We start from the raw sequence: 72,089 nt of genomic DNA on the forward strand, positions 1-72,089 counted from the left end.
ACGATTCTCAATTACTCATATATTAATGCTCGACAGTACAGTAATGTGTTATTGTTAATTAATACCTTAAACGAATTGCTTTCCACTTTGCTCGTAAAGTGTCAAGACATTGTTTTTTTTACGGATACAACAAAAATTGTTAGAAGGTCGTGGCTTTTGTGATAACGAAATTACAGTTGTGAGTGACTGCTTTGTAGTTCCTCAATACTTTTTTTTGTGTATAAACGAAACTATTGAACTTCAGAATCGTAGAAAAGGAAAAAGAAAAGAAAGAAAAACAGTAAAAAAATATTGTTGTCATCGTTATTTTTCATGCATAAATAAAAATAGTAATAAGTTTACACTATCATACTTTTTTGAACTAATTTGTGACTCATTCACGTATGTCAACAAAGTTCGCGTGTCACAACAAATAATAAAAGTCGACACAATGCGTTGTAAGCCTCATGCATGTCTGTGTGTTATAATAAAATGGGTTAGAAAAAAAATATAGTAGAAAATTGTGTGACCTTGTAGCTTACAAAAAAATTTTTGCTTCTTTTTCTGTGCAGAAAATTAAACAATAATTTTAACGGAAAAGAAGCAGAAGTTTTTAATTTGCTTTTAATTTTCGGTCAATGACTTTAATCCTCTCTTTCTCTTCTTATTCGATGCTCGTATCTCAACGATTTATATTGTTTTCTATTTCATGATTCATGATGTCTCGATGGCGATTGAATAGATTTGGTTCTCATTGAATTTTTATTTTAAAATTAAGAGAAAGAAGAGGAAAAAAAAAACAATTGAAATATAAAGAATCAGAAATCGATAATTCTTTTCTGCTCCATTTGAAGCTATTTGGGTGTATCAACGAGCATTAAAAAAGTTTCTACTCGAAATTAAAAATCAAAATTTTTTGATGTTTTTATAGCAAAATAATGAATTCCATACAGTAATTTGGCTCATGCAGTAACGATTGAATTTGAAATCGACCTAAATATCGCAAAATGATACCATAAACAAATGTGAATATCTAATAGCGGTTGTCAGAACAACCAAGAACTTCATTTTTAAAACAACAACAACAACTAAATTGCTCGTGCTTGTATTTATTTAACAATACCCAACTGTTTTCTGTTTGCAACTGTTCGAATGTATTCTGGGAAATTTTTTTTACCTCACGAAAATAATCGTTGACTTACTTGAATGGTGAAAGAATGCTTAGAAATGACACCAATTTTATATTTGAAGTATGAGTGAATTTGAGGAGGAAGAAATCACTCGTTTTAAATTATAATGACACAATGTTATGAAATCATGCGAGGTTCTTTAATTCCACATAAAGAATTTCTTTTTGAAGTTTCATTTAATAGCTCTATTGTACATTTTAAGTGTATGAACCTTTCTTGAGCTTTTTGACTGCCGTCATGAAAAATATTTTTTTGTCATTATTTTGGAAATTTTAACCAGAAATATTCTCGATATGGAATGACTTTAAGAGAATTTGCCGCATGAGAAAACTTGCTCAATAAAAGACATCTTCTTTGACTTTTTTATCATAACGACCTTAGAGGTTCTGAATTTTAATACAAATTGAGTTTTCATAATAAAAAATTTTCTTCTTTCCATTTGCTTGCGGTTGTTATAAAAATTTTCTTTTTACCTTTTTATAATTTTTCTTACTATCTCAGTTCATTTCTGATTGCTCCCTTGTCCCAAAAAATCTAAAACAATAGAATTTATTTAATTTTTGAAATGGAGCATTGGCCAAATCAATCTTATGGAAATTTACAGTTTTTCTCCCTTTAGTCTTGTTTAATTTGCATAATGTAATCTGCGTTCAACATGTCAATGATCATAATATTATATGTATATCCTACAGTTCACGTGGCGTCGCTCAGTTTCTCTCGGTTTATCAACGAGCAGTGAACCGAATGAGCTGCCGGATTATTCTTCTTGGGGTTCAAGGTATTCATAAAATTTTACTTTTTATTCGTTATCATTCGAATGTCTATTTTATGTGCTAAAGCTTGAATTACGGTATTATCCATGGCACATGAGTCATAGGATGAGCAGATGAATATTTTGTGGTAAAATAGATACGAATTTTGAATCTCGAGTAAGAAGATGTCTCGATTAAAAGCATAAAGCCTGGTCACTCTTGGAAAAAGGTTTTTTCTGACAGGATTTGACTCTTTTCAAGCTGAATGAATTGTCAGTTTTTGTTCTATATGTGTCACATCATGGATATTTTTAGATATCTTATGTAATAATTTTTTGGATATATATCTGAGAAACTACTTCTTTGCCAAACATACTTTCCATATTACGACTTAAATTATATTCATTATATTTTAAAATAAGAGCTTCGTCCTCCACATTTAATGCATTTTTAATTTTAAAAAACTTTGTCTTAACAATTAGATGTATTAAGTTGTGATTGCCAGATGCTGCGCACCATGAAGTTGAACAAGAATTATTGCCAAAAAATTCTTTTAATAAAAAAAGCTTTCATCTTTGAAAGGAATGAAAATTGAAGTTTAACGGTGCTGAAAATTGAATAAAGGTGTCAATGCTTTTGAAACCTTTTTTTTCTCCCTAAACTCTGCAATAGTCATAAAATTATTCTTTATATTCAGTAAGATTTTGCTTCGATAAAAAAACACTTGTCTGGATTTCAGTTTGTAGAGTGATAAAAGTCGTAATATTTTATAGTTGATCAGCTATCAAAATCCATGACTTTTAAAACAAGCAAAAAATTTACAATATTATTGCAAATCTTGGCACGATACTTCACGCTCGAATTTTAAAAATGCCAATATTTCTCAAAACATTCAATCAATAAAAATTAAAAATTTACATAAATTTTATATATTTTTTCGCAACAGAATTTGAGAGGAAAAATGCTAAATTTAAATAAAAGATTCGAAATTAGAAGGTGCAATATTTTGCAATTCAAATCATGTCGTTAACACACACGAAAAAAATTTCTTAATCAATAAAATATTTTCCTGATTTGATGGCGGGTGCTAATGACTACATAGATTATAAAATTAGTGTTTCTTTCCATTAATTGATTTCATTACATTACAAATTTGTAAATTTATTTCTCTTATTTTTCCATATAAGTATTAAATTATTCATTATTTCAATCAATTGCATCTACATATGTGCATGTTGCTTGGTGCTGCTTGTATTTCATAATAATTTTCTAAAAGTAAAGGTTTTTATGCAATTTTCATCTCACTTACATGCTTGTTTGAATGAGGTAAATGGAAAAACTCGTTGGAAAATATCTTCTGTAGGAGAAATTAAGAAGCGCTTTTAATTGATGATGTTGATAAGGAATGTGCGGCATTACGAGATTCAACAGTTGTTTGAATTATTGAGATTAATGTGGGAGTTATCGATTCAATTTGACTTATTATGACTTCTGTGTTGATCTTAGAATAATAATAAAATTCCATTGGAATTGATTTGAATTTTATGTAGGCTATTCTGACTATAACAATGACTTGCTTCATTAGCAGCTATTTTAATTGAATTGTTCAGTCATTTTTGACCAGCTTTTGTAAAATTCATAAAAATTCTTGCTAAATTCCAAATTTTTTAACGAATTCTTAAACTAATTCTCCCATTCAGGCAAATAGCATGTTTGCGTTAAACAAAAAGACCACTGAGGTATCCAAAAGTGGTCTCTTTGTCTGCTAGGGTCTCAAGATTAATTTGGGTGCTTTTTAGCTATTCTAAACACTTCATTTTGGTTTATGTGATTCACGACACACAAATTGTGGCTAGGTACAATGTATTGATACTGTAGGGATGAGGGTGTAGAGCATACTATCCTTGATATACCTGAAAGTCTAAGATCTCTGAAAGCCGGCTATACACTCTGGCACCATACAATGTGATCAGTTGGGAATCTGCCATCTTATCGATCATGCTATAGACAAAATGTTTGCCATGTTCAACCAAAAAAAAACTTTGCAAAAGTACACCAAAAAAACTTGATATATATTGTATTTTGTTTGCATGATATCTAGCTCTTAAAACTACACACAAAAAAAAAAAACTTTCAATCTCACTTGAAGTGAAGTGGTTGCACATTTGCACATGTTGCGAAGAAGAAAGTTTTTCTTTTCTTCTTTCTCTTAATTTATGCTATATGCTTCTTTCATTTTCTATTATGCTTGGCATCACATTTCTTTGTAAATAGATGTAATACAAGATTTAATATTGACCATAATAAGATACTTAAATGTCGTACGTTTTGGCATTCATCAAATAAATGAACAAAAAAAAGGTAAACATCAGCAGGATTTTGTGAATCTCATAAGCATATTGGAACTTGAGACTGCTCACGTCTTCAAGTTTCTTCTGCAAAAATTTTTTAATTTTTTAAGTCTTTATCAACCTGATTTTTTTTTGTTAATATAAAACAGTAAGTTTTATCTTCTTTAATTTGTCCAATCAAACCTGTTTCATAAGTTAATTATCAGCAATAAAAAATAAAATTAAAATTCTGTGAAAAAAATCAAAAAATAATTTTAAACTTAAAACTTGTTAAGCTGACGACTGATACAAAATGTGGTTATTCAAGGAATGTAAAGGACTTTGTAATGTCAAAATAAAAGCTGCTGCGGAGAATTTGCATAAAGATCCATATGATATATTTATTATCATAATTAATCAGTCTAATGAATTTAAAATTCTTATAGCCAAAAATAACACACAAAAGTTACTTTTCTGAGACATAAAATATGATTATGAATAAGGATGTCAAAGTCGAATTTATAATTTATGAGCAAAACAACATAATGAGATTTAAATTCATAACAAAAACACAAAATATTGGTTTATGAAGCTTTGAAAATTTTAAACACAGTCACGAATATGAGAAATTTATGAAGATTCTGTCGAGATTGTTGAGAGCACGGGGTACAGAAATTTGAGTAATTTCCATAATTTTCACTAATTTCTGTTGACATTTTACAGTCTGAAAGTTGTTAATTCTGTAGATTATCAAGCTTGTAATTCTAGTCCTCAGTCCGAGTAGTTTATTGATAATTAATGACATTTTACCAGGTGCTGCAGCATAAAACTACTGCTCGGGAAATAGCAAAAAATTATGAAATAAAATAAATTAAAAATTTTAGATGAAATTAAATCTTGTGTCACCGACACGCAACATTAATTAAATCCATCGCATACTTCTCGGCAGGTATAAATTCAGTCACATACAATAAATGTCATCAGAAAATTCCACAAGTTCAAAGTTTCTTTTCCTCTCTTTTGCGAAGACATTTTTACCATCAAATGACGTTCCCCACAAACGTGGAATGCTTTTTTGCGTAAATGCCGGTTTCATAAAAATTTATCATGAGATTTATTCGTTTTAATTCTCAACTTTTTTCTTTCCTTCTTCCACTTTGTTGCTAAATGAACCTCAGCTGGATTATGAAATCTCATTTATTGTGTGAAAAAATGCTGCACTGGTGGAAAAAATAAATAAAGTTGCTGCAAATAAATATCCACGCAAAAAAATTGCTTTAAAGGCAGACATTATAAAATCTCATATTTATTTAATCTCATTTTATGTAAGCAGAATGCTTGTTGCGGAAGAAAACTTTCCGTTAATTGAATCTTAATGAAATTGTGTGACAAAAAGCCACAATTAAGTTTTATTTGAGGAGTTTTTCTAATCAAAAATTGTCAAATTTTACTTACTGCTTTGAATTGAATTCATTTATAGTTGAAATAAATTATCATAAAAAAATTAATTCCACATTTTCATCTGCACAACAACAATAAAAAATAACTCAAGTGATTTGATGCGATACAAGCTCATCACATGAACTCGATTCTTCAGTAGGTTTCATATATCATGAATCGAGATGGTGTTGCTGTTAACAACACAAATTAATTACTTAATTAAGTTTACTTTTTTTCTCACATCCATAAAACATAACGTTCACAGCAATCACATGTTGAGAGTGAGGGTTCTTGATGCAGAGTCCAAGACGTCACGGTGTCGGTTTCTAGATTAGTCGGCAGTGAGACTTTGAAGAATTCCCCAGTAGTCTCGTTCTCGATGTCAATCTCAGCTCCGTTTTCGATTTCAGTCATGGCTTCTATTTCGATCTCAGTCAATTGTTAATCGCGTCTATTTCGTCGATCTCGTCGGTTTCGGAGTCGACCTCAGTCCCAGTTTCGGTGTCAATCTCAATCCCGGTTTCAAAGTCGATCACGATTCTGGTCTCGTTGTCGATCTTGGTCTAGTTTTTGATCTCAGTCCCGGTCTCGATCTCGACCCTAGCTTAAGTGTTAACCTTGATTCCAGTCACGAGTTTAGTCTCAAAAATTCGAGAATCTCAAAACCGAGACTTCAAGAAACCCTAATTACGAAAGTGAATGAAATTAATTAATAAATTTTTGAATGCAAATTGCCCGTTTAATCGTCCAATTTCACACATCATAAATATTTCATAGATCAAAAAGTATAAGATCTTCATTTAATTTTCATATGAATTGATAGCAATCTCGATTAAGTGGAAATAAGAAGATATGATTTATGGACAATTGCCATAAAAAGAAAATGCTTCCCTAAAATTATTGATATTATCATTCGCATTGAGATGAGTTGGAGATCTACAAGAGCTTTATAGTTCATTGTGTCAGATAAGAATGAGATGGGATAAAAAAATATGTTTTTGCAATCTTTAGGTCAATTGTGGATAAATTTGATATTGAACAGGCCAAAAGTTTTCCGAAATAGGACAAAGATGTTATCATTGAGATCTTTCTTAATGGTCCTTCATGTTCAATATCTACTGGACATGTTTCTATGCTACTTATCAGAAAATAGCCAATAAGCTTCACTGTCAACACACGTCGTATGATTTTGTAATCAACACAAAGTGCCATTGATCTTAATCAATTTTATTTTTCGGCAAAATTTTGGTATCTATAGCGAATTGAATACTCTTTTTTTATCTCCATCCATTGTGTACAGTTGTGATAAATACCGTCACATCAATCAATGATGAAATTTATAACACATAGACTATCATTATGTTACCAACATGTCTAATGTCAATTTTCTTTTATTCTTTTATGTCTCGTTATAGATAAATCGTGGCTATTGAGATAAAATCAATATTTGCGCGAATGGAAACGTCACAGATTAGATAGGACACAATCAAAAAGACCGTTTTAACGACGACGATTAAAAAAGTGAAATTGAATAAATCAAGTAAAAAATTTTCATATAATGGATCCAGTGCATGTCATTCGAGCTCCATCGTTAAAGCGTGGAAAGGCTGATGAGCGTCTCAGTGATCGAGTGAGTATTAAATCTTATTTTAGAATTTCAATTAAATCTGATGTAAATCTACAGAACTTTATAAATATTTAATTTCTTCGTCTTTCCTCTGTCTGAGAATATGCAAACAATATTTAATTAAATTTTTCCATAAGAGTTGAGGACATAATGTTCACATCGATGCATTTAATGTAAATAAATTTCTCATACGCACATGTGTGACTTATTTGCTTCTTGTTTTAATCTTCTGTCAATGGCATAAGGGACACAACAATAAAAACGAGTTATGTGAAATCAATAATTTCCATATCCAAAAAAATAGCACATGCATATGTGGTGTTTATTTGCGGATTATGAAATTGTTTATTAGAGGAATGTCAAGCTTTTATTGAGCAATCAAAAATTTCTTATCATTTTTATATGGTGGATTGAGAGACAACATGGGACTGATCAATGGGGTACTTAAAGGGTTTGGTTATCGAAATTCGAGTCATAATTTGAGCTCAAAGCCGTGTTGAGTCGGAACAAATCGACTTCAAAATGTCGACATCGAGCTCAGGTCGTATTGCTTAGTTTATGGCAGTTGTAAGCAACCTGTGGACCACCAAATAAACTTGGAAATTACATGAACCGTTAGTCATGTGCGGCTTTGGTCGAAGCTCACATCCAAGATGTGCCATGAAAATTTAAATGTCGTCCACCACTGTTTAAGTACTGAGAACGTGATACCCCCTAAATATGACCTTAAACTTCAAAATTATACCCGAATTTGTCCTCGAATCGTGTACATGTATCAATAATAATTGAGTTCTATTGATACTTTTTCTACGTGATAAATTACAAACGAGAATTCAATGATATCATCCTGCAATTTCAAGCAAGCGCCGGTGTATTATCAAAAGCTTTTATTGTTGCAATTGATTTATAATTATTATTCGATTGATGTTCCTATACCTCAAGCAATAAAACTGGAAACCTAAGATTTTATCTATCATTGAATCGAACGGAAATTTCTTATTGACTGTGCAGTCAGTGTGCATAAAAAAATCTACTCAGACTGCACTTAAGATGGTTTTATGAACAAATTCTCAGACGACACATTCATATTCGATCCGTAAATTCACATTACCATACAGATGAAATAAATCATGAAAAACTTTTTTCTTACCAATAAATATGAAGAATTCTACATGAGAATAGCACCGATACCTAAACTTGCAGAAGAACAGACGAAAAAGTCTATAAATATTAAGATCCCAACCGATACATAAAGCACAATTTTTTTTTATTAAAGATTTATAACAGTTTACTTCCGAAGCGTGAAAAGAATTAACTTTATGATTATCCAAAACTTTACTTTTTGTTTTGAATTCATATATATTTTTTCTTTTGTACTGATTGTTGTCTAAGCTCAAGGGAAAATAATAAAATATCTAAGATTGCTTTTTTTCTGCTTCGTTTCTCCGTATTGTGAAGATAAAAATAACAAGAAGATATAAAAATACAGCTTTTAAAGAGAGTTATAGTAAGAGAGAGGTGAGAAAAAAAGCTCCCTCAGACTGAGACTTTAATTAAGATAAAGTTATGCCGCATTCTTCCAAACTTTTTTGCTTTGAAGAAGACAATACCTTCGATCAGCAGTAAAAAAAAGTTTGTTTGTAATCTTTTGGTTATCTTTTAATTGTTGACTATATCTTCTGCTTAAAACTTCTATTGTAAATTGGAGTTTAATTAGATTTGGACTTGGAAATGTCTATGGGTGTTTATTTATTGTAAAATAAGTCGTTTTATGAAGGTGTTTTAGATACTTTCAGGGTTGTTGCTTAGTTCATTGAACAGGGAGAAGTTTTTGAATTTATAATGCTCAGTTCAGTCATTAAGGATGTATTTTTTGGTTCCATTCTCTGAAAAAAGCTCATTTCATCCAAATCAATACGTGATATTCTCTAACAGCATCTAGCACGTTCCAATATGGCACCGTATTACCGGTAAGAGACAAAGATGCCCAAACGCTGATTACAAACTAGTTTTACAGCTCGGGATTAAAAAAATTACTGTCTTAAACAGTAAAGCATTTGATGTTGATAATTGACAGGCGTCAACCAGTAACAGAAAAAGCTTCAGACGTCAACTAAGAGACGCCATGGATTACATTTGATCTGTACGACCAGCGAAGGAATTCCAATATAGAACTCACAAATACGTCATACACATAAACAAACAAGGACAAATACTCGTGAATCATTAAAAATACCCACATTAAAATCATTTAAGCCCACCTATAAAATTCATTCCTCATTGCAAATATTTCCAACTACACGTTTTCACCGAAATTAAGCCCACAAATCAACCCTGAATTTTAAGTTGTGTTTGTATGAATTTTGAGCTTCATTGATAAGAGAAAATGAAATGAATTGAAATCTTATTTTTTTTAGCGCATTTTTGAAACTTGTTTTCAAAAAGGTAGCTTAATAACGCACTTTGTTCGTTCGTTCGTTCGTTCGTTCGTTCGGTCGGTCGGCTGGAACGCGAGATCTCGAAAACTACACATCGTAGAGAGCTCTGGTTTGTTTTAATAGCTTCGTTCTATCAAGTTATTGGGTTATCGGTCATTTAGAAGTTTCAAATCAACGCATAAATACTATAATTAACAGTTTTTCATTTTCATATACAACAACAACAAAAACAATAACACGTTTTTTCATTGTTTTACAGTGTTTTTCAATGTTTGTCGATGTTTTTACAGTGTTTAACTGAACAATGTTCGAATTTTTTTTGACCGTTATGAGGTTTGAATTATGAAAATCCGTTAAATGATGAAGTTCTTAAATTTTTGGAAGTTTTAAATAAATCTTGTTTTTAAGATCTGGAAGTAACCTGGAACTTACTGGATCTTGGTTTTTAGGTCTGGAAGTGACCTGGATCTTACTGAATCTTGGCTTTTAGGTCTGGAAGTGACCTGGATCTTACTGAATCTTGTGTATTAGGTCTGGAAGTGATCTGGATCTTTCTGAATCTTATGTTTCAGTTCTGGAAGTGAACTGGAACTTACTGGATTTTGTGCTATTGTACTGGAAGTGAACTGGATCTTACTGGATCTTGTGTTTTAGTTGTGGAAGTGACCTGGATCTTACCGGATCTAGTTTTTGAGGTCTAGAATTGACTTATTAATCAATTACTGATCGCTGGGACAAAAATGCGCTTAAGTCCCTCGATCAATAACACGAGGACTTTTGTAATTTTTTATTTTATTTCGTACATTATTTGTTCCGAGAGTTATTTTCATTTCATTTATTTTCAGTTGAAATTTAGCGATTCAAAAGAAAAGAGTTGTTTGTGTTTGATATTTAGAAGTACTATTAAAAAAATAAAAGAATTGAGTGATGAATCAGAGATAAAAATGGCAAATTTAATGCCATATATTCGATGTGAAAAAGTGAGTTCTGTTTTTGATTAATTAGTTTGAACCTTTGGAATGATTATGATGGAATTTTGAGGAGAATTTTTGTTGAGATTGTGAAAATAGTTTCGGGTTATCTCAAAATTGCTGGATAAAAGATTTTAAAATCTGATAAAAAAATAGATTAAATCTGAAAAAATAGAAAATTTAATTTTTTTGCACAAAATTTTAAATTTTTTAGTAATTAATTGAGAATAATTAATAACAAATTGAGAAATTGTTCAAACTTTAAATTTGAAAAAAAAAATAGAAAATCCAGTTTTTTTTTTTGCACAAAATTCATCAAATCCTCCGCAATTTTTCACAATTTGTCAAAATTTCAAACCAAATATTCATCAAAAAAAGTTTCAAAAAAAAAATATCTCAAAAGGGGATTTTTTTTAGTTGCAACTCAAAAGCGAAAGTTTATTGTTTCAATTTGTCATAATTTCTAATATAAAAAAAGTTTGTTGTGTTAAGAGCAAATGTCATTGCATTGTGTCAGCGAACGAGAATTAACTCTTGTGAATTTTCAAAATAACAACGAGACAACTTTGTCTTTTTGCACAATTACAAACGTGATTTAGTGACGTGTGTACAATACCTTATGAGATATTTAGTATGCAGATAACCGACATTGTGCATGTTAAAAGATATTAGATTATAATTTACTTTCAAGTATAGCACAGTCAGTGAGAAAGATATATAGACAACTTGGATAACTTGTGGTGCTTCAAATTATAATTTTATACATAAATAAAAATGCAATTTTTTTGTTTCTACCTACAAAAATGTGCATTCAAATAGAAAAAAAGCAAAAAACTTTTCCTTCGTGTACTTTTCTTATTATGATTCATGAGATTATCTTAAAGAATTTTTCTCGCTCGATTTCTTTCAATTTTTATTATTTTCCTCTCTTTATCTTTATTTTGTGATTCATTTCAATGATATTTCTTTATTTTTTCAACAAAAGAAACTACTTTCGATCAAATAAGAAAATTTATTGAATGTTACTTACATTGTTGGTGAAATAACTAAGTGTGAAGTTCATTGAAATAAATATGATCGATTTTATTTGGTAGCTAGGGGTTCCAAGGTTGGTACGATCGATATGTTTGTGGTATTCAATTGCTATTATCTCAATTAAGTGATTATGTGAAAAGCTTATTGATAATTTCATGGCTTTTGTCTAACAACAACTCTGCTTAGCGGTAAACTGGCTTTATTTGCGAAATTCTTCTTCATTAAAGCTTCGTGATAAACGTATTTATTTTTGTGATTACTAGACTAGTCGCCTATTCGTAGTTTTGCATAAAAATAATACAGTGATAATTGAAACATTAGAAACAGTTTGTCGATATTTTGTGGGAAAATTAGTGAATTTTATGAGCGGTGAAATTATTTTAATGAGTGAAAATATTTTTGATGGCTAATTTGATTTTGGAGATATTTTTGAGAGTTTTTTGTTCATAATGCGTGAATTGCGACAGTTTGTGAACTACATACTTACTTCGTTGTTTATACAGATCCATGGTCTCTTATAGATGTCATCTAAAATTATTTCTACATTTCAATGTGTCTTAAAAATACTGAGCACCAAAAATTCAACTGTATCAATTTCATTTGTAAATCAAAATACCTTTATAATAAATAAAGATTATTACTTATGTTCTTACTTACTTAGTTCTATCGCTGTCAACCTCTGTTTCTTTCCGATATCAAGTGTTTTCGTTTACCCTTGGTCGTCGTTGTTAGTTCCAGTCTGGCTCTCTAATTGGTTCTTTTAGTTTGTGTTTGAGGATAGCGGCTTGCTAGACCAACATACCTTTTGCTCACTATGTGGCTTGAATTGACGACTTTCACCGCTAGAAGGTGAAGTTGGTACATGATGAAGTTAAACTAGGAGTGACTAGAGCCACATTTATTACCTCCTTACGTTCTCCACCTTCAGAAACCGAACTTCATAAACATTAGAAACACTAAACCATTCAATTACAATTTTTCACTCAATTCTCCTTTCCACACAGTCATGTAATAAATTTATCATATCTTATTGTTTTTGATTTTATCAGAAATTCCATTTCACAAGCTATTTAATCCTAACTGGAAGCAATCAACAATTTACAGAAACATTTATTTTTGTTCCTCGTGTATCATTATTATTTTTATTTTCTTAATCCACTAAAATATTTATCTTATTCACAATTCATTGGAGGTGTATAAGATCAAATTTAGATTAGACTATATCGCAATTTTTTTATAGCTGATATATTCATTCTGTTTTTGACCATGATAGTGTGAAATGTGTGTTTACAGCTCTTTTGACAAAAAAAAAGTTAATTCCACATTCAACATATGAACGTGAATAATGAATGCGAATATTAAATATCCTAACAATAGCGTGTAATATGGTGATGACGAGGTGTCAACTGACCATTAGTGTGTGATTTGATTAGTGTTTTATTGCATGTTGAACTATTGTGTATCAATTTCTTCAATAAATTTTGTCTTATAGTTCACATTATTACAGTTATTACGACTTTTGTTAAAGATGGCTGGAAATGAGCTCATTCGATAATATAAAAATTATCATCATTTTTATCCACCCACAAAATCCCAAGCAAATATAGAATTTTATTATATATTTTGTTGTCGTTGTAACTCGGCCGCTGTCTAAATGATTGATTGAGAATCTCTTATAGAAGCTCAAATGGAATTTAATAGCCATTTTAATGATCAGTGAATAAAAATTAGTTAATAATACAATAAAAAATATACGGGTGGGCTTCAAAATACTCCTGGCTAATGATTAAACAGATTTGAATACTATCCATTTTTACACTTTTTTACCTTATTTTAGTCAAATTTAAATTGCGTTACAATAAAAGATCGTTTTGTCGAATCATTTAATTATCGTACAAAAAAAGAGACAAACAAATGAGATGAGTGGCGATGACTAAATTATTTCCATTATCAAATGATTTTTTGTACCGAACCGAGTCAAGTCATCATCATATTTGTGTGCAATAGACAGTTTTAAAAATGTCCATAAAGTGTACAGAAATGGTAAAATACATTGAAATATTTTAAGTAACATCTTTCAAGGTCAGTCGGTGAAAAAAAAGGCTTCCTTCGTTGCGTTGTGTCGAAATATTGAATAAAGAAACAAACAAAAACGCGAGATCTATCAATATTTACTTAAGCTTATGATTTGCTATTTTTTATGTGCAAATTTTTTTCGACAACATGCTTTTCACTTTGGGTCTAAAATAATAATTCAATTTTTGTCATTGGCATTGATTGTTGTTTATTTAACTGTGATAGGAAGAACATTGACTGATAAAAAAATAACATTATGTTACTGGTTCCAATTTTGCGAGATAATTTACTTATCATTCTTATTTATTTTACGCTCGAGTTACACGTGTTGAGTTTCTCCATAAAATTTTATAGGTTTTTATTATTGAGCAATCTAATAAATATATAGAATGTTTATATAGAATGCTCTATCTTTTGAATCAGCTGGTTCAGAGCTATTGTCATTTAGTATAATGATTATTTGTTTATACAACCATTGGTCTAACACAGTGTTACTCAAACTGTGTATCGAGACATACTACTGTGTCACGATGCCATCTCGGGAATGTTGCAACATTCAAGCAACAAGCTTGGCAGCTTCTTACATACTAACTTTATTGGTGGTTCATGGCACCAATAAATGATCTGTGGGTCATACAGATCATTTGTAGTTCATGGACTCCTGAAGATGCCTATCGCCGGTTACTGATTGCCTGTTTTCAATACCAAAATCTATACTGCCTCTATTAACATATTACTTCCATCAGATCATTGGCCACCTTCGTGATCTTCAAAATTTGGTTTAACGACCTTATTTAGAGGAGCTTCTACAAGTCTTCTTATAACATGTTCTGTCATCGAGGTTTGCTTACTTTTATTCGGTCTACAGTACCAGTCTCTCTATAAAGCTGATAGATCTCCATATTGCTACAACATACTGACCATTTAAAATTCTGAACTTTTCATCCGGATTTTGATTAAAAAATGAAGTTAAAAATGGTTGGGAAACAATGACTCTTAAAATGTCGATTTTGGGTACAAGCATCTAAATAGATGTTGATGATAATTTCACAACCAATAAGCCACAATAAGCGTCTCTTTACTCTAAATTACTCACCTGTTTCTTCCACCTTATTCTTTCTTTACGAAGATTCCATTGACAGAAACTAGCAATCTTTTTTTGCAATGTTGATGCTTTAAGTGTTAAAGTATTAAGGTTACATATAAGGTAATCTGCAAAAAAAATGTCAGATCATAAATGGCAATAATAATCAATAAGAAGAAATATTAAAAAAGTAAGAAAGGAAGAGAAAAATAAGACATACTCTCTAACTTCCGTAATGCATACAGATTGAAAATCAATGACTTTATTTCCTATGTATTTGTAGTAAACACCCCAAAAAAATCTATTTCACTTGAGTCGAGTCTCATTTGACCTCAATGTTATAATACATCTTGTTACAATTTTTTTTCTGGCATCAAATTAAAATAAAATTTATTTTGTGGAAAAATGGCAACAATAATCTAGTTTAGTGCAATCGTCTGTGTGTTGAGCATGCAGTATTATTACGTAAACTTCTTCTTCTCATTTTCATGCCTTAAAATTAATACCATGGATGGGAGTATGCATGTATATCCACTATAATCTCATCCAGTAATGACTTAATAATTAAAATGCTTTTTTCCCTCATCTATTGCTTTATATTTTTTAGTGTTGTTCACTGTAATATAAAATTTTTATGGGTATTTTGCCGCTTAATTTCATTTAGATCATTAATGATGATGATGCATACATAAGAAGTAGTTACTTTACCATATATATTGCCATTTATGTCACACTTCCGCACTAATATCACCTCTAACTACTCTTCTTTCATATGTGAGATAGATTTCACTGATTTTGTTTTTTTATTTGCTTCTGCCGATGAGATTAACGTATAATCACTGCTAATTTATTCGCACGAACAAGCAAATGCCAAAACTGGATCTTTCCGTGTTCTTCAATATAATATACTTTACTTCCATAATTTTATTATTATTTTGCTATTGCTGAATAGCAAAATCTTTCTGTTGTTTTCTCTAATTAAGGCTTTGATTTCATTTTGACATTCATGAAATGTATTAAAGGCATTAGTAAAAATTTTCAAATTTTAGATGATTAATGTAGACAGATTTGAACTTTTGCTTTCTCAGAAAATGAAAATGCGAAGTTACATGAAATAATATTGTTTTTAATGCTTATGTCGTAGGAGTTTGGCTCTATGGAATTTCTTATCTCGTTTATTTAATGAGGATATGAGATTGGTTGGGAGGATTTGGATTCAAAATAGCATTTAAGGATGGTAAAGCTTTTTAATTGGGGTTCTCATTATTTATAGGGTTTGTACAAAAAAATTGCACGTCTTCAGTCTTGGACGAGCTATAAGCAAAGCTCGAAGTCGACTTGATTCGACACTTTATGTGAAATTCGAATCTACTTCGAGCTCTGATTATGAATTATAGCTAAAAATGCAGATCTGAACCATGTCTGCACATCTAAAATTCAGAAAATCAGGTCTACGGCTCATGGCCTGAGCCCCAACTATTTATGTATGCAAAACCGTCACCTTCTCAGACACACCTTTAGAACCATCATTAAAATAACTTTTTCTATTCAACTTACTTCTTAAAAACTAAACAAAACCACTTGCCCCTATAGTCTCTCTAATTTCTGCATTTCAGAAAGTTAAATATTTCGTAATTTATTCGCAATCAATCAAATAAACATTTTTAAAAATAAAAACAACTATTTCCTGGTAGTTAGTTTGTTAAAGAAATGCAAAAAAATAGTAAAATTAAATGCATAAACCGCAAAAACCAATAATGTACTTCGTTATGAATTTACAATTAACATCAGAAGTCAATGAATAACAGTTACCATGTGCTATGTACATTAAAATGCAAAAAAGAAGTGATTTTCTTGGCTTAAAATGACGACTTAATCGATTTATATTCAAGTTCTTTCCACCTCTCATTCGTGTTAGAATAACAAAATAAGCTTAATTGCTGTAAAGTAATTCCAAAAGCTTTAATTGAAGCTTCTGACATTGCCTGTTGTTATTTTAACAGATAGCAGGATTTTTCTCACTTAATTTTTGTCATGACAGTCATGAAAAATTGATACAGTCATGAATATAATGTGTTAGAAGCTTAATGGGACTATTAAGCTATAAAAAAATATTCCTACAGCTTTGCATACTTAAAATTATACGAAAATGGATAAAAATCTATAAATATATTACGTATGATCTCAAATATTTATATGAATCTGTTAATGAAATTTATTCTCATGACTTAATTCCTCTAACTAATAAGCGCCATCTGTATTGTGACTATAACACAATGTTGATGCCTGTGTAGGTCATGATGCCAAAAAAAGAGAAAAGAATAAATTTTAATTCAGTCGTGTCGAGAGCTTTCATTGCCAATTCTATTTGTTCTATTTTCTCATACTTCCTTAAAGCTACACATATGCAATGAATGCTGTTTCAGCAACCCTGACATGACACGTTTCTGTGCTGTTTCTTTCTCTTTTGAATATTTTCGTTATTAAAAATCTTTTAATTTTTCATTTATTTAACACAAACACAATTGTGTAATATATTTTTCGGTCTTTTGTTGATTCTTAAATATGTGTAATGCGCTTTAATGTGCTCTATAGTAGACCATTCAACGACTCTGTAATACAATACAGCAATAAAATGAATATATGAGTGAGAGAGACTTGCTTCTTACCTGAAGAGCTTTTTTTCAACTTTATACACGCATCAATATACTATAATAAATACAAATGTAAAAGAAGTTTTACAAGCAATACTGAATACAAAAACACAAAAAAAGTTTTCAAGAGAGCCGCAGAGCACTAGAAGACATGAAACGAGTTTCAGTTTAACGGTTACATTAAGCGGATCAAGTTGAACTTCGATTCGAATTTGTCGCTCTCTCGAATGAGAATTTTTTTTTTATTTCTTTTTCTTTCAAATAAATTTCGGGAATTTCGTGTTAAAAAAAGAAAAAAAAACTTTCATCAATAAGAAAAAGGAGCATTAAGAAAAGAATTTATGTTAACGGCAAAGTGCATTATTGTTATTAATGTTATCTCTATAGTTATTTTTTATTAATATTCAATAATCATCAAGCAGTGCCAAGTAAATATATAGGTTAATGCTTTGCTTAGAGTTGAAGTACTATTGAATATAATAAAGAATTGAGTGAAAAGGAAATAAATGAAAGTCAATAAAAAGAAATAGAAAGAAAAAAAAATTGTGAACATTGAGTGTCGAAAATTGAGCATTGCAGTGTGTAAATATTTGCAGTTAGTTTCACAAATTCATTTTTTTCTTCTTTATTTATTAATGATTTTTGGATGTAACCATCATTAGTCGATGCACACAGTTGGAAAGAAGAGAAATTTGAAAATTACAGCAGAATAAAAAAAAATATTTAAAGAGATAAATTGATTGATAAGTTATGGAATAAATAGTTAATTAAATACAGTTGTTACTTAAGTCTTGATTTAAAAATGGATAATTTTTAATGACTTTTAAATGATTATAAAATTTAATTTGCGGACATAGTTGTTTATATTCCTCGCAACGGTGATGTCATGCGACAAATTTGTGCGAATATGTCAAAAGCATTTCAAGCAACATTTTTTGGATTTAATCTGATATTTCCCTTGAAATAATTCTCAGAGATTTCTTCATAAAATTCTTAACTCGATAAGTTTCGAATGATTAATTTAAAGTTCACGACTTGTACATGAGATTCGTGATTTGTTGAGCATTTGCAACATTTTATTATGAATTAAAGTTTTTTGTTCGGCATGTCAAAAAGGCTCATTTCAAAATATGAACTGAAGTGATTAAAAAGTATCATGAACAATTTTTATTGGCATTTTTGACATTCTGCTAAATATTTTGTAGATTCTCATCAAGATTGACAGGCTTTTTTACAAGGTTTGTAATTGAAACTTGAAATTTTCACAACCGAACGTGACAAAATAGTTAAGTTCTGACATATCTGATGAAATTTCCATAAAAGCTCTAATCTAGCATGTTAACATGACTTTTATGTTCAAATATTTGCTTAAATTTTTCTCTTTTTCTTCATCGTCACCCAACATTGTTTGCGGAATTCCTTTTGTGAATAATTTTTTTAACTTCTTGTCACAGTTGACATTGCTGCGGAATGCACAATTCATTTAATATAATAAAAATAATAAGTTACAATAGTTTAAATGTTACTTAATCGATATTAATGTTACTGCTGCTGCTGCTGCCTACTTAGATATTATACATTTTTTGATATATTTGCAATACTTGCCCATTATGAATTCCATTGTTGGAATCGAGTCGGCAACATGCCATTTCAAGTTATTTTCGTTTCACTCTTCACCACACAGAGTTGGGATTTTTGCTATCAAATATCGATTAAAGGCAATTCATGAATGAGAAAAAATAAAAATTTGCCAACAATGTTGTTGACCATAAATGTCATCAGCATGTTATTGAGCAGCTGTCATTAAAATTTCCGTAGATTGTCAACTCTGTACCGCTACAACATTCAATTCACAGCCGTAACCGCTTTATGAATCAAAAAATGTATTTAACTATTCAATAACTAACATCAGCCATAAATGGTGCTTTTTTGGAATGGAATGGAATGAATGAATGATCCGCCATATCATGACAGTGATTTTCATGCATTTTTTTGTAATATTAACTAAAAAAGTCGATTTTTTGTTATTTTTCTCATTCGAACAAAAAAGATATACTTAAAAAACCTTTTAGCACGGTCTATCATATGCAGCAGCATGGCAAAATCCATATAGAGAAATTCATCAACATTATGTTAACATGTGTCTCACATGCTTCATCGTGAAAATGATGCATGGATGGATAAAAAATATGTGTGAGAGAGAGAACAAAGAAGTAACATATAAAGTTAAAGCTACATAAGAGAGAAATGGGGAAGGAGGAGATTGAAGTAAAATAAAATGTATGTCGCGATCCACAAATGGCCTGTAAAAAAATCTTTTTTAAAAAAATATTTTCTAATTCCGGGCAATTTTCATCGCATACAATTGTGTATTATTGATTAGGTACAAAAATATCTCTTACTTGTATGTTTACTTTTTGGATTATTTTCTGTTGAAGAAAAGCTCGGCAATATAAAGAAATATTTATTTTTTTATCTTTCGAATTATAAATGCATGACACATATCGTATGGGCATGTTTAGAGGATTTAATTGTTCGGTTTATGGGCAGATTTACGAGAAAAATTTCAAGCTTAATTAAATTTACAAAGAAAATCTTTACATTAGCTCGATTAAGCATAAATTTCACACTGTAGGAGCAGTGGTGGGCAAGCTGTGTGTTGAGGCACATCTTGATGACAAGCATCGAGTGCAACATCATACGGCATTCGGGTAATGTCATTTGTAAACACACCAGCAGTGTTCGAAGTCGACTCGGATTTTGTATGAAAATTTTAACTTTAATTTTTTATGGAAAAATCGCATCCAGTCGACCCGACTCGAATTTCGCATAGAAAACTCGACTCAAGTTGACTCGACTCCATATAAAATTCGAATCGACTTCGAGCACCGCAAATCACTATGACGCTTCACGCAGGTTGCACAACAATATACCACACCACACATGTTGCCCACCACTGCAGCTAGAGCTTCATCTCATGAAACTCGTGACACAGACAAATGACTTATTATACCCGCAAACCTTATTGATACATATAAATTTTTCTATTAGTTCAATTTCTCATAAATTCCACAAATATGAATTCGATGAAAAATTATTTCTGTTGCCCTAAGCATACATGAAGAAAATGAAGGCAATAGTTCAATTGCAATATTAGAAAATTGTACTCGAATGTACAAAGCAACACAGCAATGAGTGTTTTTAAAGTCGATTAAATATTTCATTTTTTTTTTTGTTAATTTTATATTTTATTTCATCAATTACTTTCTCAATTTCGAATTTCTTCGATCGCGGAGCCACAAACATTTGAAGTAAGAGTTTAAATAACAATAGATCGCGAAAGCCGAATTGCTGGGATGAACAACAACATTAAAAAAATTGTTTTTTGTATTATTATTTCTTTCTACTTTATTGATTGCGTCGATAGTTATATTGAATACATTAACAATATTCATAATTTTTTTTACACCATTTACTTTCCACACATAAATAAAAGTTGAAAGAAAAATTCGTCGACATGATTCAATTGTTTGTGCTTTTTTACTTCTTCATCTTTACAATTTTTCTTATGTAGATACTCATTTTTCTTTTCGGTTACGGAAAATTGGATAATTTTTGCATGCTTAAAATATTTTTTTCTTGCGCTACTGTTTATGTGTTGTTATGTATATCTCGTTGGATTGTACTTTTTTTATTATAATTTTTGCTTCTTTCTTCCATGAAATCATCTCGTTGAGATCGTAAATAATCACTTTTCTTTTTATTATTCCTTTTTTTTCGCGTAAAATTACGATTGCAAAATTTGCTTTGAGTTGTAATTTAAGGGTCTTTAATAAAAAGACAGGTCGAAGTTGAGTCTAGTCGAGTCTAGTCAATTTGACGATTTTCAATCAATTTTGAGTCGACTCAAGTTGAGTTGATTGTCTTAAATTTAGTTTGAGTCAATTCAGGTCATGTTCGAGTCGATTTAAGTCGAGTTCGAGATGATTCAAGTTGAAATCGAGTCGACTCAAGTCAAACTCATCTTCTCGAGTCGATTCTAGTCGAGTTCATTTTCTTGAGTCAACCCAATGTCAACTATGTTAAAGTCGACTCCACTTCTAGTTCATCAACTTCAACCTCTGAAAAAGGGGTATACAAATTTATCTTCTTTTGAAAAAGGATGATTTGGGTCAATTAATGTCTGTTTTTGGTAATTGAAGGCATTACTCTTTTGATTTGTGATCTTTCTGACAGAAAAACCTTTTATATCTCATTTTTGTCGAGTCAAGTGACTTTCTTGTCAGAAAATAATAATATAAAGTCATTAAGAGAAGAATGCCAACTGAAAATTGAAAGGAGACTAATATGGAATATTAATAGATTTAATCTCTTCTTTTTATTCGAGATTAACGAAACTTTATTTTTTGTGGATTTGTTTCATGCAAATTAAGCTTTCACAAAGTAGATTCTCATATTTCTTACGGAGAATTACTTCTGAATTTATAAAAATTTTACAGTTAAGAAGTTGTTTCTAAACTAATTTTGTAGAAATACAGAGCGAAATAGAGAAGAAATGTCATTTTTGGGTGAAAAAAGCCACAAAAACTTTTATTATGATAAGAAGAAAGCAGACAAAAATTTGCTTTGGATGAGATTGAATTTTAGTAAAAGCCTGAAACTCAATACTCATCGATAGAATTAGAGTATTACGTGATCTGCATTTGCATAATAAATTTTTTGTCATAACTTTTTATGAATGATTCTTCTCTTTTGTATGATTATTGCAAAAACACAGATTTGGTTTAAAATTTGCATGATTTTCACATATTTTTTATTGAAAATTTATCAGATATTTCTGTTGAAATATATTTTCTGTAAATCAAGCAAAAAGTCTTGAAAAATGCGAAACTGATTAAATTATGGATTTTGCTGCCAACGTCAATTCAATCAATGATGAATTTTGCATTAATTAAAAATCTTTTTTTGGCTAATGTTTGGAATAAAGTCAACGCTTCATGCTGTGCTAATGGCATTATTTAGGAATATCTATATAATTTAAGACTCATTCGTGTTTATCCAAAATCATATGACAATTTTTGAAAGTCTAATAAACTGCATTAATTACTGTTGTCCATATAGAGCTGTTCTAACAGAAAAAACCTCATAAACTACTCATCACAATCAATAATTTATTTAAGAATATTTTTCAAAATATTTCTTGACATTCCAAAAAAGATTTTTCTTAATCGAGGTGGAATTTTTAATCCAAAAACTCGACTTATTTTAAAAAATGAATTATTCTGCTGGATATTCAAATTATTTCTTAATGATAAGCCACACGACAAATTTAAATCAATTCATTTTTCTCTCAACCTATATCGACACCACAGAAGGCAAAATAAAAGTATTCTGTTATAATCTAAACAAATTAAAGAAGAAAAGAACCGGATTCAAAGTGGATTCTGCTGCTATAAAATGATGTGACCTTAACTGAGAATAAAAATAAAAAATAAAAAAAATCGAAACTTACGTGAAAAAATATAAAAAATATTTTGAAAGACAAAAAAAACAGAAACATTACGAATTATTTAACAGATTAAGTTCATTAATAAAGACGACAACAATCTCAGTGTTGAATGCTAATTTTGTTGTGTTAATAACATTGAATTAATTAATTACATAAACATACGAGACAAAACAAGAACCTTTGTGTGTTATCATCAAACGAGTTAATATTTATTTGTAGTTATTTTAAATGTTAAATCAAAATGTTTGCACCGAGAAACTCTTCACCTCCGATGAGTTACTTTACAAATCATCACGATGATCTCGCTGCATATCAGGTAAAGAATCTTTATTTATTACAAAATTCACTTTATTCAGTGTCAATATTTACGGATTTAAAAAATAATAAATGTTAAATTGCGCAATATTTAAAGTGAAAATTAATGAACAGAACAATCGACAAAAATATGACAATGACTCAAAACGATCATTTGTTTTCATTACGTATTGCCCAAATAATTCAATATTTTCAATGTCTTCAACGTTCACGATCAATGAGTTAGAAATTTTTTCAATTAAATTCGCCTTCATAATTCTCAAATCTTATTTAATATGCTTTAAGTCTAATGACTGTAATTGCTCACAAAAAATAACTAATCATAAGCCCATTAGAATCAACTTTAAAATACGTAAGCATCTGATTGATTATGTCCTTGATTTAATGAAGGCATGTGTGTATGTGTCTTGAATATTTATTGTCTACCTCAGAATCACCTTGCATCACCTTTGGAAAGTCTCTAAAAGCTTCTTAAAAATTTGAAGAGGTTAATCAAATCAGTCAATTAAGTCGTAATAATATTTTTTGATGATTTTTCAAGAGTAGTCATGGAAATTTCGCCCACACACGAGACTCAATAACATCTTTGTCCCTAAGAATAAATTTATTAGAATGTTTTTGAGTTTTGACATGTTTAGAGGTGGAGTTTGAGAGGTAAAATGAAGTCCGAAGAGCACAACGTGTTTGCTAGGTCATCGTTAAGTCGTCGTACAGTCATAAGACGTGAAGTTGCTCTGACGGCTTCTTGACAATGGGTTTTGACCTATCCGCATTGTGCTACTCAAGTAGAAGACGTAATTAATCCTCTGTCAGCTACAGTCGTCTTTAAATCTAATACAAACCATTGTCTGCTAACAATATGTTCATGTTCTGTGCTTTTTAGACAAATTCTTCTCGTTATCAGCTTTTCAAAACTTTGTGGATATAACACAATAGGTCAAATTCTTTCAAAATCTTTACCAAAACCACAACATCCACATAAATTTTAAACTCGTCCAACACAAAAAATTCAATTCAATACCTCAACTTTAAACTCTCAAGTTTCTTGTGACATACTTGTCTTTGGTTTTTTGATTGAATTTCCTGTATGACATGAAACATGTTTGTCCAATTTATTATGAATGAAACCAGCTTCTGTATGGACACACCTTTATCCTTTCAAGAAGATGAACAAAAAATGCCAAACGATCAGAAGATGTTATTGTCTGAACAAACATCTGACAGATTATTTGATTAGATTGAAAAAATTTTTTTTTGGGACACAAAAATGTAGTTATGCAAGAACAGAAAAAATATCCTACCCTGAAAATGTCAAAGTTATTTTGATGACATTGTGTTGATAAGCTAATATCTTGTTAGACCCGAAATTATTGTCTTGTGGTTTCCTTGTGGCAAAGCATCATCATTACTGTTGTTCATTAAGGAACTTAATTGTGCTACAAAAAAATAGATTCAAGTTCAGGCATTTGATGTAGACTGAAAATTAATTGACCCGTCGTTTGCACAGTGTCGATGGAGAATAGAAAGTGGGTCTCGTTAGACCATGATCAATAAATAATCGACTGTAATAGACAATGACTTTCTAGAATTTATTAAGAAAAATTAAATCATTGAGTTGAGGTATTAATGTGGACAGACAATGAGCATGCTATTGGTTATGGCCATAGAATTGAAAATGCTCAATTATATTGATTTAAACTCATTAAATCAGACTTTGTGGATGGTAAAAGAACTCGTGATAGAGCATAGAATTCCTGGAAGGAAGCTGTCGATAGAAACATTTGGTATTTGCAATTGGCAGGCCGAAGCCGGCGATAAAACCAGCTTTAGGATGCCTAATCTGAGGGAGGCCATGGATCACAGCTGATCTTTACGGCCATTGAAGTAAGAAAGAAGAGCACCAACTCGCTCATTTAGGCGAGTATACTCACTATCTCTTAGGACAACCTTCATCATTTACCAGCCACGAAAACCAATCAAAGATGCTAATTGAGTTATAATTCTTACAACATTTTTACAAGGAAATCATCCAATTCTTACAATTTTTAAAAAAATATTTTAATTACATTAGCACTTAATCCCACATAAAATAAACAAAATAATTCTACCTTCTTTCCCTCCTTCTTTCAAAAACTTTTTCTTATGTCTTTTTATATAAGAATACAGCAAGAGACTAAACAGATAGAAAATAATGAAACTAGAAATAAATGATGTAATCAATACGACGACAATATAAAAAGAGGGAGAGACACAAAAAAAAAAAAATGAGAAAATTTTGCAAATAACTTTTTTCTCTGTTTTATATTAAACAAAAGAACGTAGAAGATAATAAAAGAAAAGACGACAATTGTGACATTTCGAAACACAAGCCACATGAGATTGCGGCAATCTTAGTAAGAAACTTGCACGTTTTTTTACAATTTTCGAAATTCAAGAAGTTTTCATCAATTTGGATTTTAATACCATCGTGCAATCACATAGTGCGAAATTGATAAAAAGGAAGATATTAAGCTCCATTGTTCGCATCAGACGTATATTCACGAACTGATACTTCTTATTATTCCTTTCATAATTTCGTGTATAAAAATGGTGCATGATTAACGTTTAATACTTTTTGGAGAAACTATTGCTATTGCCAAAAGCACATCATTGATGTGTCTCATTACTCTTTGTGTGCTCCGAACTTTCTCTCATGTCCGATAAAAATTCATTAATATCTTGTTTTGGAATTGGCTTGTTGTGTAAGGTCAGCTGTGGTGTGTTAGATGTAAGAGAGAATGAGATCCAAATGGGTTGATTACAGCCAATATTTTTATTGTGTTGCATTAGACGGGCGGTGTCAGGAGTGGAAGCTCGTGGGGGAGATGAAAGTAAGAGGAAATTTTGAAAGGCTGAACTTTATGAATTTTTTTTGAAAGTCTCGATGACATAAGAGCAAATTAATTAAATGAATATTTAACTTGGCAGGAGACAATTCTTTGAATCTATCATGAATATTTCACATGCTGTCCTGAATAAGACACAGCTCTAAAATTTGACTCAAACTTGAACAATTTTAAACAATATTACATCCTTCTAAGTTTGTTTTGTTATATCCATATTGTCGACTGTTGAATGCAAATTATGCAAAACAAGTTCAGAACTTATGACTACCTCACAGCCATCTGGATCAACAAATGCTTCTTCAAAAAGGTTATAAAAGCTAAAAAATTTTACATACAAAGATCCATAAATTGTCACACCCTAAAGCGAAATTAATTTAATTGGACATTTTCATTCACAAATTTACAATTCAGCTTCCATTCCTGAACAGTTTTGTACAGCCATGTCCCACAATGTGAGAATTTTACATATAAACACGTAAACATAAGAAAAATAAAAGGCACACATTAGTTGAAATAGAGAAAAAAATATGTAAATGGAAAGGGAAACGAAAAAAGAGATAAAAATGAGCATGAAAATGTCTTTACAAGACATATTTAGAACGATAGTTTCATATAGCGCGTGTTGGAATCTTCCTCTCTCTTTCATTTCACTCCATTTCTTTTTACATTTTTTTATGATGCCAATTTGCTCTGTAGTTTTATGATTTATGGTCGACTGAATGGAGGTCTCTCACATGCTTTTTTCTCTTCACTTCCATCCATCTAATGGCTGAACGTTATAATGCATTATGCTTTTGAGTTGATTGCGGTTAAATGATGTGTTTGACACTCAACTGTCCTACATAAATAACTGCATGGAGTTTATCATAAAGATAGCTAGGCTTTTTTACTATTTCTATTAGTTATGACGGCGGTTATGCTTGTAAGATGCTAATAAGCTACAAACTTTTTATTCCTAATTATGAAGTGTTTTTTTGGAGTTTCATTTTGAAAACAACTTGTTATTTGTTGCATGTTTTGTTGAGTGGACAATAAGAGGTTAATGGATACTAAAGATGAAATTAGCAATTCCAGCCTTACTTGATATTTCAAATTCATGGGTTTCATTTTAGTAAATTAATGGAAACATTTGAGTGCTTTCTTTCAATTCGAATAGCTTTTGTCTAGTTTTGATGAATTTCACAAACCCATCAACATTTATGATTGCTTTTTTAAGCTAATTTATTTGTCCGATCGTGAATGAAATGCAAAATTACGAAATCTTGTAAAGACAGTTTTGCGATAGCTTTTTATTGATCTTAATGCTTTGGAGTTGGAATAGGAAAGGCATAAAATTATTTAATTTATTTATGACCTTAACATGCAGTCTAATTGAGAATCTTTCACCACTCCCTTGACTGTTTTTACAGCAATATTGCTTTGTTAGGGACTTAAAATACAGCAATTTATTTTCTAATCCTCAAGCATTTAAGACCCATTTTAAGTATCTTTATTTTTCTTAGTCGTGTGTCATCGCAGCCTTCATTTTAAGCTGAATAATTTCGCAAGTCTTTGTTCAAATATTATCATAACTCATATTTTTGAGACGTTCAGGCAGGAACAAATTTGTATTATCTCATAGAAAAAATGACATCAAAATCAATATTTGTTCGTGATCTTTCATGTTTTTTAAGCATTTTTTCCATTCTCGTCCATTAGCAAGAATCACTTCAAAGTGTGTAAATTGTATAAGTGAGCATTATTTATGGTAATTTTGTGTGCAAAAAGTAAATGACACATTTGTCCTTGACCGTTAAGTATTGTTATGGCATCAGATTATACACCTCGTATAACACATTTGTGACTATTAATCTATAATAAAACTAAAAACTGCACCAAAAATGACAATAAAGTACATTAATATTTCTATATTAAGTGTTATGTCTGAAATAAAATTTCATATTTTATTGACATTGCTATTTGTTGACATCCCAAAATGACAATTTCCTTCTACGATAAAAATCTTAGGAATTTTTGTATTAATAAAATAGTGAATTTTTTATTTGAACGGAATCAACACACAGAAAAATATAAAAATAAAGTTGATGCTGTCATTTGACTTTGCTTGTTTGTCGTCTCCCCAAATCAATATGGATATTATTGCATCACAGTAGTGTATGCCTGTCCACTTAACCTAGCTAGTTATTTATTTATTTATTTTTGATTTTTTTTCTACGTATAAAATTTACGATTCAATTTGCATTTATCTACTTTGTTTTGTGAATGTCCACCTACACATAAATCTTAATCATCCGTCGATCGAGTAAATAAAGCGTCAATGTAAGTTATGAGAATGCTACGACCAAAAAAAGTTGGCAATAATGTTTGGAATTTGTGAATAGAATGCATAAAAAAATCAATTCATTCACGGACGCTTCAACAATATTCATTGATTGTAATTGCTGATCTAGATTGGATTAAGGAAAAATCTTAAAGCTGCACCTTTCAGCACATTTTATATCCATTTAATTTAGCAAACACCAACGCAACATTATTGAATATTATTTAGCATCTTCGATATATTTTTTTATGTTCATGCCGCAAAAGCACAATCCGACCTTGTCGGTGGATTGTTTGAAAAATGCTGCTTGCAGCAACTGTAGTATAACAATATAAATAAATGGAATTATAATTCACCTGACACAGAAACACTGCGTATAATTTGTACTGCAAAAAAAATACTGTGGGTAAATTGGAGTCATTAAAAGACATTGCGTCGAGTACACAAAAAAATTTGCAATAATATTTTTTAAAGGAGATAGAAAGGTGAACTGTATGCGGAGATCAATTAGTTTGTTAAATGTTGATATAAATTAAAATTAAATCGATTTGACTATGTTGTGAATATTATTTATGTATGAAAAGTCATGTTATGTGTGGCAATTTTCTGGCTGAAATCGCTGTTTGATTAATTGAAGTTGTAGCCATAAAAGGAAATCTCAGTGTGAACTTTAAAATAAAATCTATCAAAATTCATTAAATGCTGGGAGGTAAATTGAGGTATTTGAAATATTTGAATAATTAACATTGTCCTTTACTTGATCTTTTAAATGACCTGTAATCACATTATATGCTGATTGTGCAATTTCTGTTAATTAATGAAATAAGATCAATGGCAAGTGCTGAATTATTGTTAAAATTTTTATTGTTTTCATTCTCAAATTTCTCTATTGAATTTATGAGTAACTACATTAAATTAATCTACAGTATAGGTGTTGAATTACAAATTACATCTTTTTATTATAACATAAAAGTAACACGTGAAATGATTTTAATTTACAGATCGTTTATTGTTGTTCATCAAAAAACCCGAAAAAAAGGGAAATTTTCTGCTAATTTTATCGAATTTAACCTCGAATTTACAAATAAAATTGTTAAAACATTCTGTCATGTCATCAGCATTTCCTTTACATTCGTAAGAGTTTCTTTTCTTTTTAAGAATGATTCGACAAATTCCATTCAAATGAGATTGAGAAGATCTCTTTTCTTTAACCTTGAAATGTGTACTGACAGAATCTCAATGTGAATTTCGTACTCAATTATTTATGGTAATGCGGAAAACCTTTTTGGTTTTGCGGTGCAAAAATAATGGATTTTGATTTGCAAATCAGTTAAAAACATTTAAGCGATTTGATGAAAATCAAAATAACTTCTGGACACATTTTTGTTCGGCATCGTGAATATCAAATTTCTGAAACGTGAGGTAATGCTGAGATTCTAGATTCAATTCTTATTGATATTCATAAAGTTCTTGCATTGTTTTGCTTAGTTTGAACATGTTGGGTTTGGAGATGGTATGCAGGTTGTTGAATTTACCGTTTCTTTCCTGACTGTGGGACTGTCACCCTTCAGGAATGGTTGTCTGGCTAGACTTTCAATTTATCGTTTTAAATGCATATCGATGTACAGAGCTATGTCGTCAGCGGTGCCTAGTGGACCTTCTTAATGGCAAATTAATGTCCAATTGATGGCTTGTTCTAACGCATTTTTAACTACTTAAGTGATAACAGGAAGGTCCACCAGAAGGTCCGTACTTGACATTTGTTCACCTTCATAGTCAGACTTCTGCTTCCCCAATCCCCTAATAAAAATTCAAGTACGAAAGTGAAAACAAATTTCCGGATACATTTTTGGCTAAAAGTCAATTGATACTTGACTATACTTACCTAGATATTTGTCAGACATTCGTCTGTCTTTATAAATTATTAAATGCCGACTTTCATATAATTTTTTAATAGAGTTTTTTGAAAATCATATAAAAAAGTGATTAAGAATTTAATTAGTTTCTGCCTTCAATTTTATGCTGCAAGCTTAAAAATAATTTTTTAATCAACTCTCATAATGAATTTTATACATTTTTTATTTATCGATCTGATAGAAAGCGACACAAAAGAAATCGTCGTCTTGTTTAAATTCCGAAAATTCTTTCGACTTCCTTCATCCGTCCGAATGCTATTTATATTTGTCTAGGCTTCTATTTGCTCAACATCACGGAAGTCTTGACTGAACATCTGATGTAAATTAAATACTTTGGCGTCATGAACAATCTGAAATCTTGTTTTTATTCCATTTAATTCTACTTTAATTAATTAATGCGCACTGGTCGCAATGTAAAGCGATAAAATAAGTTGAGTGAAACAGGTTGATGAACCTGACTGATTGAATTCTTTTTTATTATTTCATTTCATCCAGCTCTTCACTTTGGAATTTCTTTTTTTCATTTTTTAGTGCTATGCAAAAAGCACCGTGGGTTCTCTACATCGTTATTATTGTTGTCTGTGAAGCATTCTTATAAAAATTTTTACTTGTGTTTATTCTCCTACTGAATACAAAGAAAGATTTAATTCTTTTAACTTTTAATGGAAATCGCATTTATGGAAGTTGCATAATCTCACAGACATAAAAACTATTTTTTTATTCTTCATTTACCTTGAATAATTTGAAATTTTATTCATTTTGATTTTCATCTATTTTCTCATTAATCTATTTACAGATAAAGCTCAAGAAAATAATTGGACTTACAGTGTGCAGTAGTGCAGGCTTAGATTCTTCACCAACGACTGGTGTAATTGCCTATCCAGCAGGGTAAGTTAGATTAATGGATAAAAATTCATCGGTTTTAGTTTGAAAACATAATTAAGGAGAATTTTGAGCAAGATTTAGACGAGCAGTGCACTGTGCTTGCCAGGGCATCGCTACGTAACAACAGATACACTTAAAGTCCACTTGAATCGACTGTACTTCGAGCTCTGCTAACAATATTGATGGTAAAATGCATAGTTTCCCTGACGGCACAATAACTGCCGATTTTAACAAATTTTCACGTCGAAAAATGCGGTTTTTCAAATTGTGTAGCTCGGATTAGTGTGTAGTAAATTTCCAAATTATTAAAGTGAATAATTTATATAAAATTTTCTGTGATTTGGAGGTAGATAAATTTAAAATACCAAAAGTATATTTGTACAAGGCAAAAGCCAAATTTTCTACAGAGTAGTTAATCATTTTCTTCTTAAAACTCGCGATTAATTTTAAATTCTTATTATTTTTTAGAGTGGGTAGCTCAAATAATTGTTTATCTCCAGAGATCTCGCTAAATAATTTATCGGTAATTGGATATTTATGGAATTTTCAGGCTAGAATTCTTCCGGTTTACTGTAAACTTTGTTTTCTAATGTTGGTTTTGTGTAGAGCTCCAAATTTTGTATGGGAAAGTAGATTCGAGTTGATATTGAGTCATTAAATTGATTATTAGTCACCAAAAGTTATTTATAGACTCTTAAATCATCAAGCAAACTCTTCCTTATCAATATTTTCTTAACGTCATATGATAAAAAATCTAAAATAACTCGATAAGATATCCAAAAAAAAATATTTTGCAATGTCAATGCGATTACCAAAAAAGTGCAACAGGCCTTTATATCAACTGTCGTACTTTGAACTCGACCAAATAATGAAAAAAAGTCAGCAAAATTATTCAACATCATCGCATGTTTTTTGACTGTACATTTAATTGATATTCCTCACATCGTTATGAATGGATGAATTACAAATGAACTGCCGGTTGTATTTAAAAGCGTAAACACGCCACTTGTTCTAACCCATTCAACTGCCTTTCCATATACTCAAAAAAAATAAAAACAGAATTCTGCTGTGTACTGTTAAAAATAATTCTCAAATCTGGTATTAAATTCATTTTTGGAGTGTTCTGTTTCATGATTACAAACAAACAGTACAAGTGCGAATCTACCGTAATACTTAAATTTAATTTTGTTACCTCACACTTCTCATATTAATATTTTATTAAATTTATTGTTACTCGTGTATTTGTTGGTAGATTTTTAAGCAACAATGCCAACAAGAAGATGATGATATATAGCCACGATGTAGACATATGAATATGAAAAATTTAGAGTGTTGGATTCATTTACAATGCAATATTTTTATGATTAACACGTTTTTTCTCTTCACTGAACATACAATCTCCATCAATCTACCTGCCTATAAATCTCTCTTAATTGTAACAAATCAATTAAATTGAAATTTCATCTTTTTCTCTCTCTCGATTTTTGTACATACCAAATTTTCTTTTACTTTCTAAATCTTCTTATTGTAATCGAAAAAAAATTTAGTGAATAATTTATTTTTATGATTTAGTGACTCAGACCTTAGCTTTTCGATTATGCGATGAAATTTTGGGGGATTTGAAATGTGGTTTGTCGGTTTTATGTAGTTAGGGAAGATTTATTGACTTACAAGTCACAAATATTGGCTTATTGAGTCTGTATATCAGTGCTATACAAACTATGTGTCACGACACAATAGTGTAACACCATCCTGTGACACATAAACGTTTGGATGATACTACTGTAAATTGATCATCGAGTAGTCGTAAGAAGACGGATTCGGAAGGCACAAAGCATAAAACTGGCCAAAAATTCGACCCCAGGACAACTTGATCCTGGTCTAAAGCCGGATTTCATCGAATGAGGTCAGATTTTCGGTCAATCTACGTCATATGCTCTTCGGATTAAAGAGCCTAGTGCTATCTTAAAATCTACGACCTTCAAGTTTATTAATATCTTAAAAGCAAGGCCGTTTTTCGCGACACTTTTCTTAAATACTTCTAATTTTATGTTACCTTGAGTACAGTCAAGAGATAAGAATCTAGATAATAGACTTAAACAAAAATTGAATAAACAATTGAACGCATTTGGAATATTTTTGAGTAAAGAGACTGAAAATTCTATGAAATGACCAAATTAAGCAGCTGGAGCTGGTTTCTAAGGCAACGTAGGGCACGCTATTCTAGTAACAGTTTAGTTTTATTTACTGATTTACTTTCCTGGTCGTACAAATCAACAGTGATCCATATACTCTCTAAGTTGGCGTCTGAAGCTTTCTCTACGGTTAGCGTCCTTCTTCAAATCACCAATATCTAATGCATTACTGGCTTAGTTTTATTTACACTTTATAATATATTACTTTGATTTCAATTCGAGGGTATGTTGCCCTAGAAACAAACTAGATTAAATTTTCAATCAATTAAGCTTCAATTTATTCAAACATGAGCTGAAACAAGATCTTCAAACACCTAATCTTCATTTTTTCACGATAAACTCAATTTCTCTACACACATAAAACCTTAATCATATTTTTTGTTAAATCTACTAAGATATATACATCCACAAAAATACATAAAACTCTAATCAGCACTTTCATTTATTACTATAACAATTTAATCGAATTTTCCCTACATCAAAACCATCGAAAGTCTATCATGAATGCTAATGAATAAAGTAGCATGAAGCAGAGAAAATAGAGATGGCTTCAAGGTCATAATTATTGATTTGTAGCTAACAGCATGATAAAGTAAAAAAGTATAAAGAAAATATTGTAATTTCATGCCTTTAATGAGTTCATAAAAGAGAAGGAAAAGCCATAAAAGAGAATAGACAGGAAAAGTGGAAAAATTGTAAGTAAGAGACTGAACGTCGCGTAATTAATCATCGTTTATGATCTCAATTAGAACATTCTGTATAAATCAAGATCATTTCTTAAAATAGAGTTATCGGCCAGATGAGACGCAAACCCAAACATGACATCATGATAATTAGAATATTATTTATGAATGATCATATCCATAAATGGATTCTTGTACAAAAATTTTACCATAATCAATAGGAAATCAAACGAAAATATTTACTAGAAAATTAGCATAAAATTTTGTGCGTACAAAAGAATGAAGCGACAATGTAAACGTCATTTTCATTAACATCGTGTGTGGAACAGGAAAGTAGAAAAAAAACATGTGGAAACACCTTGAATAAGATCACAACACAACAATGTATGACTAAAAGTAATTTTTTAGCTTGTAATTTTTGCAAAAGAAATGCGATTATGTCTTCAATTGTGCTAGGTGGTTGACCTGCTGGTTGAATGACTGACTGAATTAGGTGGTTTTGTGGTTTTTGAGTGGAGTTTGTAGTCTATATGGATACTTTTTAGAATGCAGCAGATGTCTAGCTTATTTAAATGTATTAAAAATGAGCTAGACCGTGCCATGTCTGATCAATTATGAAGCTTTAGTTGGCTATGGAAGCTATTCTATATATCTCAAATCATTTTGCATATTTCTCCATACTCCAGGTCATTTGCATTCTTCTTGGCTATTCTATTGTAGTTCCCGAGCGACACAATGCGGCGAACCGTAAAAATAAGTTGAAATTACGGTGTCTTACTTACTTTACTTGGAAAGCGGTAGCCAGCGATAGCCAACTTAACGAGCCGACAGAGGGAGGTCATGAATCAGACTTGATCGGCCAGCAACGAACGAACGAACTTACTTTACTTCGCTGGCCATACAGTTCAATTGTGATTCATGTCCTCTCTAGGTTTGCGTCCGAAGCTGGATCTATCGCTGGCAACCACATGCCAATTACCGATGCGACTTGCATTACTATCTCTATTGACAACATCATTCCATGAGTACTTACGGCGCCTAAGTGTTCACTTGCCTTCTGAAATTACGGTGTCGTCAAGACAACATCGGATCTAACCGTTCATATGACGACATAGCGTTGCCCCTGACGAATATGTACTGTTCGGGTATCTAGTCCATACCAGAAATATCTGACCTGAAATATGTAAAGTCTGGTCTGTCCATCTTCAGTCAATTTTTAATATTCATAAAATTCAGACATGACTTTCATATTCTAGAGCTTATGTCAACATCATAGAATTCTTGTTAAAACATTTTAATAAATCTGCATATAAACAGCGCTTCCTCCACCTGATAAAGCATATAAATCGCTGCTTATTATTTAATCCATTATGTTTACAACTGTTTTGCAGAAAAAAATCAATTTCATACAAAATAGGAATGATTTCAATATGTGACGATTATAAATTGAAAAATTTTCATGGATGTTATGAGTAATAGCTAACACCATCTTGAGAATTACAACAATGTTATTGAGATTTTAAGTTGCTCTTGCTATTTTCGCTGTTACAGACTTTTCTTCTTTTTTGTGATTATTCCAATGAAGACAAAAAGGAGGCAAAACAGAAAAATCACAGGCAGGCATTGACATTGCTCTTATCTTCCTACACACAGACTATGCATGACAACATTTATATTATTTATGAAATGCTTGCTCAACTTCTTTAAAACGGTTCAAACTGAAATTAAAAGTTCATCTTTTTTTGTGACTAATTGCTTAAATTTTTTATTCTTTCTTCCGTTTAGATGCGCTGTTGTTTTATTCAATTCAAAGAAATTAAGTCAAACGTATCTGTTAAATACATCACGAAAGGCCATAACAGCTGTTTCATATTCACAATGTGGACGATATCTTGCAACGGGTGAATGTGTAAGTACAATAACACTTACTGATAAGATTGATTGCATTTTACTCAATTCCCTTTCATTATTCTTGTTAATCCACAGGGCATTAATCCTACAATAAAAGTTTGGGAATTGGAACTTTCGCCAGGAAATGAAAGTAATGTTGGTGGAACCGTTATTGCAGAATTTAGCGGTCATAAATACGCCGTCAATTGTGTGGTATGATAAATTGTTTCTTATTTCTGTTCTTTTTATTCCGTATGACATTGAGATTTATTTTTGGAATTAAGATCATGTGGAAAAGTGAGATTGTGCTAATTTAATTTGTGTCCGGAACTTTTAAGTGCTGTTGAATGATCAATTGTCTAAATTAAATAAGACTTACATCTCTAGCATATATCAAATTAACCGCATTAATTCATTTGATAAAGCCAAAAGATCACCAAACTTTAATTTAGAGCACGTACGCGTTTTAATCGATTCGACACTTGAAAGTGACCGATTAAATTGATTTTTTAAAGAAATTTTAATTGAAACTGACAATCATGTAAATAGCAAAAGCGTGTGAATTTAAATTACATTGCATTTGTGACATTTCAATTGCTTTCTCGTACTCGAAATAAGCTTTTTCCTTAATCTCACCTAGAGCTAATTTTCCATAATAAATCAAAATTATGAATAAAGTCTCGCTGTACATTTTTATTAAATTAAGTTATTATGAATAGTAATAATAATATAAAATCAGGTCAATCTGCTTGAGTCAACAATTTTATATTTCATTCCATTTCTTGTTCCTTCTTTTCTCTTCACAATAGGCATTCTCACCAACCGGCAAGTATCTAGTATCAGTTGGTTCACAGCATGACAATATTGTGAATGTATTTGATTGGAAGAGTAATCTTAAGATTGCATCAAATAAAGTTAGTGCCAAAGTCGTTGCTGTATCATTTAGTGAAGATGGAAATTATTTTGTAACAGTTGGAAATCGCCATGTTAAATATTGGTATTTAGAAGGTGGACGAAAATATAAAGAGCCAATTCCATTGATGGGTCGTAGTGCCATATTGGGTGAATTGCGTAATAATGATTTTTGTGCAGTCGCATGCGGTAAAGGTGATATGATTGATAGCACATATGCAATCACAAGAAATGGTCATTTAGTGGAATTTAATTCACGACGTTTATTAGACAAATGGGTCATGTGTAGAACGACATCAGCTAATTGTATGGTGGCGTCTGCTAAACTTATTTTTGTGGGCTGTGCTGATGCAATCATTAGGTAATTATAAATTATTACAGATATAACTCAATTTTAATGGTCAATTGTCTTGCAACTACATAACTATCTTTTAATTCTATGTCTTTATTCACTCAATTTAGAGTATTTAATACGGAAACGCTAGAGTATGTAACCACACTGCCACGAACACATTATTTAGGCGTTGATGTAGCGCAAGGCGTTCAAATTAGTCATATGATGTCCGCACCCCAAAATTCAAAATATCCCGATACCATTGCAATTGTTTTTGATGAAACCCGATCAAAAGTTAGTTGCGTTTACAACGATCATAGTTTATATATATGGGATTTACGGGATATTCGACGTGTCGGTAAAAGTCATTCCTTCCTCTATCATTCAGCGTGTATATGGGGCGTTGAAACTGTGCCATCTAATTTCCTTAAAAATGGAAATGTTCAATGTAAATTACCACCCGATAGCTTTCTTACGTGCTCATCTGACGATACAATTCGTGTATGGGGACTTGAGCAATGTGAAGCAAATGAAATTTATCGTAAAAATATCTACAGCAAAGAGTTACTCAAAGTCATTTATATTGATGACGATATGAACTTTATAAAGGACATGGACAATCCCACACAGAGCAACGAAAAGTCATCAAGCTACGATGGTCGAAATGGTGTGCGATGTATTAAAGTAAGTGCTGATTATGGACAATTAGCAACTGGTGATCGTAGTGGAAATATTCGAATTTATAATCTCAACACATTAAAACTCATAACGTCAATTGAAGCACACGACTCGGAGGTATTGTGCTTAGAATATACGAATGATAAAATTGATCGTAAATTACTTGCAAGTGCAAGTCGTGACAGATTAATTCATGTGTTCGATGTTGAAAATGGATATCGAATTTTACAGACACTTGATGATCATTCAAGTAGTATAACATCAGTTAAATTTATTGGTTCAGGTTTACAGTTTCAAATGATATCATGTGGAGCTGACAAGTCGATTATCTTTAGAAATTATCAAAATAATCAATTTACAAGGGGAAATAATTGTTCAGCAAAGAATACGCTTTATGATATGGAAGTTGATAGTACGGCAAAGCATATTTTGACAGCATGCCAAGATCGAAATATTCGTGTTTATGGAACACAAAATGCCAAACATACAAAGACCTTCAAGGGTTCACATTCGGATGAGGGAACATTAATAAAATTAAGTTTAGATCTGAGTGGAATTTATATTGCAACATCGTGTACCGATAAGACATTGAGTGTATATGATTACTACTCTGGTGAATGTATGGCAAAAATGTATGGACATAGTGAATTAGTAACGGGACTTAAGTTCACAAATGATTGTAAACATCTCATATCTGCAAGCGGTGATGGATGCATATTCATTTGGCAAGTACCGCATGATATGATTGTTACGATGCAGGCACGATTGAGTCAACAAGCAATGAGATCCGGCCAACAACCATCTATTCCAAGGCAACTGACAACAAATCCATTCAGTGATAGTCCAATAGATCAACAAAATTATTCAGAAAAGTTTGGATCACCGCCAGCTCATTTTCTCAACGATGAAACATCTCCAACATATAAATTATCAGAAGTTGGACAACTACCAATGTGGGCCAAACGAAAACCTGATGAAAGTACTCCTATAATAATGGGATCAAGTCCAAATCAAAATCAGGTAAATAATTCATATTTACAGTATTTTTTTATATCTTTTGATGCACTCAATTTTCAATTATATTTATTGTCATTGGCACATGAACAGCCACAAATAAATCAGAAACCACGCGGTAAATGGGCACAGCGAGGACAATTCGATGCCGAAACATTAGATTTAAGAAATATTGTTGATACACCAAATCAGACAACGACAAATATTATGTTAAGTAACAATACACCGACATCAGGCTATAATAGTGGTGGCTCAAAGGATGTCTATAGTAATTATCTCAGTGAAGACAGCTCAATTGATAGTGGAATGGAAAATCGTCGTGAGAATCCATTTATGGCACCAAAAGTTGTTCTGGAACACAATAAAATGCATAGTCTAAATTCGGAATCAAATACAGAACATGATGGTGATGTCGAGGACATATCTGATGGTGAGAGAACAAGCTCTGATCATGGAATGATCTATTATCCAACTCCACATTCCAATACACCAACGTGAGTTATAATTCAATTAATTGACATATAAATTATATGTTGCTTATTATTTTTATAATTTAATTGACATTAATTCCTACTTTACACACAATAAACAGTGATTTCAAAGTCAACGAGATGAAAGAAGATGAATTACGTAAATCAATAAGACGTTCAAAGTTAGAGAAGCAAGGCTTAAGTGTAAGTCAAATAATAGCCGTTACAGCATCTAACACAGGCACAAATACGTCTGATGATGAAGACGATGCATCAACGCCAAGTGGCGATAATGCTGAACGAAGTCTTGCTTCGACACTTGGTGGTAGTTCTGAATCAATTCCACATCCATCGACATTCCTGCAAGTTGCTTTAGACGGTCCTGGATCGTTATCGGATCATTCCAAGGATAAAGAGAAGAGTGAGTATCAAAGACGTGACTTATGAATGAAGCCTACTTTCGGTTTTAAAACAAATATTTGAATCATAAAAATGCTTTTATTACCAAAAATAATCCAGCATTTCGACACAACTTTTTCCCACAATACCCACTAATTATGTTTTCCTCTATTCTCTCTTTCTTCCACATTAATCTAGGCCGAAAAAGTATTAGTGCGATGCACAATATCGATAATAAGACAACAAGCTTATCCAAATCATATACAAACAGTAAGAAAGAGGAGTTGCTTAAAGTGATCAATGAGGCCAAACAAAAATTAGAGAATGTAAGTTGAGATGAATGTCATTCATGGTCGTTGCTTAAGTCAATCGCAAAATGATGGATTTTTAATATTATTTCTTTTAAATGAAATTTGATAAATGCAAACACATAAAAAAATCTTTGCTGCACATTCGACAGACATATCGGATGTTCTCAAGTCCTTTTGCGATTGATTCTGCGACTGACTATGTGTGTTGTTTTTGTTATGTAAATATTATTTTAGTTACACATAAGACATCCAAAAATTCATCAATGATGACGAAATTGTTTCATTTAGTTGAGGTCTTTTCATATTTTATCATCTTTATTATTCAGCCCACGACATGATATATCTATTTACTATCTTCTGGATTGACATATGTTTATTTCCTATTATTTTTTATTGATTATTAATGAACTTTAAAGAATCTATTTGATTTATCGGAAAGACAAAAATACCAAAAAAATACCCAAATAATCTACACACAGTGATCATATTTTACCATTTATCCATCGAAATTCATTTTTTAGGAAGTAACAAACCATAGTCGTGATGTTAGAAATACAAATAAAAGTCAAAAAAATAAGGTGAGGATTTGATGGTCGTTGATGGTGCTCTCTTATTTCTCAGCGTTCTTTGTTCCCGTTTTAAAAAAAAAGTTTTTTTTTTATATATTTATATCTTTCACCTTCGTATTTTATAATTTCCTACTTGCTGCATAATTAAAACCAACAAATTGTCAATTGTTATAGTTTTTTTTTATTATACTATTGTCGTAGATTCAACTAAATAATAACACTGACGAGCGGGGAAAGAGTGAAATTTAATTTTATTTTTGGCAATTTTCGCTTCATTTATTTTACTTTTTTACTTCCTCACTAATCACATCATTATATATCTCGCCTATTATCTGTTCTCATATTATTGACATTAATCATTTATCATTTTTTAAAAAGAGATGAGGTTGATTGGGAATTCCGAGTGACATAGATGAAGAAGGCTTCGCCATGGAGCTTTGAAGGTTCCGCTGAGCTTCCTTTATTGATACCGAAAGGAAGTTACCTATTTTTAGCACCGATACGAACGTCAAACGGAGGCGGCTCCAATTTTGTGCCCGATTGGCTTGGATTTGGCGTCGTTACATTTTTTGGCTCCCATTTGGACGTCCGAACATTTGGAGGCAACTATCATTTGGTTCCCATTTGGTGTCTGTTTGGCTCCTATTTAGTGTCCGTTTGGCTTCCATTTGGTGTCCGAATGGCTCCCATTTGGTGCCCTATTGGCTCCCATTTGGTGTCCGTAGGGCTCCCATTTGGTGTCCGTTTGGCTTTGAACCCATTTGCCTGCCAAAAAGAGCCGCCTTCCATTTGATGCTAGTAAGAGAGGTACCCTTAAATGCTCCATGGCCGACCCTTCTTCATTTATGTCGCTCGGGAATTAATGTTAATCGAAATAAAAAAATCATGAAATTGATACTGTTTTTGGAATTACTTCGAGGCATTTGACTAAAAATAATTTATATACTTCGAATATTGAATGTTCTCAGCTTCTCGATTACATGCTGTAGGCTACTTTCATGAATATTTACAAAGATTATTTTTGCTAACAAACCTTTTTCAAGCTTCATTTAACAAATGTTTTTATTCGAATTTGAATAAGTAAATGTGCAATTTGAAAAAAGTCGTTTAATCTCTAGGACAGCAATCAATTTGACCTGTAGCTATTACTTTTACTAAAGATACATCATTTGAGATTAATTTCTACATGAAGGTCTTGTGGCTAATGCTGTTCAGTAACTGTTAATTACATAAAAATGGGTAGCGTAGGCATTTGTAGTTGACGAAATTTTCAAGTATGTTTCCAAGTTTAAAGGTGTAGGATGCAAAATAGTTAAGGGACAAGTTTGGTTATGCTACTATTAAAGTTTTATAGTTGCATTCAATAGTTAATAAAACTTGAGTAAAATATGTTATAGAGGATTGAGGCGAGAGCCTGAAATTATCCGAAATCTAGCTTTGTAAAAAATTGTGAACATGATGCTTATGCTTTCTCGAAATCCCGGTCCCGATAAATTTTCGGGATCGGGATCGGTCTTGAGACTTTGAAAATTTTTTGTCACGGGTCTAAGACTAAGATAAAATTCGTAAAAAAGAAATCTAGACTTACTCTTTACAATACCAAGATTAAGACACTCAACAAAAAATTGATAATTTTTTACAAATTTCAGTTGAGTATTTGAGACCTAAAATAGTTGTAACTTTCTTACTTTTGATCCATGATCTCCCTCTGATTTCGCCTAAAACCAGCTCTATTGCTGCCTACCGTTTGCCAATTTTCGATTCCAAATGTAATAATATCTCGATCGACAGCTTCTTTCCATGAGAGAGAAGCTTTTCTCAAGTACCGAGCCCTTAAAAACCAATTAATCTAGTTCTTCTACCAAAGTTCAGTAAATATGTACCAATATGTACATAAAACTTGCAATAAGCCTCAGTCAATATTGGCTTATCATTCAGATAAAATTCATCACATCTTGTATCCAAAACATGTCAATACTCATAAGATTGATAATCTTCGTTTAACATTTTTCCAATTAACCTTAAACCACTGATTGTAAATCAACTTTGAAACATTAAATTATTTTTATAGGTGTTGCGCTGTAAATTGACTTTTTTTTTTAATTTTTATCAAACAAACCACAAAAAGTTTATTAGAAATGGCAAATCTGGAAATTAATCGACAACAAACAAAATTATTTCTTTAGATCACTAATCAACAAAATGTATAAAAAGTATCTCAACCTTATAATTTCTAACACATCAAAAATATGCAAATAATATGAACATAAACATAAAACAGAATTTATGTAAACAAAAATGTTATGCTTACTTCCGTAAAAAAAGGAAAAATTGCAAAAAATGTTGAAGTTTAAAAACGTTTTTTTTGCAGTCTTTCATGTACAAAAAATCATTAGAAATACCAACATTAACTATCATAATTATCAAATATTTTACGCCACATTCCAAAAAAGCTTCAATTAATTTTTTTTTCTTTCCATTTTCTTTCAATCCACTTAAAAAAAAAAATATGCTTTAGGTTGGTTACAAATCGAGTTTACGTGCTAGTCAGAGTATCTCAGATCTAAGTCATGCGAACATTGATGCTCGAACGCGTCTGTTACGTGGAGCTGGTGGTAAGTTAACTTTTTAATTTTTTTGATGCTTCCCTAAATTTGAATATTTTTGCGCTTTTTGAGTTTTTTGAACTTTTTAATTTTAATTTTTCATTATTTTTAACTTTTTTACATTTTTGTGTTCCACAAATTTATCCTAACAGGCAAAGAGTATGCTTTCATGGTACAGAAAGCCTACTACCAGGGACGTAGCCAGGGTACATTGGAAAACCGTTTATTTTGTAACGTTTTTTTTTATTTTTAAATTTTTTGTTTGCTGTTTTAAAAAAACGGTCGGTTCCGTCGAATTTTCGGATTTTCTGGCTACGCCCCTACAAACTACGGTACCTAAATGCGATTTCTTTGCCTGTTAGGGCTAATTTTTTACTTCTGTTCATATAATTCATTTTAACACTTTATCATTAATTAATGACATCATTCATTAAGATTATTGTATTATAAGACAGAAGGTTTAAGTCATTCACACGATAATCATTAGGATAGGATAAAAATAGAAAAAATCAGAGCTCGAAGTCGATTCACTTGAAGTCGACTTGACTAGACTCAAATCAAGTTGATTTCAAGTCGATTTGACTCAAATCAAGTTGATTTTAAGTCGATTTGACCCAAATCAAGTTGACTTGGACTTGACTAGACTCAAATCAAGTTAACTTAGTGCCGACTCGACTCAAATCAAGTTGACTTCGAACAGATTCGACTAAAATCAGGTTGACTTGGAGCCGACTCGACTAGACTCAAATCAAGTTGACTTGAAGCTGACTAGACTCAATCAAGTTGACTTCAAGCCGACTCGACTCAAATCAAGTTGAACTCGAGCCAATTCGACTCAAATTAAGTTGTCTTCGAGCTCTGGAAAATATTTCGTTGATGTATTATGAAAGGTATTTAATGAGGTGATTCTGCACAAAATTATTATTACATTCACCCCTATTTACATCCACTCAAGTTCACTTGTGTAGGTAGACGTTAATTTTTGTGTCAGCTGATTCTTCATGATTGAAATTTATGTGTCATTGAAACAGCTCGAAAATTTAGTGATAATGGCATTTACATGTAGGTAAAATACATTAAGGTATAAATTACATCATCAAGGCTTTTAACGGGTATTGAATCACATGTGAATACGTAAATAAAGCTTTTTTTGCTTTTTGCTACAATGTTTATGTTGAACTTCTCAAGACATTATTTTAATTTATTGCTACTTATTACATTGTATAATGAAATACTTCCTATAAACAGTTCATTCGTTAACAAGTCTTGATCCTGTACATAAATGGGCATAATTAATTGTGATTAAATCTTGTATTTACAACAAGTTAGTCTTGATTTGCTCGAGAGTTTCTTTGTCTAGTTTTGTCATCTTATTGATGGTATTCTAGATGATATCTCTGTCATTTCCATATATTGAGGGCATCTTTAGCTTCATATTTCTTATAAGACCTCATTTATCTCTGGTTTGGGTAAATTTGAGGATGTGACTTAGAATTGTGGGATAGAATCCCAGGGATACTTTCTCTAAAAGAGCAAGACACAGTCTTCAAAACAGCTTATTAAGTAAGATTCGGTCAAGAATTACAGGCTTGCATTTCCTGCATTTAAGATGCTCAGACCTGCATTTTTCGACTTACCTTATAGTTCGCCCAAGACTGAAGACCTACAGTTTAGAACAAACTGTATTATTAAGTATTTTCTTTGCCTGGGTAAATAAAGAAACTTTTTTGCGACTAGCAACTTATCTTTAATATTCGAACTGCATCTTGATACCCTAAAATCCAGATATCAAAGTCCTCATGTAGAATTGACTTCGCTCAAGATCTAAGAGAGGAACCGAAGGTAATTTCCGCAGTTAAAAGTGTCCAAATTCACTGTCACGGTGCCTTCATGGTAACCTTGCCGTCTTACCACTGTTCGGGTTGTTTCTAACCTTTTTGGTCAATTATCAAACTTTGAGGACACTTTGATGACTTTGATAATTCAATGTGTCAGTTCTTAAAATAACTTATCACGTACGTATTCTCAACCTTCATATTTGCTCAACAATTTAGTGCCATAATGCAAAAATGCTACGAATCGAAATTCACATCTGAAAAAAAAATCGCTAAATTAATAAAAATTTGAGCTGCTAATTAGCACGTAAAGATGATATTTTCATTCACAGAAGAATCAGCAAAAAAAAGCAATAAGAAGTATCAATAGAAACAAAGTAAATTTTAGAAAGGATTTAATTGTACACAAAGAAAAAGTCATTTTCATTCACTTCCATTATTGTTTCTTATATAATTATTCAGCCTCTCATAATTTACTAAAAAATCTTATTATTGATTCCAACAAAAATCGTTTATAACAATGAACAATTTAACCAAAGAAAAATCTTCTGTTCTTTTTTTCTCTTTTTCTATTTTTAATGCTGCTTATTGTATTGTATCTATTAAATCTCACCTAACTGTGTACCTCCATTATTGTACCTCAAAAAAAATACCCGAAATTAAACTAATATTGAAACAAACATAATTAAAGGAGAAACTAACATAACTAATAATAATAATAACAATAATAGCTGTAATATTGTGCCAATAACAACAACAATGACATGCCAAACTCAATCACCATCATACAATTATCATCAACAGCACTATAATCATAATTTCTTAAATTGTGCTGCACCTAAAGCTAAAATCGCACAAAATTGTCATTTAATTCATCAAATACAGAACAACTATCCACCATATCCAAGTCATTTGGGACATTATTATTATGGTCAATCATCATCAGCCAATGCATCACCACAACATCGTCCAACAAATCTGACAGTACAGATTGATATTCCACCCATAATTCCACCACCTGATAAGCTTAAAAAACATCCAGGTATATTAAAGAATTATAAATCATGTCCCGTATCGCCAGTACATGAGGAGCTCGATTGGGCGGTTGTGTCTGATCGAGCAAATCAGATTAAATTTAATGAATCGTATAAATCGGGTGGTTCACCTGCCCGTTCTGCTAGTATTGCTAAAAAGCGTCACACACTGTACAGTGATGATGCACAAACAATTCTTGACATGATACAATCAGATACCGAGCGTATGATTGCTGAAATTACACAAAAATATGGCGATTTAGATGATTTTGAGCCTAAATCGAGTACAGCTGGGAAAGAGAAAGAGCGGACATCGATTTTGAAGAATCATCAAGTACCAAAGGAAATTGGCAATAATGATGACAATAAAGATGATAATTTAGACAGTAAATGTACGGCAAAAAAAGAGAAACACGAGCATGGCTTCCTATCTGAGGAGGAAGATGGAAATTTTAGTTCAGATTCGTTGGAAGATTGTAGTCTCGACTTGGACATCTGTGACGAGAAAGAGAAGGCAATGTACTTAAAGAAAAAGAAAGGTACGTGTAAGAAGCATCATAAAAAGTATGAAGCAACACCACCAAAACGTTCAGTCTCTGAATATTTCATATATGAGGATTATTATGCTCGCATTGACGTAAATCGGAAGGTCTCATTATCGGATATTCTAAATGATGAGAGCGATAAGCAACATAATGAGCAGAAGTTCCTTGAAACACAGCGTCACTCAAGCGCAAGCTTCTTTCTCGGTCATTATCCGAATCGTAAAAGTCAGGAAAGTATTTTGTCAGATGATTATAGCGGTGGCGCACCAGGTGAAGCAATTAGCTTCTGTAACAGCATGGAAAGTATTTTATCGGACGAATCTGAATGCAAAAGTGCTCCACTTGAGATTCTCTTTGAAAAGGGTAAATTAGGACAGAAGAATATCGGACATATTGACTCAAAGTCTTATGGTTCAAGTCCAAATTCAACATATTTTGACTATTACATGCAGAATCAGCATCGCTATCAAGATGAAGTGAAATGTGACATTTCTAATTATGGATTCGATAATTTAGATGGACGCAGCTTTAAGGTGTTAAGTAGCTCGTCAGCATCAAAATCGCCTACACATTACTACCATCAACATCCGCGTGCACTTAATACATCATTTAGTGTACCTCAATTTACGGATGACTCTTTAGATATATTTGATGATGAATTCATACCGTCATTAACATCCAAAGTTGCACAGTATAACACAAACTTAAATAAAAGCTTATGTAAAGACTTTACAAATCAAAGAGTCAATCCAATGCACGAGAAATTTAGTGGAGAACAACATCCGAAGCCAATTATACGATCGGATGTTTTCTCGGATGCAGCTGTCAGTTCAGTGGGTTCCGTGATTGTTATGAAGAAATCATGTAGCTTTGAAATCGACATGGGCAATGGACAACGAAAAATCATTAAAAATTCCAAGAAATTCGAACAAAATCTTCAACGTTTCGAAAAAGATCGTCGCGACCAGCAAGAACAAAAGGTAAAATTACAAAAGAGTGATTTTAATTTAGAAATGGACTATGTAGCACATAAACCACCGCTTGCGCATCGACGTGCATCAAGTATGAAAGGTCGTGGTAAAACGAAAACGAAGGAAAAATTTAACACATTAACATGCTCACAAACGACATCATCACTTAGCACCAAAGTAACACCGTCCTCAAAACCATGCTTTGGTGCTTATGAGGCACGAGACTTTGTCAATAAAGATTATCTAAATAAAATGATGAAGCTATATGCTGGAAATGGCGAGGAGAAGTCATTTGAAGTCTATATTGCTGAAAAAGGAATCAATGAGGATGACAACATGGACAGCCTGGACTCATTAGAGTCACGTAAGAAGAAATATGATTTAGAGAACTCCGTTGACTCATTGGAACCGTCAGAAATGTCAAAAAAGTATGATAACGATGATATAGAGCCATCAACAAGTGGACTTTCACAGCTCGTCGATACCCGTTTCATAACGACAGCTGATTTGGGAAAGTTTCGTGACATTGAGAAAAAAATTGACATAATCAATAAGCTCGTTGAACTTGAGGAAAGGAAATTGGAACAAGAGCGAATAAGACGTGAAAATCGTGTTAAGCCATTATTTGATGGAAATACAAAAGAGCGTGGATTTGTTAAATTTTTATCAAAAAATTTCGATATGCTTGCAAAGTCTGGACATGAAAGTATCAATTGGTGTGATAGTGGTGTCATGCATAGTGGCATGAAGAGAAATTACAGCCTTCCTGATGTCCTTGAAGGTGCGAAATTTCAAACATTTGAATTTGATGATATTGATGAACCAACAAAATCCAGTGCTGATTACTACGATCAATCATCCAGAAACATGAAATTGTATGATTTTGATGATGATTTTGAATTCACTGCCGGTGATGGCGAAGGTGTGATTTTTCTCACCAAACAGCAATGTTTTTTGTGTCTTTTATAGTTTTATTTATTATCGTTTAAAGACTTTTATAATTTTGCAAATGTGAGGATTGTTCGTTTATGATGTTGAGGGTTTATGAGGGGAGATGATGGTCAATTCAGTATCAGATGGGTCAGTCGGAAATAACGAAATTCTGCTCTTTTGGACCAATTTGTGGACATTGTTTTAAAGACATACTAAGGTTTATTCCAAGCAGCATAATGAAATCCGTGTGCTTGATACATCGCCGTGTAGACGACAGAGACATGGACGTACTTTGACGACTGTTTTTGGTCCATTTTTGAAATAGGAAATGAAATTAATCTCAACCAGAATTGCAAAACAGGCACCTTTGACAGACAAAAACCGTACAAATTCAATTACAAAACCATACAAATTATCAAGAAATTGTACGTTTGTCTATTGTCTAATTGTCTATCACAGGCGCTTTTGCAACTTTGGTCTCAGCGTGTCGTTCGGATTAAGGTTTCCCGAAGTCTCGATCTCGACAAATTCTTAAGACTTTTGGGGAGTTTCCGTCTCGATCTCGGCATCGGGAACCTTTAGTTCGGATGTCAATGCTATGTTTATTACACCTTCTACGAATATCCTTGTGATGCAGTGCTGTCCAAACTATGAGCGCAAAATTATTTGGAAATTCCATGAACCGTATACCGTGTACGGTTTCTGTCGATGCTTACTGAACTGCTTAAATAGAGTAAATTACAGGAATTACCATTTAGGGCAATTTAAATGCATTTCTGGAAATTTACTGCGAATATGTTTTCATTAAGGACCTCAAGCTTAAGAGCTGAGACGAGTCAAGACATCCCTCCTTATTGATCTAGTCCTGGACCTAATCGTCTTTATTACATCCTAACCGTCTATATTACATCCTCAAAAGTAAACATCACTAACGAACAACTCCTCTCAAACTTCCACGCCAAATAAGACCAGGAAGTCAAAGCATGGACAAATTTTACTGTCATTAATTTTATTTTCTAGCGAGACAATGCAGATTTAAATCAGTAAACTTTAATGCATGAACACAACACTAACAAAAATAACAATTTACTACTTTTTGTGTGGCTAAAAAAATTTATTATGCATGAAATTATATCCATAATGCAAATGCATGCCTATATATTTTTACAATTATCCATTAATCGTAGAAATGCTTTCGCTTTTTCACAATAGCTTTTAAGCACGCAATTAAATCTTATTTTTTTATGTCCAAAAATCTTTAAAATTTTTTTATTTATTTTATTTTTTTTTTTTTATTTTCATGTTTCCTTCCGTTTTTTGTGTTACTTACACCATCTTCACGTGTTTTGAATGTACAAAAAAATATTATAAATTTTGTATAATAAATTTATGCAGGCAATAAAAGCTTTGTGCCTGACAATGACGATTGCGGAGATGAAAATGAATCGTCAATTAGAAGGGCTTGCTCACTTAGTGATTTAAGCATGGGAAAAGGTAACAAATTTTTGTTTTGTTTTGTTTTTTTGCAAATTTTTTACACCGCCTACATGCTGATTCTGTTTATGGATCTCCTTTTTGAGTGATGATGCAAATTTCACACTTTGCCTTTTTTAAACGCATGTTATCGTTTTGTTATTGAATGTTTGTTTCATCTGTGTTTTATGACTATACATTATGGCTTATGAATTTAATTAACATATCTTTTACATTTAAATTAAAGGATTTAAAAGCACAGCGACAAGTCCAAAAACAAAAGATCGAAACGCTAGCCGAAATTTACCAAAACGGAGTGCATCGTCTGTTGGAAAATCAGCAACGTCTGGGATGGGAATGAGAAGTGCGTCTGTTGGAATGCTCAATCAGGCTGTAAGTTAAATTTTTCTTTTTAACCGTCATTTGAAATTTGAATTTCAACTGTCATTTGAAATTTGAATTTCTCAAAATTCCATCATCTCAGTATTTTAAATATTAAAAAACCGTTTAAATTTCCTTCAATTTCAGAGCGATTCAGATCAATCAGAGCCAATAGCATCACGCGGAGGAGTTTTAAGGCCAACAATCTCATCAAACAACAAAGTGAATGGCAACATTAAATATATAAATCCAAGAAGTGCAGCTGGCATAATAAGTCGACGAAAAGGAATGCAAAATTCATATAGTAGCGTTAATCTCACAACGACCGGACAGGATGAGTCCAGTTCTGAGGAGTCACCACCGCCAAATATTATAACTAGTCCCACAAAACCTGCCGTTCCACCACGTCCACGAAACATTCAAACTCAGGATCAACGACGAATTACGAATATTAATACAATGCTCAATTCAAAGAAATTGGAACTTGCCGCTGGCATGATGGAGATGCCATGCAAGGATAGTGACATTGAAAATGCTGATAGTAAGAATTAAGAATGAAATATGTAGGAATGACTAATAATATGTGCTTTTACTTCCAGTTAATACCCAATTCTGTTCAAATGTTATTAATCAATTAATGAACACTGCAAATGCTGTGTTGCAGCTGCATCAACGTTTAAGATCAGTAGACGAACCAACGAGTACTGGAAATAATAATTTAATGCTCAAAGAACTCGAAAATGCAGTCATCATGACTCAAAGTGTCCTCACGAAAATAACAGCGAGGTAAGAAACACTTGCGTCTGCCTCAATATGGACAGGGATTAAAATTTTTGTCTCGTTATTTGTTTTCAGAAATGCCGATTCCTCACCCGAAAACTCCACAAATGGCAACTTGAATCAGGATCGATTGAATAATAATCACAATATCCAAAGCAATGGCGAATACATTCAAATGATCGACAAATGTTCCGACTTATTGAACAAAGTTCAAATACAGAAGCATGTGAATAATAACAGTAATTAAGCAAGAGAATACATAAAGTTAAATTTTTTTTGGAATAAAAATGTTTCTCAACATGGAATATGGAAGAAATTCCAAATTAGGGAAGCAACAAAAGTGAATATATAATAATGCATGGATAGGAATGAATGAACAAGACAAGAAGTGGATTCGTGTGCAGAAATACTTAAAATTTTGTTTTAAAAAAAATGACAAAATCAGGAAAACAACAACAAATATGTTAAACTCTCTGTCCAATTACTTAGTTCAAATGGGTTTTAAATTATCAGGAGAGAATCGGAATCAGCTGAATTTGTCAAAATGGTTGAAAATAGATGTTAAAAACACTAAAAGTATGAAAAAATTTCCATTATCATAAAAAAATTTACCTAATCCCTCCAATTTTATTAAATGAATTAATTTTTTTTAAATTATCTAAATGATTTATTGAGTTTTTAGCACTATTCATTTCAGTTAGATAATGGTGAAGATAATGTTATGTTTATTCGACTCTCAAAGACTCAGTTATTCTCTTTCCTTTAATCTTAACGTTAACTTAATTAAAATTTTGGGAATTTGAAAGTGATTTTAAGCTTGTTGGAATTGAAAAACATTTGTATGGTTTTGTGGTGAATATTCTTAGATGTTGTGAAATTCACCAATTCAAAATAATTACATTTAGAACAATGCAATTGTTTCATCAAAACCATACAATTGCTTATTAAATGTTTCAAAACCTTACAACAGACAAATTATTTGAAATTCTAAATTCAAATTTGTCTAAAACTTTACAAATTTTTGTTGAAAACAACACATTTCCAGTGAAAACAATGCAAATTCAGCTAAAAAATTCAAATTATTATTCTAACGGTTTTTTAATCACCTTCAAATTCCTAACAAACTCCCATTTTTAATCTAATTTAATAATAAATTCTATTAATTAATTAATAAATTAATATTAATAATGTTACATATTGACTTAATAATGCAAAAAAGGTTTACTTTATGCATGGTTAAAATTATGTTTGAATCATATTGATTTTTTTAGGAAATTATGTCAATGTTTTAAAAACGATGAAATCATGAATAGGAGGTGAAATTAATGAAAAATATTCCATAAAAGTTATCAAATATGAAATTGCATAAAACGCAAAAAAAAAAGATGAAAAAAATTGTATTTTAGCTGTAGCATAAAACAACTCAAAATTGAATAATTTTAGAGAATCTAGAAAAGTTTCATTCAATATTAAAACAAGAAAAGTCAATAAGAGCAAAATGCCAAAAAAAAAAAAATTGAAGAAATTAGAATTGATACAAGATTATTAACTCAAATTTTGCTTAAACATTAAACATTAATCGTAATTAAAAAAAAAAAAAAAAAAATTAACCAGAAAAGATTGACATGAGAATTGATTTTAATTCATTTTCGCAACTAATTGAATTGATGGCAGGAAATTGAGAATGAAAAAAATAATAAAAATTGCAGACTAATAGATTTTGATAATAAACGTACATCTAACAACAAGTGAATTAAAAATGGAATATCAAACAAAAAAAAAGAATTTTAATTAATTTTTTTTCTCTTCCTTTTTTGAAAAATTAAATAAAGAAGAAAAGACACATTTGGAAACAGAAATGATGTTTATCGACAAAAAATTAACAAATTATTGCTTTTACTTACTCATAATTTTGACAAACTAATTTAATTAATATTTCAGGTGTTGGATTGGATGCATCGTTAAGTCATAAATTTAAAGTTTAGCTTTAATTGATGCACTTTTTAACTTCAATTTTTCGTACTTTTGTATTTAGATTATTTTAATACAAAAAGTTTAGACTTGTATGAGTTGGTGACTTTAAAATTTTTGAAGAAACCATCGAGCTGAAAATTGGAAAATTTAACTGTCAAAAATGATTTAAAAGAATAACAGTTTTTAAAAATTCAAATCAATTTGGTGACTGTAATTTGAAGAATTAACGATCAAATAAGATTTGAAAAAATAACGATTTTCAAAAATTCAAATTGATTTGATCATCTCAGATATTTTTTTTGACAAAATAAGTTCAAATTTTTGACTTTCGTTACTTTTTAAATATTTTTTGACCGTTATTTTTCAAAATTTTTAATTTCGTAAGGACCACGAAAACTTCAACTCAAACAAAAATATGAATATCATTAACATGAACGACTAGCTTCAAAATAATTTCCAGATATTTAATTAATTATCCAATAATTAATCAATTCAAAAAGATATAAAATGTATATAAATAAATATAATTATTTAAGTTTTAAGAAACAACATCTTTATTCAAATAATAAATTTCAAAGAAATCTGACGCTTATAAAGTTCATGAGATCGCAAAAACAAAACAAAAAATTGCTTAATCTTCAATTACATTGATAAGATTTAGTCCAGATTTTCCTAGCGATACAGTTTCAAGCATCATTCCATCAGATTTAAGGTGAAAAAGGAACTGAATGATGACATAGAACAAATTATTACGATCGTGACTACTTCCATGGATTTTGTCAGTAACAAAGTTGAATTTTGGTGTTATTGGATTGCTGCATAAAATGGCACATTTTGATTTGTTCCTCGTTGCTTCCTTTACATAATGATCGACGTTGGTCTTCTTAGAATCTCCAATAATGACATAGCGATTGTAAAATGGTCTTGAAATATCAGGAACTGGCTGCAATTGTGAATCCAGATAGCAGCAGAATAAATGGAACAAAATTCCAGCATCATTAGGTTTGTGGTCATTCTGATTTGATGGATCATAAGAACTGGATGTAAATTTATAATTTTTCAGGCAACTTCCTTTAGCAAGTTCGCGTATACGTTGAACAAGAAACTCTTGATTTGTTGTCAATTCCAAAAATGGAAGTAGCTTGGGTAGTGTTGGAACAAATTGAATTAACTGCTGATTCGATGATGCAATTTTCTTTAATCTCTCGATTCCAACATGTCCAATTTTCATGTCTGTAAATCCGCGCTGTTCAAAAGCTTTGTCAGTGTCATCGATAGCATGAACTAATGGTTCCAAAATTGTCTTATGAATATACATTTTTAAGTTGGCAACGTAATTTGAGAGCTTATTTGCACTCATTTGTCTTATTATTTCAGCATGCTCCTCATCCTTATTACTAAATGATTCATCCCTCATACTTTGCTTATTATGTGGCGATAATTGGTAAGTTAAATTTTTCAGTGACGATACAAAGCCATTTACATCAAAACTTCCCCAAAATGAGTTGAATGAGCTAGCTGCTAAATTATTTTGTGCTTCTGCAGCACTTGCGATCCTCTTTTCTTGATCATTGACGTCATTTAAGTATTCTTCCATCCTCTTACGATCCATTATGAAATCAGATTTATTGAATCTTGATGGTGACTGAAAGCTATAACTTGCATCTGAATGATGTGTTAAAGTAGAATCATAACTGCCGATCGATGTGTTGCTCATCCAGCTAGTATGTTGACTCAGATTCGCTGTACTTGCTAAAATATTCAAATAACAAGAAATTAAATATGAAATGTGATATGCTTGTGATAAGTTCAAAGTACTTACGTTCTCCATAACTCTGCCAACTCAAATTTCTTATGTTTCCTGCAAACATATCATTGCTCTCTTGTTTACTAAGTTTACTTTGTGTTGGCGCCTTCACGAATGAATTTGACTTATTCAGACTTAATAATATTCTTTGTTCCTCATTCTCACATGCAATTTCTTCGTTGAACCATGTGTAATACAGGTAAGTAATGATGTTTTTAAGTAGCGAAATGAGTATTATTAGACATGCTGTAACTTCGATCCAGTAAAATTTATCACTTTTGTCTGTTTTATAAACATCGAAAACTAGCACTGATAGAATGAGAAAATTAAATGAACTCCATTTAAGTGAACTCTTTCTTTTTATTTCCGCTAAATGTAGATCTAAAGTTTTGTTAATTAGATGAGTTTTATGCATTTTTCACAATTTTTAGAAATGCTTGTTATTTCCGCCGGTTTTTTGCGCCTTAAATTTGATACAAATGAGCACGTTTTTTAGCAGTTTGTTCATGTACTGAACTTGTCGATGCGTGCCTGTGTGTTAATTAACGATTAGCTATGCTGTTTTAATGGTTTTATAGGTTTTAGCCAAAATTATTTTTTCAACTAAATTTCTGAGATGACGTAATTGCAAATTTTGTAGAATTTGAATTTTACAAAACCGTTAAATTTTTCAAAATTTTACAATTTGAATTTTAACGGTATTAAAAATTTATTATAAGGAAAATAAATGTTAAAATAAGTAAATTAAGAGTTATCCTTGTTGCAGTACAAAAATGCGCATAAGACACGCATATACTTTAGAACATTTTTACTTCCTGTACTAAAGTTTGTTGTTGTTGTTGTAAATTTAGTTCACATTTCTGAATTTAAAAAATTAAATAAAATCAATTGAATTCATCAAAATATCATTGAAAAACAATAGTAGGTCAACTTAAGTAATCCAAACATGCAGATAACATTGAAAATCACCAAAGAAAAGTCAAGAAAAGTAATTAAATCCAGTTTTAAAAACATCCAGCATAAAAAAGCTCATTGTGCAAAATAAAAAAAAAAATAAAATATTGTTCTAAAATCGAGCAATGAAGGACTGAGAAAAGTTTTTATTCACAGTACAATAATAAAATTCGCTTATTTGGTTTTAAAAACTTGATAAGAGTGATGTAAAGTGTCATATTTTACTAGAAATTATTGTAATGTTTGTGTTTAATGTGAAGTTTTCATGAATTGACGATAATTTAATGTGAAAAATGTCAAATCAAAGTGCGCTGTATTAATAATACAGAAAAGTCATAATTAATCTATTTAAAATGACAATGCATCAGTAATAAGTTCAATTAATCGAATGATTAGGATGCAACAAACAAAATTGAGATAATTCTTTTAAGAAAATATCATTAATTAAATGCATTTAAGTGTATAAAAATATAAAATAGTGCACATCTACAACAACAAAAACAAAAGAAGAGAAGGAAAAGAAAAAGAAAAAAAATTAATATATATTATATATCATGAGTGCTATTCATTTTCATATCAAATCACAACGTTTCGTAGTGGCATTTTTAATATATTCTGGCTTATCATATGCAAGTTATGGTTAGTATTGAATATAAATTGTGTATCAATAATTTCGAGGCATTTTATTAACTAGTTTAGATATCACATTCGCGCATATATACTTTAATAATATTGTTGTTGCTGACTTTTTTTTTGGGATGATTGAGAGCGAGAAAGGAGAAAAAGAGCAGCAGCAAAAATAGTGAAGAAGAACATGAAAAATAAACTCATGATTTTTCAGAGTTCATGCTGTGCTATGTACAAGCTTTGCTTGCCTCTCAGTACGGAAAGAATGACGTTTATTTATAGAACTTTCACTTTTATATTTGTGTACAAACAATATTAATATTGAAATTTTTTTTAAAAATATTCATTTAAATGTTTTACATGCGAAACTCCTTTTTCAACTTCTTCCATATTTGCTGTTGTTACCATATTTATCTGTTAATCTTTAAGCAAATTTACTGCCTTTTATTTTGTGAATAAATCCTTTCCTGTTTGGTCATATTGACTTTTAAAATTTCAAGAATCTAGACTTCTTTTGTTTATCTAAAAGTTTAAGTAAATTTACTTTTCAACTCAGTGCTTCTGATAATATTATAAATATTTGATTATACCCTGCGTAGCTTCCTGATAATGTTGCTTTTACCTAGGTTTTTTTTTATTATATTGTTTGTTCAGTTGTACTGCCAAAAAACGTATGGCTCGAAGTAAACTTTCGTCAATTTTGAGATAAAAATATTACTTATGGAATATTTATTGATACTTGAACTTGATATTACTGTAGAGTAGATATGTAGAATAATGATTAGGGTCTGTTGAAGACAAAAAGGCACTGCTATCTATGATTTATAACGCACTTTTGAGTAACTGATAGATAATTTTTGGCAGATTTGGGGTGCCCATTCTACAAACTTTTTTGATACTCTACTGGTGGTATAGATTAAGTTCAAGCTGCTGTCAATCATAGTTTATCATTAAATCACTTAAATCCTCTGTTTTGGTGTCTGAACAGAGTGGAATTTGGAGTATCGAGTCATATATAGGCGAATCTGCCAGTGCGAGAACATGGCCACTATTGCCGAGTAGTTAAGCAACAGACCGGGTATATGTTTCACTCTTTTGTGAGTACTCGGGTTAAATTCTTTCCGATTCTCAAAAGAAACTGATCTTCCAATCATTATATAGAGTGTTGTCGATATGACAAGAATTTGCACAATGCTGACGACTGGAATTCGAAGTAAACAAAGATTTTGTACAGAACTAACTTCATACAAAATTCCAGTTGACTTCGATCTCTGCTCACGACATTAAACCTAAATAAGCTTCCACCATCCTAACTTTAACATGCCTATTTCCCGTACCTGTTCTCCATTAACCTTTACTGGTTCTCCTTTGGTCGTTATTCGATTCTGAATTACAAATGGAATTTTTAAACTTCAATTCTTCGTTCAGTGTTGTGTCTTAGCGAAAGTATGCATTTTCATTGATATGAACTGCTAACGGGTTTTCCCTTTTATTCAACTTTCCCTAGTCCAGAAAACTTCATATTATTTCTTCTCAACTCTAGACGTCATTGGACATAATATTATTTTTTGCCATAAATTCTGTGTCTAACACAAATGAGCAAAGTCCAAAGAGATTAATATATAAAAAAGAAGCAAAAATAAGTTTTTAATTTGCTTGAAAGTTGAAACACGACCTACCGCAAACGATGAAATGTGAGATGTACAGAGTGCTGATTAGCCCAATATAGCCGAATTATTCTCAATATGCAAATAAGGCGAAGAATTAAATTCCATAAAATTTTAATTATTTGATTTAAGGTTTGACTGTTATTTATATTTATTAATATTTATAACATTGACCCTTGAAATTATCAAGTCTGTTTTTATCCTTATCATTTTGACACGCTTCATTTATTTCTGGTTATCAATTGAACATTATCTAAAAAGTAAATATAAATCATTCAGTTTTAGGCTCCGAGTAAGCAAATTAAGTCAATAATAAATAGATCACACAACTTGTTTTTTTTAAAAAAGATTTGTCTCAGTAATCGTTCGTTGATTATACATGCAGTATAAGCGATTCAGACATAACATTGAGGCTCGCTTTCGACATGATAAAAATACTTTTTTATGGTCGTTAATCTGTCAACATTAACAAAAATTTATAATATATTATTATTGTTTATTTATAGGTAAAACTATCGAGATAAAGCACAGTAAGGATTTGTCAGAAGATAACGTCGTGAGTCAAGATTTTATTCATCCGAATGCGGCTGCCATTCATGCCACACCAGATCCTCTAAAAATGTCACAAAGATCAACGAAAAGTAATAGACAGCATGTCGCATTATTTTAATCAATTTATTCATAAAAAATGTTCATTTTTTTAGCTCTCATTAAATGTTATTGCGATCACTGTGCTGATACAAATAATATATGTGAAACTGACGGATACTGTTACCTATCATGGACACAAATTGATAATAATTATCAATATAGTCAGAGGTAAATTTTAAGTGATTATTTTTCAAATTATTTCACACAAATCTCTCAATTCAAATGTGATTTTCGTGACTATTTAAATCGAATTTTAATTTATTTATTTTGGAGTTTAAAAGTACAAAAAAATTTCAAAAAATCTGAAAACGAAAAATCAAAATTAAATTTATTTTAATTCATTTTTAAAAAAGAGTCGGCTGTCTAAATACTACGCGATTCTTTCCACCCGAATATCCACGTTGGTGTTATTCAAGCGATGATAACTATTGTTGTAAAAAGAATTTCTGCAATGACGTTAACAAAATTCAACGAAAAACCGGTCCACAGCCTGATTCGCGAGATTCTGACCGTAAAGATCAATTTTTTATTATTTATTAAATTTCCTATTTTGCTTATTACTATGTTTGTGATCGAAATTGCTAATATTTGAAATCATGAAACAAACAAAGCATTTTTTTTATTTAAATCTCATGAAATCCTTCCACGAATTGAAATGAATTAACTAAGATATTTGATTTCTTCTACTTTGTTTTATTATTTATCTCATCTACTAATGTATTTTCTTTATTTTTTTTTGTGTGTTGTTAATGTAATGAATAATAAGATTACTAAAAAAATACTTCTTCTTAGGGAGCGTTTCTCTTGTGAACTTTGCGATTTTTTTTAATGTGGTCGATCATTACCCTACCCATAAAAATTCAGATATTTCCTTTATCTCTTGTTTATGGAATTCATTTGGGATATTGATGCTCATTGTATATCGCTTAAGATAGTGATTAAAATATTGTAATTCATTATATTTTTTGGGATTCATAGGCGGGGGCTGTTAATGCAAAGATAATGACTTTATGTCTAATTTGAACTTTAAATTGTTTGAAGCTTTTGGAATTCAGATGACTTTGTATCTACGATTAGTTCAAGCATACGAGCATCTAAATTAGATATACTTTGTATCCTATCATTTTGGGCAGTTCACAATACCAGCCTAAACGTGAAATATGGCGAATCGATGTTTACAAGTCGAAATTACATGTGGTCCTTTCAGGACAACAGAGCACTGTTTCGTTGGAGCGGCATTCCGTACAGAGAAATAGAACTCGAGAAACCACAATGCGGTGAATAGTTTAAATCATCTTTCACGATCCCGCCAGGACAACTTCGCATCTTATCATTAAAACGACGACTTAGTGATGTCCTAGCGAATTCTGGGAATTTGGACAATCTTAGCTTATTGTTTCTAATTAGCTCATGACTGGGGATAAGAGCTCAATGTCTACTCGAATTTCGTATGAAAAAGTCGATTCAACTCGATTCCATATAAAACTCCGGTCGATTTCAAGCTCTTCTCAGAATTCTATCTGGTCTCAGACAATTCTCTAATCAGCCTTTTGCTTATTAGCTCTCTCAGAGTCAAAACAATTTCTTGTTTTATCGTTTTATGATGAATTTTTCACTATTAGAACATGACAAAATAGAAATCATTATCTAAGAAATTTTAGATAGCGCTGCTTAGACCCCAAACGAGGATTATCAAATAATCTATTTTATCTTTTCTAATTCTAATCTTCCCTAAAATAAATAAGACCACACAAGAAATTAATTAGTAGTTTGTATCAGTGGTGGGCAACTTGAATGCCTTCAAAATAGGCCGTGTACTGTTTTGATCAGAGTTGCAAAACAGGCAAATGTGAGAGGCAAAAACTGTACAAATTCTTGGTAATTTGTATGGCTTTATTCATATGAAAAATCAAACACATCAAGAATTTGTACGGTTTTTGCCTGTCACATGCGCCTGTTATGTAGCTCTGGTATTGATCGAAGCTTACAATCAAAAACTCCCCTAACAGCCAAAGAAACCGCTTTTAGGTACCGTAACGGTAATTCTGTATCATGAATGAAAGCATGCTGTTATTCATGGAGCCTACCAGCCAAAAACCATGCTTTCATGGTACAAAAACACCGCTAAGGTACCTATAAGTGGCCTCTATGCCTTTTAGGGGCCATGAATATTAAAATATTGCCAACCACTGCTCTATATCAACAGAAGTGCACAAGAGAAACTAACTTGCTATCTTGCAAATAAAAAAAATCGCATAAAAGTCGATAATCTAGATTTCATACTTGATTTGAAAGTCCCAGCAACAAAAACAAGACGGTTTGAAACTGCTTTGATGATTGAAATTTCGTTTTCAGATAATTTTTTTTTGATTTTAATATATTTTTTTCTTTTGCTCAACTCTAATAAAACTATTAACAAAATAATAATTTTTTCCTCCAAAAATATTTTATCCACTTGCAAACACAATTTGGAAATGAAACGAATATATAAAAAAAACTCTAAATTCAATTTGATGATATCACCCGAAAATGCGAAATGTCGTGTATTAATACCAAAAAAATGAAAAAAAAATATTGCGAACATAATGAATATAGGTGCATAGAACGAATTCACATCCTTGAAGGTCGTTTACCTCTACAATGTTATTCGTCAAAAGAAAAAAAGGATTTTAATTCAGATTGCTGTCAAACAGATTTTTGCAATAACGGCATAATGCCACAGCCAGGTAGAAATCTTTTTTTTTTTAATTCCTCAAAAAAACAAAGCAAAATATTTCAAAACTATAATTCTTTTATTCATATCGTATTTTATTAATTGGCAAAAGGCTATATATCTTTAATACTACTTTTATTATTATTATTATTATTATTATTATTGCTATCTTTATTAAATAATTATACACTTTATCTTTCTTATTCCTTGCATATTTTTACAAGATTATTTTTTTTTTATTGCTATTTGACTGACATTAGAGGTTCCTCAGTTTTGTTGTTGTTCTTCTTGGAAATAAGATACAGAGATTTTTTTTGGAAATTAAGTTTCCTATTGCATGACTCAATGAATTCCTTATTGGAAAGAATATTGTTTATACTAAATTAGAAATAACAAGTGGATTAGATTTCAGTTTGTCTTAAATTCTAATTGATAAGCTTGATGCTAAGCGCAGAGTTGTCAGATAGTGGGCTTTTGAAGGGAACCTAGCCTTCATCATGATAGTTTTCGCCAGTTTCTGTTTCTGTCTAGATATTATCTATAGAAAGGTTCTTTAGGCTTGCCGTGACAAAGGCAATACTTAGGCAAAGGCTGCATAGGAAGTTTGTTTCCTTTCTGCAGGAAATGCCTGTGTTAGAAAATCGATAGATGACAACTTTGGCTAAATGTGTCAAGTGTAATTAGAAAATGAATTTTAATTAAATTTGCATAAATTGAATTTTTCCATTTAACTAAGGCAACGTTCGGAAACTACGCAACGCTTAGAAGGAAAGGAGGTTAACAACTTAGCTACGGAGTACAAATTTTGGTTCAAACCCTAGCAGACAAAGAACGTGCTCTTAAGAACAGAGTAAGCTTAGAGCAACTCTCACGAGCATGCTCATCTAATATATTTAAGATGAACAAGCTCTCGAAAACATGATCTTTGCTTGTTAAGGAAAATTTTGTTACTAAAGGTGGCGGAAAGTGGAGTTTTGTTCCAAAAACGATATTTTTAGCGTTACGTAATTTTCGAACGTTTCCTAATTCTAATGAATTGACTATTTTGCAGTATTTCAAAAAAATTCCTTTCTACATTTAATAATTTTCTTTGTCTTAAAAGCAAAAACAAAACGTATTACAAGAAATAATGCGAATAAGCGCAAATTGTGAAATCGGGATTATTCCCATAATAACCTGATTGAGATTACTACTCTAACATTTAGCAAAATATTAACTGACGAATATAGAACCGAAAAAAAAATCACTAATGTAAAACATCACAAGAATTGATATTTAATTTTGTTGGGATTCGAACCCTAGAAAGTATTCAAATTAAATACATATTCTAACCCTGATGACGATCCATTCTGTCATAGGAACTTTACTTTCGTATTGACAAAATCAACTATTTCAAGACATCAAACAACAAAACTAGAGATCAAAGCCAAATTGAATTCGACACAGTTTGCTAAGTACTGATTGAAATTTGTATGAAATGTTATACTTCACAAGAGCCAGCAGAAACAAATATCCATGCAAATTGTAATCAGATTTTAACAAACCGAAGCGAATTCAAGTCTTCTTTGATCTCTGATGAACAAAACCAACCAAAATTGAACCTCTAATAAGTAGAATTTTACTGTAAAAACTTGATTTAATTCATTATTTTTGAATGCATTTGTAGCTAATTTTGTTGCTATAAATTTTATTATTGCTCCTTACTATTCGCAAATAATTAAAGTTATTGTCTTGTTTACTAAAGAAAATCAGCACAAAAATGCGATTAGAATTATCATTTGTAAAGGTTTAATGAACTTGCATTATTTTTATATTAAGTAGATAGCTGTACATTTCGCTAATTTTTTATATTTGATAAGACAATTGATTAGGCACTTAATGTGCCTACATCGCAATAAGTTCTTAGTTCTAAGACGATTGACATCAGAAACTGATTTGACTTATAAACTCATGATTCCATCAATCATACATAAAATAATTCTATAATAAGTCTCCATATATATTTTTATAGATGCTTCGATAGGAAACTATTCTTACCTCCCGGTAATCCATTACAGTGTAAAACGACTGATCCGAAGATTTCAATTAATATATGCTGTCATACGGACCATTGTAATGATAAAGCCCTAATTGAACTACCTGAAGGTATAACCTTTTTTGACAGAATTTTCTAAAAAATTATTGAGGGATTTAAATTCATAAAAAAGGCTTTCATTGTGTAACGGTTTTTGAGATTTAAAGTCGTTTTTTGAATCTTGGCAAAGTTCAAAGCTGAAAATTCCAGGTTCAAAATTAAAATTTAAATCTTTTAAAACCGTTATAATTGTTTCATATCTTTATTTTACAGTTTATATTTATTTTATTGTCTTGCAAAGCTCTTAGAGCAGGTATTGCATATGAAAGTTATAGTGAGACGTCCTTTCGCTGTTATTCTCATCCATGAAACAAACAATATTAATCAAAATTCATCAATTTCTTCAAAAAAGTTAATTCCATTTTTTTATATTCTCATCATGTGATCGTCCTGTCGTATGAATATTTCCTGTTAAGTATATATATTATGCAAGATGAAATAGTTCAGTGGAATTGAATGTGCTGAATCTCAAAATAAAGATGGATTAATATAGGAATAACTGAATGAACTGATCAATTAGAATTGACATTGTCATAGGGTAAACTTACTTACTATACAAAAATAGGAATGGACATTTTTACATTTGACATCATCAATAAAAATCGAGAATTTAATTCTTTTTGGTCATGTCGAAAAAAAACCTCTTTTGGCGAGCTGTTGCTTATTCATCGCTGTTCTCAAGCATTTAAGACATTCCGTGAGAACAATTAAAAATTCACAGACCCAATAATCGACTACCTGAAAGAATTAAAATCTCACAGACTTGTACTAAGAACTTCAACATTAATTTCAAATATATATCCTCAAAAAAGTTGTGCTGTTCATATTTAGGTATTTAAAAATAATGTGTATGTTTATTAATATTTTTTTAATCTATTTTGTGTGCTATGTAGCTGTGGGCTAAAAGCTTCTTATTTTTACGCATGCTTTACACAATTTTTTTTATTTCATTACTTATGGAAAAATTATTCATGCACGAATGATTTTTTGGCTTTATTTATTGCTTAATTTTGTTAAGAAAAAGGATTGAGGCAGTACTTTGAGTTGATTCGATAATTTTTGGGAATTTAAGAGTTAGGCACAGAGTTGGCAGGACTTTGTGTGGAGTTGTGTTTGTTTCACTGTGGAGTCGCTCCACAAAAAAAGTGAAATCGCCGCCACATTGGTGTCCTGTCAACTCTAGTAAGACATATAAGCTACCCAATAGGCATCATGTCAAAATTAACCCATCAAATTACTGCATCAACATTCCTACTTATCCTTACATCCATTACATAAAATATTAATATCAATTTTCCATCCCAATCTAGTTCCAATGCAAAAGGACAATCTTTTGGAGCCATCAATACTGTTTATTGCACTATGTGCATTGCTGTCATGTATTTTTGTGATTGGTGTCATCTCAATGTTTTTCCTTTTACGCAAACGAAAGCAAAATAGTGGCGGTCAGCCATTAATAACTGAAGAGTCGTTATGTGGACAAACACTACATGACATTATTGAAATGACTACGTCGGGTAGTGGCTCAGCTGGCTTGCCATTATTAGTTCAACGATCAATTGCACGACAAATTCAGTTGGAGAAGATTATTGGAAATGGACGATTTGGGCAAGTTTGGGTAAGTATTATTATCTTATGTACTGTAGAATTGTTTAGTAAATTTTCATTAATTTTCAGGTCGGCCGTTGGAGAGGCGAGAAAGTTGCAGTCAAAATATTCTCAAGTAGAGAGGAATGTTCATGGACACGAGAGGCTGAAATTTATCAAACTTCAATGTTGCGTCATGACAATATTTTAGGATTTATTGCTGCTGATAACAAAGATAATGGAACATGGACACAGTTGTGGCTTGTGACTGATTATCATGAAAATGGATCACTTTTTGATTTCCTTAATAATCATACTGTTAATGCAAAGACAATGGTTTTAATGGCATTAACAATTGCAACAGGATTAGCACATCTTCATATGGATATTGTTGGTACATTTGTCAAGGACTGTAAGTCACAGTGTAAGGATTGTAAGGAATGTCCAGGAAAGCCAGGAATTGCACATCGTGATTTGAAGAGTAAGAATATCCTCGTTAAAGCTAATTTGACATGTGCGATTGGTGATTTAGGTCTTGCTGTGCGTCATAATGCAAAAACAGATACAATTGATATTCCTTCAACCCACCGAGTTGGAACAAAACGTTACATGGCTCCTGAGGTATGAATTGGATATTCATAGAAGGATCAACATATCTAAATATTTACTTTTTTTTAGGTTCTTGACGATACAATTAATATCAATCATTTTGATTCATTCAAACGTGCTGATATTTATGCATATGGATTGATATTATGGGAAATTGCTAGGAGATGTAACACTGGCAACATGTATGAAGATTATCAATTACCTTTCTTTGACGTTGTTCAACCTGATCCCAGTATTGAAGAGATGAGAAAAGTAAGCTGTACTATGAAGGTTTTTTGACTTAATTTTAATGCTTTTACTCATTTCTAGGTCATATGCATCGATAATCAACGCCCAACAATCCCAAACAAATGGCAAGTATCGGATGTATTACACGGAATGTCAAAGATCATGAAAGATTGTTGGTATCAGAATCCAGCAGCACGTTTAACAGCATTGAGAATAAAAAAGACGTTATCGGCACTCAGTGTCAATGAGAAACTTTAAGCATTTCTATCGCATGTGAGCGAATGAACTTTAATTTATCAAAAAAAACAATTAAGCTTAACAAATTGAATGCAAAGAATGCATTGATTTTTTTTATATATATATTGATTGGACATGACTAATGAATATTATTTATTTCATGCCCGAAATGATTTGTTCATAAGTTATTGACCATTGTGTTATAAGTAATTGGCACCAATATTACGTTGTTTGATGTGAACAGCAGATTCTGGAATTATTATTGATATAGTTCTTAAGCTTAAACGTTTCCTCAAGTATTAGGAACCATCAAAAAGGTTTAAGAAGGACATACTAAAAGATTAAGTACCAAAATTTTTTTTTAAAAAAAAAGTTATACTACCAAAATATAAAAAGATTAAAATTAAGATGATGATGAAAAGCATTTAGGATAATCAAAAGGATTAAAAATGTTTGTATTGGCATCTGAAAAAAAAATGGTGAAAAAAATTCTTAAGAGAAGCAGCTTCATTTTTAGAAATATCTATCACTTGTAATTGTTATCGTTAGATGTAATATAAAATGCTGATTAGTTCATAACGCAGACATACAGTACATCTTATTTTTATTAAAAAAGAAAAAAATATCAAATTTACTTTCATTCATTGATCTCTTGTCATTATCGATACATATATTTACAAACAAATACACACCCCACAACCACAAAATGCATATATAAACCTCCTGTTTTATATTTTATATTTTTTTTGTGCTTTTGTTATTTTGATCAGTTTTAATTCTTTTTTTTATTTTTTGTATTTAAGTGATTGATTAATTTCCTTTAGTTGTTGCTTTTTTTAGTATTTAAAATGATGTCAATAGAGGAATTTAGATTGTGGAAGGTTGTTTGGTTAAAGGATGAAAGGTTATAGAGCTTTGGGTTCAAAAGATGAGCTTTTTAGTTCAAACTTTTGGTTTTAATTCAGAATTTATTCAAAAATTTGAATTTTTTTGAACAAATCTTGAATCTAAGTCTCAAAATTTGAACTGAATTGTCTGATTTTGAACTTTAGGTCAAAATATTGAGCTTAAACATCTGAATTATAACTTAAAACTCAAATTTTGAACTTCAAATTTCAAAAAATGATTGAATTGAAAGCTCTAAACTTTGAATTTCAAGTTCAATTTTTGAATTTTAAGCTCAAAATTTTGGTTTTTAAGCTCATTAAATGAACTTAAGGTTCAGATTGAAACTCAAACTTTTAAACCTGAAAATGTGATATTCATGCATTTTTGACAAGATCTGAGAATTCTATAAAAGATAAAATTATCCATCATTACTTTCAAATAGAGTTCGTCGTAAATTGCAAGGCTTGCAGTCTTGGACGAACTATGAGGTTTAAGCCAAGAACTGCAATCCTCCGCATTCAAAATACAGCAAATACAGACCTGTAGTTCTTAGGCAAAACCTTACTCTCAATTAATAAATCAACAATCTTCTCAACATTTCAAATCCTTTCTATTGACATCTGATGAGCTGTAATTTATGTAAAACATAAAGAAAAACTGTGTTGAAAGTAAAACGTGTAGAGCATATAAAAAAAAATAAATTACCTGAAGACCTGAAATAATTAATTTCCATAAAACATATTATACTATAGATACCTATGATGATGCTGAAAAATAATCTACAAAAACCATTGCAATAGTTACGAACTACTTCCAAAAACATAAAGTAAAAACCTCCTTTTTCTCCCCACAACAAACAGAAATGTCCATGGAAATTATATCAGAAATGATTTCATTGTTCAATAGAAAAATAAAACAAAAGAAATATTTTTATGTTCTTTTTTTGATGATAAAGCAAAATACACACACACATAACAATTGTGGCATTATTGCCATACCTGCCAATCTGTACAAAAACTTCACTTTATCTCCCAGTTGAAAAAAATTCCTTTCCACAATAAGACATGAAAATATTATGGACTTCTATGAACATTTCTTAAATTATAATGCAAATAGACATACATTCACAGACACATACAGACCCAGACATAATAGAAAAGAATTATAAGGTAAAAGCTCAATAGTTGGTAGTAAGAAAAAAAAATCCAGTGAAATTAATTAACTAATTTAAAGTACCATGAGATTAAGTTTAATAATATATGAAAAAAAAACCTAAAATGATAAGATTGATATACGATTGATGATATAATGTCTAGTTGTAAATGATAAGAAGATGAAATATAAGATTATTTAAGGTTAAAAAATTATTGCTAGGGTTTTGGGGGTCAGTGGGGTTTTGATTGATGAATTTAGGAAATCCAAAGCTGGAAGTTGAGTCGAATTTTGTACGGAAATGTTGAGTCATCCAGAATAGCACATGTCGGTTAATCGATCAAAAATTCGTTCTCAGGTTGGGGTGACACTGACTTGTAGCCAGATTCAATCTAAATCTGGCACCATGTCAGAGTCAATCCAGCCTGATGCCGGATTTTGGATCAATCAACCGACTTGTGTTATTCCGGACTCTAGATTAAATTCAAATCAAATTTGGGCTGTGATCACAGCTAAATCCATCAATTAAACCCTCTAATCCTCATCCTTGATATAAACATTATTGCCCGTGCTTTTCATGATAAATTAATTGAAGAAAAAAAGAATTAAAAAATGAATGAACAGTTTTTACCTTTAGAATTATTATAGAAATACATTTTACCTACCTACCATTTAAAAAAGAAAAGAAAAAAAAAGATACATACGATTTATATATTGATAATTAAGCATAAGTTTTATGTACATAATTATGTTTTAAGAAAAACTTTATTTTTCTTCTTAATTTTTAAAAAATTTCTTAACAAATTTATAAACTTTTTCTTTTATCCCTTTTTTGGTTTTATTGTTTAAGTGTTGCAAAGAAAAAAATAATGCTGCGCGATGTATGAGATACGTATAAACTAGATATATAGCTTTGTATTCTTATTTCCTTTGTATCTTTGTGTGTATTCGGGGATTTGATGAGTGAAGGATATAGAATTATTAAGGGTTCTCGATGTCGGGATTGAGAATTCAGAAGAAGGTTCTGGTCTTGGTTGCGGTATCGATGATCCTTCTGGATGGGGACTAGAAAAAAGCTTAGAATTGATTATGGAAGTTTTTGGTTCAAATATGGCTTCTTTTAAAATTCAGTAAACAAAAAGCTTTGAATTGCTTGAAATTTTTAAAATTATTTAGTTTTAACTATCTAAAAGCAGAACACGAAGTTGATATGAACTTTATATGGAGTTGAGTCGACTCAAGACGACTTTTCCATACAACATCCGAGTCGACTTCGAGCTATGTCTAAAGCCTGTTGATAGTGAGTCGTTGGAACTTCCAAAATATTCAAGGACTTCTTGACATGATTTCTAAATTATCTTTTCATATTCCTAAGCTAATCATCAACTATTGTAGGGATATTCAAAAGGATTTCAAAAATTATGACAGGAAATGCTGGTTTTTTGGGAGTATCCGAAGTCCTCTCGGATTTTGTATGGAAATTCGACGGGAATCTATATAATATATATAAATCTACATATATAGACGATTAGATTCCATATAAAATTAGATTCGATTTCAAGATCTGTTTGGGTGACTTAGTTGGTAACTGATACGACTAATTTTCTAGTGCTTAGCTTTATAAGCTCAGAATCAGGGAGCATGCAGTTGATTGCGTCTGAGTTTTTAAGCAGATATTTAAAAATTTTCTTTTATTGTCTAACAGAACTCGAAGTTGACTTGAATTTTGCATGGAGTCGAGTCGACTTTTCCATACAAAATTCAAGTCGACTTCGAGCTCAGCTTCCTACAATTTAAGTTCTAATTCCTACCCGAAAATACTTTAACGTCATCAAATCCACGAATATGTGCAACTATTGATAACTAATAACCTTCTTTCTATAGAAATAACACGTTGATGAAAGATGAAAGCAAGTAAAACAAGTAGAAAAAACAAATATGCATTCAGGTTCGTTTTGATTATAATAATAAATAATGATATGAAGATGAAGATAAAAAAAGATGTAAACCAAAAAAATACAAAGAAATAACAATGGATGGTAATATTATTTTTTTGGAAATGAAAATATTGAAAATGAAATGAATGTAACGAAAAAAATGAAAAAAATATTAAAAATCTGTTAAAATAATAGTAAGAAAAGAAGATAAAAGTAAATATCTATAGAGTTGCATTAAAAAATTAAGGAAAAACAAAAAAAAAATTACAAGCAGAGATCTTTGTTCAGGGAAATGTTCTTGTCACAAATCACAAAAAAAAAGATGTAATAAAAAAAAATAACAAATAGAGCTTTCAATAATTAATTTGAGAAGACAAAACAAAACAAAAAAATAATAAAAAATAAAAGTTGATGACGAAAGCCAACTCTGAGAGACCTCGACTATTTGGTTCAAACTTACTGTAACATTTAAAGTGAGCACTAAAAAATTTAAAATAACTATGAAATGAGAAACAAATTTTATTTTGTGATTCTAATAAGATAAACAAAAAACAACAATTTTGAATTTTTCTTGGATTTTTGGTTTTTCATCATTTTTTTTTGGATTGATTGATTAATGTTGATAGATATTTTTTTGTTTCGTTTTATGACATTGGAGATTTTTGGGGCTTTGGGAAAGTTTGGAAATTTAAAGTTTTGTCAAAATGTTCAAAAATTGTCTTAAAAGCTCTAACAAAGATTTGACGAGATTTTAGAAATTTTGTCAATCTTTTTGAGATTTTTGACAAGCTTTTTGAAATTTTGACAAAATTTTCAAAATCATAGCAAGTTTTCTAAAATTTTAACAAGTTTTCTGAAATTTTGACAAGCTTTTCAAAATCATGACAAGCTTTCCAAATTTTTGACAAGCTTTTTGAAATTTTGACAAGCCTTTCAAAATCATGGCAAGCTATCTAAAATTTTGACAAAATTTTTAAGAAATTTTGACATGATTTTCAAAATCATGACAAGTTTTTTGAAATTTTGACAAACTATTTTGAATGTTTGACATTCATGAATTTCCTGACTTTTCCCAAGCATTTAAACCCCAGTTTAGAGATAGAAGTGAAATTGATTACTTGAACATTGTGTTACTAATGATTACATTAAGATATGCGCTCAAATTTTATTGAAAATATCGTTTATGAAACGATTGGACTGAAAAAAAAAAAAGAACGATTGACTTTGAAATTCGAAATTGAAATCAATAACTTTGGTTCCTTATGAAGAAAAAAAAAAGAAATTTTATAATGAGATTCTTTGAATGAATTTTTATGGCCTTTTTCGATAGTTTCTTAGAAATTTGATGAAATCATATTGATGATAAATGGATAAAGAATGATATTTGGATAAGAATATTTTGATAAGAAAACAAAACAAATGAAATGCGAGAAAAAAATGAAATTTTTTGATGAGCGATTATTTCTATCTATGAATATACTTGATTATAATAAAGAATTTCTTTT

General features: G+C 30.9%; 3 protein-coding genes and 2 long non-coding RNA genes across 16 annotated transcripts; 2 read left to right on the forward strand and 3 right to left on the reverse strand.

Moving 5' to 3' along the window:
- The first annotated feature begins 7,106 nt into the window (after positions 1 to 7,106).
- Positions 7,107 to 51,689, forward strand: Wdr62 (WD repeat domain 62). 9 transcript variants are annotated; one of them, XM_070653688.1, is made up of 17 exons: positions 17,733 to 18,171; positions 22,949 to 23,401; positions 31,318 to 31,409; positions 36,070 to 36,193; positions 36,271 to 36,387; positions 36,984 to 37,447; positions 37,549 to 39,118; positions 39,206 to 39,606; positions 39,705 to 40,003; positions 40,180 to 40,307; positions 40,814 to 40,870; positions 43,380 to 43,476; positions 50,181 to 50,279; positions 50,506 to 50,651; positions 50,787 to 51,180; positions 51,239 to 51,425; positions 51,495 to 51,689. In XM_070653688.1, the coding sequence occupies exons 2-17, from the start codon at positions 23,327 to 23,329 to the stop codon at positions 51,664 to 51,666; spliced, it is 4,422 nt and encodes a 1,473-aa protein (XP_070509789.1). In that variant the 5' UTR covers positions 17,733 to 18,171; positions 22,949 to 23,326; the 3' UTR covers positions 51,667 to 51,689. The 9 variants fall into 9 exon arrangements, with proteins under 9 accessions (XP_070509793.1, XP_070509794.1, XP_070509789.1 ...); XM_070653691.1 differs by having other exon boundaries at positions 22,993 to 23,401; XM_070653690.1 differs by having other exon boundaries at positions 17,733 to 18,158.
- Positions 23,265 to 25,562, reverse strand: LOC139100918 (uncharacterized). Of its 2 annotated transcripts, none has more exons than XR_011545488.1 (3): positions 25,509 to 25,562; positions 24,702 to 24,836; positions 23,265 to 24,555 (listed from the first exon to the last, which is right to left on the reverse strand). It is a non-coding gene; the product is annotated as an uncharacterized lncRNA (long non-coding RNA). The 2 variants fall into 2 exon arrangements; XR_011545487.1 differs by having other exon boundaries at positions 23,265 to 24,617.
- Positions 51,690 to 53,949: 2,260 nt separating the features above from the next.
- Positions 53,950 to 55,737, reverse strand: LOC139100920 (transmembrane protein 209). The gene is made up of 2 exons (XM_070653701.1): positions 55,216 to 55,737; positions 53,950 to 55,145 (listed from the first exon to the last, which is right to left on the reverse strand). The coding sequence occupies exons 1-2, from the start codon at positions 55,613 to 55,615 to the stop codon at positions 54,025 to 54,027; spliced, it is 1,521 nt and encodes a 506-aa protein (XP_070509802.1). The 5' UTR covers positions 55,616 to 55,737; the 3' UTR covers positions 53,950 to 54,024.
- A 522-nt stretch (positions 55,738 to 56,259) lies between these two features.
- Positions 56,260 to 67,527, forward strand: babo (TGF-beta receptor type-1 babo). Of its 3 annotated transcripts, none has more exons than XM_070653698.1 (8): positions 56,260 to 56,793; positions 58,955 to 59,089; positions 59,153 to 59,267; positions 59,453 to 59,610; positions 65,257 to 65,564; positions 65,624 to 66,154; positions 66,212 to 66,394; positions 66,452 to 67,527. In XM_070653698.1, the coding sequence occupies exons 1-8, from the start codon at positions 56,709 to 56,711 to the stop codon at positions 66,626 to 66,628; spliced, it is 1,692 nt and encodes a 563-aa protein (XP_070509799.1). In that variant the 5' UTR covers positions 56,260 to 56,708; the 3' UTR covers positions 66,629 to 67,527. The 3 variants fall into 3 exon arrangements, with proteins under 3 accessions (XP_070509799.1, XP_070509801.1, XP_070509800.1); XM_070653700.1 differs by lacking the exon at positions 59,453 to 59,610 and adding an exon at positions 61,695 to 61,825 and having other exon boundaries at positions 56,261 to 56,793; XM_070653699.1 differs by lacking the exon at positions 59,453 to 59,610 and adding an exon at positions 63,824 to 63,957 and having other exon boundaries at positions 56,261 to 56,793.
- On the reverse strand, positions 57,033 to 57,571 carry LOC139100921 (uncharacterized). Its single transcript, XR_011545489.1, has 2 exons — positions 57,372 to 57,571; positions 57,033 to 57,303 (listed from the first exon to the last, which is right to left on the reverse strand). It is a non-coding gene; the product is annotated as an uncharacterized lncRNA (long non-coding RNA).
- Positions 67,528 to 72,089: the final 4,562 nt, after the last annotated feature.

The sequence above is a fragment of the Chironomus tepperi genome, unplaced genomic scaffold (genome assembly GCF_022539635.2).
Source record: "Chironomus tepperi strain 1889 unplaced genomic scaffold, CSIRO-AGI_Ctep_v1 contig_73, whole genome shotgun sequence".
NCBI lineage: Eukaryota > Metazoa > Arthropoda > Insecta > Diptera > Chironomidae > Chironomus > Chironomus tepperi.

Excerpts from the sequence above, each read along its gene's own strand:
- Wdr62 (XM_070653688.1), top strand. The coding sequence starts at position 23,327 with ATGTTTGCACCGAGAAACTCTTCACCTCCGATGAGTTACTTTACAAAT. Across the intron at positions 37,448-37,548 it reads TGTGCTGATGCAATCATTAG|AGTATTTAATACGGAAACGC; the intron begins GTAATTATAAAT and ends CACTCAATTTAG. Across the intron at positions 39,119-39,205 it reads CAAGTCCAAATCAAAATCAG|CCACAAATAAATCAGAAACC; the intron begins GTAAATAATTCA and ends GCACATGAACAG.
- LOC139100920 (XM_070653701.1), bottom strand. The coding sequence starts at position 55,615 with ATGCATAAAACTCATCTAATTAACAAAACTTTAGATCTACATTTAGCG. Across the intron at positions 55,146-55,215 it reads TTGGCAGAGTTATGGAGAAC|CAAGTACAGCGAATCTGAGT; the intron begins GTAAGTACTTTG and ends TGAATATTTTAG.
- babo (XM_070653698.1), top strand. The coding sequence starts at position 56,709 with ATGAGTGCTATTCATTTTCATATCAAATCACAACGTTTCGTAGTGGCA. Across the intron at positions 59,268-59,452 it reads AATTATCAATATAGTCAGAG|AGTCGGCTGTCTAAATACTA; the intron begins GTAAATTTTAAG and ends TTTTTAAAAAAG. Across the intron at positions 59,611-65,256 it reads TGATTCGCGAGATTCTGACC|TTCCAATGCAAAAGGACAAT; the intron begins GTAAAGATCAAT and ends ATCCCAATCTAG.